Raw genomic sequence first — 61,424 nt, 5'->3', positions numbered from 1 at the left:
AACTACGGGATTTTTTTGACAGTGCAGGCAACCAGGCAGGGAACAGGCAAGGTCGTCCTTCCCTTTTTATTCTGCTGTGCTCAGAGCTGAACCTTCTGATATATGTCCATAAAGCGACAGTTGTAGAAAGCATTGGGTCATCCTGTCATTTACATATTTACATTTCTGCCATTTACCAGAGCACCTTACTATCAGTAGTGACAGGGACAGTCCCCCCGGAGACACTCAGGGTTAAGTAACTTGCTCAGTTACACGATGGTAGGGGTTGGGTTTGAACCTGGGTCTTCTGGTTCAATGGCGAGTTACCCGCATGGCTACTACCAGGTACCTGTCACCCCTCAGGCAATGCAAATATTAACTTGAGTACGGACCAGTACGGTCCATCCAAGTGTGTCTTGGCTCCGCCCATCCCAAAGGTCACTTGCTGTAAGTCTTGCAATCATTTCACTTTCATTATTACTAATAGTCCCAATACAGGGACAACACAATTCTGATGCTAAAGGCAAAACAGTAAAATACTAAAGACGATAGTGCTAGAAACCTGGACTTACACCTCCAGGTTGTGAGTTCGAGTCCCAGGTCTGACCTTGTGTAGGCGGAGCTTGCATGCTCTCCCCGGGTTTCCTCTGGGCTCTCCAGTCTCCTCCTGCCATTCAAAGGCATGCACACTTGGTGAAATGGTGGCTTTAACTTGTCTGTTGGTGTTTATATTTACTACTCACAGTAAGTTAGGGATATTGCTATTTACATGAGTGCTTTTTCTATTTGCTCTGAGTTTTAATGAAATAAGTAAAAGTTCTGTTTGATATTACTAATAACGTATGAGAAGTAACCACATTTTTATTAGTTTAATATTTATTACCCCCAAAATATAGACAATAACAGGGACAGCCCCAAATAACAAAAATGGTCGATGTCAGTAGCGGGTGTTTCCACCATTTGCAACAATGACAGCTTGACGGCGACGTCTCATGTTCCTCACCAGCCTCATGATGTTCTGAGGCAATGCGTTCCACTCTTCCACATGTGCTACACGCAGTTCTGCCAGGTTACGTGGCGGTGGGGTACGGTGTCTTGGTGTGAGTGGAGTCACCTGCAACGGTTGTCTGGAAACCCTGGTACCCCCCGCATCTCGTACACGGGCCTGCAGCTGTGTGGCAGTCGCATAACAATGTCTGAGTGCATAGGTCCTTATGTACTGGTCATCATTGCGCTCTGTCCACTCCTGGGTCGGTCAAGAGCACTGCCAGTAGTTCTGTGTCTTGATGCATTTCTGCTGATGACAGTTTGAGACACACCAAGTTCATGACTTGAGGCGCGCCATGACCAGGTGGCGCTGCTCGTCCGTTAAGTGACGTTGTGTGTTCATGGCTGCTTGAATGATGAATACCAGCTTTATATACCAACAGAATTTTGAAACTGATGCCACATTGAGACAGGTTGGTACTGGTCCTAATATAAGGCACACCTGTACACAATGAGACCATTACATGGAAAACACAAAATCACCCCAATATCCCCAAAATGTCCGAAGTGAAACAAACATTGTATGTATGACATCCACTAAGTCTCTCACAATATCCCAAACTTACTGAAGTGGTGGCCTAGTGGTGATGGCCTGTAATCAGAGGCTTGGTTTGAATCCCGATCTGCCAAGGTGCCACTGAGGTCCCCTTGATGAAGGTCCTGTCCCCACACGCTGCTCCCCGGGCACCTGTCATGGTGCCCACTGTCACCAAGGGTGATGGTTAAATACAGAGGACACATTTGGTTGTGTGTGCTGTGCTGTGTATCACAATCAATTCACTTGCACTTATTGTGAATAGTGTATATTAATTCTATTTGTAAAAAGCACCACTGTTTATTATAAACACATGTATTGTATTGTTAATTAAATTCTGAACAACATTTACATTTACAGCATTTACCAGACGTTCTTATCCAGAGCAACTAACAATCAGTAGTTACAGGGACAGTCCCCCCTGGAGACACTCAGGGTTAAGTGTCTTGCTCAGGGACACGATGGTAGTAAGTGGGGTTTGAACCGCTACTCCCACCCTACCTACCACCAACTTATTTTTAGAATGAACATTGTCACACTCACACATCCTGTTGGGATTTCTTTACCAGCTGCTCCCACCTCCTTCCTTTCCAGCTTTCCAACGCTGGGAACCATCGCTGATCTCTGCATCATCTGACTGGACTGGCCTGAAGCAGCACACATCAGCAGATGCTGTGCAGATCAGGGCCATCAGCGCCTCCATTTCAACATGGAGTAATGGAGCAGAGAGAAACACAGGAAATGTACTTAAATTGTTCCTAAACTGAAATAGATAGGACATCATATAACTACATCTGGAGACACGAAGTGTATGGAGGATATTTTTTAAAAGAAGAGTCAAATTGTTCAAAGTGCCTCCCAATTACCCCCATGATTCGCCTGCACATACAGACATCTTCATAAGCAGCTTCACGAGATGCTCATTATCATGAAAAAGCAGCAAGTTCTCAACATAGGAAGCCTTTCAGGTCTTTGAAAATCCATCCCTTAAGGTGGCTGACTGTAAAACGCTGTCATCACAGGCAAGGTTAATTGCTTTGACCATCATTTTTTTACATTTTGCTTTGTTTGGAATAAAATTGACTGAATACAATCCCGTGTGTTGTTTCATAGGTCGACATTGGAAACAAAATAATCATTAGATAAATAAATCATGTAGAAATAAACATACACTTTATGACGTGTATCTTTTATTTTCGTGCTTGTAGCGCATTCGGCGCGTAAGGAGACCCCGGAACGTTCAGCGCGGACTTCGTTTGGCGCCCGGTGCGTTTGGCCGACGGACCGATGCGTGGCCCGTTACATCCGTGCAGTCGTGTCGCCTGCTGGAGCGCTAACCCCGCAAACTGGGTGGCAGCCTGCACACGCGTCCGCACACACCAGCCGGGCGGCGCACTTCGCCCGCTCCTCAGACGCACTTCCTTCGCGCGTCGCTGATGTAGCCGGCGTTGGAATGAGAAATGGCTACCGGTGCTAGCTAGCTAGCTACCTAGCTAGCCAGCCAGGCCCTCCCGAATCCCCGCGTCAGCGCCCACCAAATCCTTCTATCTGGGGCAGGTAAACGCGGCTAATGAGTTACAGTACCCACAGCTGCTCGTCTTTTGCTGTTGAGAGGGTCATTGCTGTTGCTGAGTGGGTTTTTAATTAATTCTTCATTCTTAATACTACAAGGTCCAGTAGTGAAAGTGGGACGCTAGCGATGGGACTTGAAGAAGGCGTCACAACAACATTTGACATTTTATTATAAATCACAGTCTTTTTTTAAAAGTGTACACTTTATAATCACATGCATCTGCATCCATCATTTATCACCAATATATTGTTATAATCTTTTATTGATATCATCTCTTTTCCCCATTGCTTTCAGATACGGTGTTTTTTCTCAGATATAGTTATGTTTACTCAGAATATCAGGCTTTCATCCCTTGTTTTTAAAAGCATCGTTCTCTGGAAATTCTGCATCATGAGCAAGGTTTATCACAGATCATCGTTCTAAAGATGCCAAGATTTCTGGGCATGTCGATGCAGACCACTGAAATCTCAAACTAGAATATTACATAGATGAAGGTCACATCTTCTAGATGTCTGTTTAGTCTTTTACAAATGGCAATTAAGAAATCTTGGAAAGTTTTGCAGGTTCTTGACTGATAATGGCAAAAATTGTAATGGTAATTTCTGGAACTTCAGCTCCTCTCAGGTTAACTCCAAATGGACGTCAGCATGATGTTCTCAGTCTCCCACAAAACGGCCTTTGTTGTGGACCACTGCCCCTACATGGCCGAGTCCAGCCGACAGATGGTGGAATGCGACATGCTGACCAAGAGCCGTGGCCAGGGTGTGATTCCTTTAGCCCCAGTGTCCAAGTCCCTGTGGACATGTGCTGTGGAGTGCTCAATGGAGTACTGCCGCATCCTCTACGATGTCTACCCTACAAGGAAGTTGGTCCGTTCTTACGCATCTTGCTTATTTCCTATTTCCTGTGAGTGTTTTTTTACTTGATAATATCTGCTCTGTGGTTTGTGTTTTCTTGCAGGTTCATTATATTGTGAGCGATTCTGAATTCCACAGTTTGAATAGCTGGAGACAAGAAGATCAGAGCACTCAAGAGGTACAGTGTTTAAACGGCAAATGAATGACTAGTCTGATTGCATTATAATTTTATTATTAATTCGTTTTTTGAAGCCGTGTTTTTTTTCGTTTTGTTAGCTCATGGCAGCTCTGGCATCTGTGGGGCCACCTAACCCTCGAGAAGACCCAGAGTGCTGCAGCGTCCTCCATGGCCTGGTGGCCGCAGTGGAGTCGCTCTGCGCCATAACACAGTACCAGCATGAGGCACGCCGGACCCTCATGGACGTGGCAGATCGTGTGGCCAACAGGGGCCGCATTATTTGCCTGACTAACGCTAAGAGGTGAGGTTTCGAGAGCAGCGGCTTCTCAAGAGCAAACACATAATAATATAAATGTCAAATAAGCTCCATTAAATGTCACTTAATTTTTAGTGGTATCACTAGACCTTTGGAGCAGTCAGGACCCCATTACAAAATTAGCAGGTCTTATGTCTTTCTGGGACGTCATTTACATTGTTGCTATGACCACAATGCATGGAACTCGCACTGTTTTTAGTGACACCCACGTCCGGATGCTGGAGGATTGTGTGTCGGAAACCATACAGGAGCAGAACAAACTGGCAGCAGGATCTGACAGGTCTGCGTTTTAATTATGAATTGTATGAATTTATATATAAACACACACAGCACTGTGCAAATGTTTTAGTAGTAAGTAGTAAGACTAATTAATTTTTATCTTCACAAGACTAATTGTGAAATAGTCTATAAAGTGTCTAAGATGTGGTAGAAGAACTGAGTGTCGGTCTCTTCCAACTCTGTAAAATAAGGAATGATCTACAAGCAAAAGTCTACGGATTGAGAACAATATTGTATTGCAGCCCACACATCATGTCACTGTTTCAGGAAAAAGGAAATTTTGCAATAAAATCTCTAGGTAGATCATTTTTTGATCAACGCAGCTTAGATATTTTTTTTTCCTCCATGGTCTGTGTTGTACAGTACTTTATTTTAGTCCAGGGTTTTTCCAAATCACCCCTTTGCTTTTGAGTCCTCCTGAAAAGGAGACATATGGCTTCTGATTGTGTGTAGCTGCTAAAATTACATTAAACGGTTAAACCTAGCCATATCGTTAACATTAAAAGAATTTATACCGACTTTGATCTGGCTGCACTCTCTGAACGTCCTGTATGTTTCAGCGACTTTTCCGGTTTTGTTCTCAGTTTGTGTGTGTGTGATTTGCCTCTATATATTTTTTTTCTAGGCTGATGCCCATTCAGCGGTGTGAGCTGGTTTTGGTCCATATCTATCCACAGGGGGACGACACCCTGGTCTCCGATCGCAGCCGTAAAGAGGCAGGTCCAGCACTGTTGGCCGAGCTGATTCAGTGTCTGTGTGTGTGTGTGTGTGTTGTTTATCTGTCTGAATGTGTGTGTTTCTAGCTGTCCTCCGTGTTGAGCAGCGAAGTGCACAGCGTACGTGCCGGCCGACACTTGGCGTCCAAACTCAACATCCTGGTCCAGCAGCACTTTGACCTGGCATCAACCACCATCACCAACATCCCCATGAAGGTAACACCACAGTCAGCCCCTCCCCCAAACTGGAGTCCACCACACACCGCCTTCATTTATGCCTTGGCTCATCTTCATATCGTCGTCATCTTTTTCTGATTTATTTTTTTTATGCACAAATGTAATAATTGTACAGGTTTTTAATTATTATTGTTATTTGATTTGTACAACATGTTGTGCTCAATTTTCAAAAAAACCATTTTTTTTGTTTGTTTGTTTTTTTTGCTAGCCCACATTAAATATCTGTGACCAGGTCAGTAATCCAAACCAGAACCACCAGAAACCCCCCAGGATGTGTGCACTGATCACAGTTCATCCATCAAGCGCTAATTGCTGTGATTGGCTGTTGCGGGACGCCGAGCCAACTTGGGTCGGGTGTTGGCGTACGCGTTGGTGCAAGCCGTTCCACGCCAATTGGTGCTGGATGAAACCTGAAGTGCCCTGCAGTCCTTCGCCATGTCCCTAGTACCTTACTTCCTGCCCCCTTTTTTCCCTCCTCTTTAGTGATAGTCAGTGGTAGTTTTACTTGTAGTGCTTGCAGTGTTTGGTGTTTTTTTTTTTTTTTTTTTCCTGTTGTCCCCTTCCTGCTCTCTCTTTCACCCTATCGGACTTTAAACATCAGAACTGACCCTTTCCCCCAGCCTTGTTCTGTGGGTGGTTCTGCAGAAGCGCTGCATCATGCAGCGGTTTAAACCGGCGTTCCTCAGTCCCACTCCTGGGGACCCGCAGTCCTGCGGGGTTTTTGGTTTCCAAAACCGGATCTGCCTGGGGATCCAGATGAGGATTAGGTGTGCTGGGGTAGTGAAAGCCTGAAATGGTGTGCCACACTAGTATAAATGTTATCTTGCAGTATGATATAGTGATGGAACAATTCACTTGGGATGATCTTTAACAGAATGAGGACAAATTGGGATTGAAAAATGTTCAAAAAAATTTGATTGTGGACGGAACTTGCCTGATCCAGCCTATGAAGCAGAAGGTTCAAACCCCACTTACTAGCATTGTGTCCTTGAGAGACACTTAAAGGTCCCATATTTTGAAAAATTGACTGAGATTATTTAACATTAATAAGAGTTCCCCTAGCCTGTCTATGGTCCTGCGGTGGCTAGAAATGGCGGTCGGTGTAAAGAGTGTTTTGGTCGTTCTGCTCCACCGTCCAGAGAGCGGCAGCTCAGAATGTCTGATCTGGAATTTGTCCCCTTATGAAAAATTGCGACACTACTTCCTGTCTGCGGCAAACAGGAAGTGTTGACGTAATTTCCTTTAATGCCCGCTCACTTCCATAGGCCATTCTCCTCCTTGGCCCGCCTCTTTCCACCTCATTAGCATTTAAAGCTACAGACACCAAAACAGCATGTCCTGGGGAAATCTCATTGTGGGACTGAATCAATCAATATAAAAACAAAAAATTACTTTGAGTGTCACCAGGAGGGCTGTCCCTGTCACTACTGATTGTAAGGCACTCTGGATGACAACAACAACATTTATACAGCCCATAATAACATACAGTATGTCTGCAGTTGACACCCAACACCCTTCTGCAAAAACTCCACACCAAAATAACTGTAGGAGAGAGGAAAAAGAAAGGAAGAAACGTTGGGAAGGAGTGATAGAGAGAGGGACCCCCTTCCAGGGTAGAGTGACCCTGCAGGTGGTGTCAGTTCAGGGTTGGTGATTGTCCAATAAGAGAAAAAGGCCTATAGCCTTTTGTAGGGGTGGAGAAGTCCAAAATTATAGTCCAGTGTCATAGTGTACATTAGGTGTCCATTATGATGCTACTGGTCCATTCCTTGAAGCTGTAGTTTTTATGGTGGTGGCTGTGGTGACCTTCTGGTTTGTTTCAAGATAAATGCGGATAAGGGCGTTTGGTAAATGCTGTAAATATTATCGTTTTTTTTCTCAGATTTTTGTACGTCACTGTGAATGAGAGATTAGCTGTGTCCCATCCCACACTTAAACGTTTTTTTTTTACCGTTTGTCCTCCATACGACGTTTTAAACATTTCGTTGTTATATCCCTAGCACCCGTGTGCTCATGCCCAAACCCGAGTGAGATTTCTGCTCTGTGCCCAGTACTGCAGTCAAGCAATATTATGTTCTCATAAGTGGTCAATTTTCTTCTTTCTTAATCAGAAAGGTTGAGAATAATTGGTGATCTGGTGGTAATGGCAATGCACAACTGGTTTGCATAGCAGTGTTTTTTCTTATTATTTATTTATTTTTTCCCAGCTTCCCTTACCACCCTTTCCGACTTTCTCCGTTTTGTTTCCGCTATTTTGTTTCACTGATCTTTACATCATCTGAGTGGACCAAAGTGATGGAGTGAAGCAGATGTTGTACAGATCAGTGATGTCTGAATCCGTGGGCTCACATAAACATCTCAGTCCTTTCTGTGTGTGTCTGTCACACTAAAGGAAGAACAGCATGCCAACACTTCGGCCAACTATGATGTTGAACTCTTGCACCACCGAGACGCACATCTGGAGTTCATCAAAAGTGGTGGGTGAAGTTCCATTTACCGGGCAACTATCATCATGAAAAATTACATAATTCTATTGTCGGTCAGTAATAATTGCGATTGTGATTTAATATACATTCATTGAGAGCTCAACCATGTTTTCTGTGTACAGGGGACCTCCACATGGCAGGAAGCACTAGTCGTGACAGCGGGTTGAAGGAGACAGTCACACTCAAGTGGTGCACGCCTCGAACTAACAACGTTGGTGGGTACCAGACAAAAGACATAAAGCCTCTTGTGAAAGTGAAGTGATTGTGATTGTGAAACACTGCAGCACAGCACACGGTGTCACGGTGAAACGTGTCCTCTGTATTTAACAATCACCCTTGGTGGGCAGTGGCCACCAATGCCCCAGTGCACCTCTTTTTACCCCTTGTACACAAACACCCACATGCAGGTGCTGGGGCAGTGGCGGCCTAGCGGTTAAGGAAGCGGCGCCGTAATCAGAAGGTTGCCGGTTCGAATCCCGATCTGCCAAGGTACCACTGAGGTGCCACTGAGTAAAGCACCGTCCCCACACACTGCTCCCCGGGCGCCTGTCATGGCTGCCCACTCCTCACTCAGGGTGATGGGTTAAATGCAGAGGACAAATTTCACTGTGTGCACAGTGTGCTGTGCTGCAGTGTATCACGTGTGACGATCACTTCACACTTTCACTTTCACGCTTTAATTCCAGTCGACGTGACCACGCCCACTACCAACACCAACATGCAGGTTATCAGGCGCTTTAATTCTAGTGAACGTGACCACGCCCACTACCGACACCAACATGCAGGTTATCAGGTGCTTTAATTCCAGTGAACGTGACCCCGCCTACTACCGACACCAACGTACAGGTTGACATTGCTTTAAAGCCGATGAAGGTGTCCATGACCACTACCAACATCATTTCCCCTGTGGGAGAAATAGTGAATGTGACATTAGTGAATTTAGCCCAGATTGTATAGTGCTTAATCTTAATATTGAAATTGTTCATCTTTGCTGATTAAAAGTTGTGATTTTCCAATTGTGAAGTTCCAATTTCATATTTTTCATTGCTTCTTTGCAGAGCTGCACTACTGTACAGGTGCATATCGCATATCTCCCGTGGATGTGAACAGCCGGCCCTCGTCCTGCCTGACCAACTTCCTCCTGAACGGTCAGAATGGCAGAAAATTTCCCTTTGTTTTTATATCTATACTATCTGTGGTCTGTTAATTACATTTTGCTCTTTTGATGTAAATAGGCCTTTTCTTTAAAAACAAGGATGAAGCAGTTCCAAATAATACACATTATAGCTGTTTGAACGATGACTTTTCTGGACTATAACATCTGCCCATGTGCTCTTTGAATTTGCAGGTCGATCTGTGCTTCTAGAGCAGCCCCGTAAATCCGGGTCAAAGGTCATCAGCCACATGCTTAGCAGCCATGGTGGGGAGATCTTCCTGCATGTGCTGAACAGCACCAGATCCACGCTTGAGGACCCGCCCTCCATCAGTGAAGGGTGTGGCGGTCGAGTCACAGACTACCGCATTACGGTAAGCATCGTGACCTCTGACATACCTTAATAGGAAGCAGCCCACAGTCTTGCTGGTTGTTTTTTCCATGAATATTTGTGAAGGTTCCTGTGCTTGGCTCATGTTTGTGTTCCACTTAAGGACTTTGGGGAATTTATGAGGGAGAACCGCTTGACTCCTTTCTCAGAGGGGGTTCTGGATGCATCAGGGAGGACTTCATCAGAGAGGGCCAAAGCCCAGCTGGAACGCCACACCCGATACTGGCCCATGATCATCTCCCAGACCACCATCTTCAACATGCAGGCTGTAAGCACGTGCACCCACCCTGGACCAATCTGTGCTTTCCTGTAAAGTACGAGCAGTATGTCAGGTGATGAAGACACGTACGTTTATTTTAAAATGCAGGTTGTGCCACTAGCCAATCTGATAGTGAAGGAGTCGCTGAGTGAAGAGGATGTGCTGACATGTCAGAAGACAGTCTTCAACCTGGTGGACATGGAGAGAAAGAACGACCCGCTGCCCATTTCCACTGTCGGCTCACGTGGAAAGGGACCAAAGAGGTCTGGATGAACAGGAATAAAAACGCTGATAAAACCACCTCTATTTGATCCAGCAGTGAGTGTTAAAGAGCTGTGGTGGGTTTTTCACCTGTAGAGATGAGCAGTATCGCATCATGTGGAACGAGCTGGAGACGCTGGTGAAGGCCCACGTGGGCAGCAGCGAGCGCCACCAGCGAGTGCTGGAGTGCATCAGCGCCTGCCGCAGCAAGCCGCCCGAGGAGGAGGAGAGGAAGAAGCGGGGTAGGAAGAGAGAAGATAAGGAGGACAAAGCTGAGAAGAATGGCAAGGATGCTGATGAGAAGGCGTGGCCGGACTCTGAAAGGTATTGTGTGTTAAAGTCTCCGTTTTCTTTTTCCAGTCTCATCTCCAGTGTGTCTAGATGTTTGTGATAAGCTTTGCATGTTTTTAACAAAGTGCAACATTTCAATGAACATTCCTGCTCTTCCTCCAGGCTTAAGGGGCCACAGGAGCGAGAGAAAGAGGAACAGACAGAATCGGAAATGATCAAGGATTCTCCTGACTCCCCTGAGCCACTCAACAAGAAGCCTCGTCTCATGAGTGAGGAGATCCAGCCGCCTCAGAAATCCAAAGGTAAAAACGTACACGTGGTTAATTTTTGTTCCTTCATACACTGTTGTGCACTGAAGGGTAAATTGTCTATATTGCAGTTGTAATCGGAAATTAGGCCCCGACACAACTAAAATGGTTGAAATTGAGTACAAACCCTACCCAGGTTCGTTTTGTCTGATTTTTTTTATTTGTTATTGACATCATAGGCCCAGTCTCTCTGCTTACGATGTGGACCAATAGAATAACAGCGACCTCCAGGAAGCATGAGGTGTTTGCCGGGAGGCTTAATTCTGTGAACAATAAGGCTGAGCTGTACCAGCACCTCAAAGAGGACAATGGGTAAGGCGACCTGCCCATATGATAGTTCACAACATTTATTATTAATTGCTGTGTAGCAAATAATCCAATCTTTTCCTCTATTTTATCACAACAGCATGGATCTCCATGAGAATGGAAAGGCCACAAGATGATGTACAACAAACTAAAACTCTTAACATAGTGACACACTATTGGATGAAAACTATTGTGTTGCTGTGGAAGTGATGTCACTTCTAGGATGATGGGCTGATGTCCTGTGGGCTTTTTACAAATGTACATTTTTTTTTTTTAACTCATGGGTTTGTACAAATCTATGTTTTTGAAATAATAAATACTACGGAATATTTGTGCAAAAAAAACGTTTTTTTTTTTTTTTATTCAGAATGACTTTTTTTTTTTTTTTTTTTTTTTTGTCCCATTTTGCTGTGTTTATTACAGTAGATGTATTGACAAATAAAGATCAAGTATACCATGCACAGGTGCAGAAAAATCATTCATATTTGCTTATAAGAAAAGGTGTATATCAAAATTATTCTGTCAATCGATTATTTTAATTTCGCCTTGCCTTGGCCGCAGAACAAGTAATGAGGAAAATAGTTATATAGTCATTTGCTTTGGGATGCTTGACTGGTCTTCTCTAGAAGCCTCATTTTTATTTTGGGTATTGGTGAGATTTGGCCACATCTGTAGGGGTGGCGGAGGTACTTCACTGAGGAAAACTGGTGGTCTTCTTGGCTTTAGGGCTGATTTATCCAAATGATAACCGAGTGAAAGTCTTTCTGATGGGAATAGCGTAACTCTCCATAAAGTAATGCGGCCTCTACAGAAATACAGCAAGAATGATATGAAGATCAGTAATAGAATCAGGCAGCAGATGAGTAGAAGTGCAGATAATACACTGGAAATCCAGTAATATGTGCCCACTGTCGGTGCTAAAGTGTCAGTGGTTAAGATGGGAGGGGCTTGTGTGGCTGTTGGAAGAGATTCAGTGCATTTGCCAAAGTAGCTGACTTGACCAACTTTGCTGATGGGAAACTCTGGATTCATGACTTGGTTTAAAATGGGATTTACCTGCTCATTTTTCATCTCAATTTGAGCCCACATGCTCTGAATATGGGTCTTTGGGCAGTGTCTCACCTCCTGGCAAAGGGAAACATTGTACCAGGTCACTACAGTTGACCCTGGATGTAAAGACAGCAAAGAAAGGTGATTCCCATTGGGGTCCTTGAAAAAAACTGACAGCCTGTTCATCAAGAGCTCCACCTTTGGTCGACTGACCAAAAACGAGAAAAGGCTGAGTCCAATAACCAGGCTGAAGCTAAAGCAGGGTGTGATGGTGGGTCGGCGAAGCTCCATCACCAGTGGAAGTTTGGTGGAGATGCCTTGACTGTCAGTAGCAACCAGTTCCAGACGCTGTGGTGAGAACTTCAGGTCCTCTTCAAGAGGGATGCCGTGCAGGCGCAAGTCATCCAGCAACAACCAAGACTGCACAGGTAACGGAGGCCCGTCAACGGCAACGAGCTGCATGGAGAGTGATCCAGCCCCTCCAACTTCAAGGTCCTGAAAGATTCTTGGTGGTATTTTATAATGAAATGGGAATCCAATGGTGGCCATAAGATCTGGCATTTTTGAAGGTCCTAAACAGGAAGACATTTTTTTTATTTATAGACCAATATTATCTTTTGTGAAGAAAGACCTAATAATTTAATGAGTCTTACCAAGTGTTATAGAGGGCTTGGTGGAGGTTCTTTGCTCAGTTGATGTTTCAGCAGTCGAGGTTTGTGTTTCTTTCTGTGTTAAATTGGTTTGGACGGATGGTGTGTTTGGTAAGGTGGTTGGATGAAGGTTCCCTGAAGCTGCCGGTGTTACAGCCAGTCCATCCCTTCCTTTGAGACTTTCAGATGAAGCCAAGACGAGCGACAATGAAAGAGGCCACTGCACTGAAGACTGCATTTCCAAACTGAAAATCGAGCTGATTAGCGAGGAGCTCTGCACGTCAAAATGTGATGTCAGACCGAGTGTTATAGACTGAGTTATAATCCAGGGTCTATGTAGATCCACGATTGCTGGAATTGAAGAGGCACCTGTTAAGACGCAAGATGTGACTATGTCCTGGTTTAAGATTGCTGGTGGACTCAAGGATTCCCAAATCAAATGGTCTAGGTGCAGGAAAGAAATAGGTGATGGATCCCCACCAAAAGAATCCGTTGTAACTGATTCTGGGGCCTCTAATGATGCTGCAGCTTTACTTTCATCCCATCCAGATGTGTGTGTGCATAATACTGTCTCATCACGAAACGATGGAACCTTTATCACAAGCCCAGGCGTTTCAGACATTTCTCTTTCACATCCTGGGTGTGGCTGGTCCTGCTGGTCCTGTGACAATTCTAATGGCCGCTGATATGGATGGACGATGCTCTTCTTTTTGTAGAGTTCGCTTTCTAAAAGAGACATACATACGTAGTCATACAATGAAGATTTACCAAGCCAATTTTATCCAGTTTTTGTTCTGATAATTTTTTTAGTAGCAGTTTAAGGATGTTCTTGAAACATATAAGAACTATTTGAACACTTACCAAATAGAGCGGCCTGACAGGAAGTCACTATCTCCAGTGGTGTAGTGGCATGGCCCAAAAGAAGCATGTCTTCGTGTTGTAATGTGTCCTGGAAGACCGTGGTCTCTGAATGCATGTGGGACCCTTGGGATTTTGGCAATGTTGGTGAGGACACAAAATGAGCAAAGCTCTGGGGGCACACTGTGGGAGGCCACAGGTTAGAGGCTGGAGTGTGTGGGCTTTCTGAATGATTTGACTGTCTTGATGCGGGTTGGGTTGGGGTCAAGTCATCTGTATTCCATGGTAAACTTGTCCTTTGGATGTGCAGGCTAGACTGGAATCTGTAAGGTGTGGTTTGAGTTAACAAGGGTTTCTGTGATGGTTCCAGAATATGAATCAAGTCGCTCAAGGATGACTGTAGGTCATCTCCAGAATGAGGAATGCTGGAGCCTGCATGCGTAAAGATAAGAGGCTTACTGGAGGTAGATATGCTCGGATCTATGTTATTTATTCCAAGAGAAAAAATGCCAAAGTTTATTGTGTGTGAATCAATACCTGTGAAGCCTTTGTGGAATTGGATGGACTGTGTTTCAAGGTATGATGAAGAGGACAATTCAAGCTTCAAGGCTGTGGGCAGCTTAACCTTCGATCTCTTTGACAGTTCAGCATTGGATCTAGCAATCGGCAAGTCAAGTGAGGTGAGATGAGGTGGACATGAATGTGTGGGTGTGTGTTCACACTTGGGGAAAGCACTGATGTTCAGTTTTCCAGTGTACCTTGAACTGGATTCCCACTTTGGAAAAACTGGCAAGGCATGCAGAGTGGTGGTTCCAAGTGAGGTTCCAGCAGGATATTCCAGACGTAGACTTGAAGGAGTCAGAGTTCTTTCTGGTAAGAACAAAGGATTTAGGAAGCGTGATGAAGTGGTTGAATACCTCATAAATGTTATCTTAGTTGGAAATGGATGCTTCATTGCTGGTGTAGGTGTTTGGCGGAATGGATTAGAACTTCTTTTTCCTCGTTGTGATGGTTTCTGCTGCAGGATCCTCCATCCCACTATAGGTGTACCCAGCAGCCTGGTCAGAGTTCCTGATCTCGTGCTGTGCTTTAGCACTTGGGCCAGGTCAGACAGCTGCATTCCATCCACATGACCCACAGGCCAGAGAAGCTCTGCAGTCTGAGTCACCTTCCAGTGAGTCAAGCCACCCCTGGCCCAGATGGAAATGTTTTCTGTGTGGAGTGCAGATGGCTTCCTGAAGGACAGAAGCCTGACAGATCCTGGGGGAAGGCGCAGATATTCTGCAAGATTGTGGACGAGCCCAATGCGTTCCTCAGCACCGCAACGCAGAAGCTTTGTTTGCAGAAGCAGGTTTCCCCAGGTGACAGGGCCAGCTGACATGTATGAGAAAGAGCTCCTGTATTCAGAATGACATTAGTTTTTAATGTTAATGTGCCATCATATCACACATAGTCCTAATTTAACATAGCCCTTAATCAATATACACCTACCATATGCTTTGGCCAGGTCTGCCCTTCTGGGCCAGATGTTTGATTTCAGTGACAACGTGGAGACGGAATCCAACAGTTTTTGTGAACCTCTTGGCTGTGGCTGTTACTCGAAATGAAAAGCATCCACTTTCTTCCCGTAACGGCAGGCCGGAGAGCGTGCTGGTTTGTCCGTTGTAAAGAATCCATTTAGGAAGCATTGCCAGCGAGACCTGAAAAGTCAGTCAAATGAAAGCCGTTAAGACGTCAGTGAAAACTTCTGCTCCTACGTGCCTCCTGGTTATTTAAAGAAAAGGATTGTTGAGGCTTACATGATATTTTAGTGGTGCGCTCTGGTTGAATACTGTAGGCAGGTGAAGCTGAAAGGCTCTTCCTGTGACCACTGTGTGGTCAGACAGACCCTGAGGGAGCTTGTACCCCAGTGGCAAGAGGAAGATGATGATGGGACAGACAAGGAGGAAGGCAAAGTAGAAGAGGCTGGACGACATGAGACTCACTCCTGTCCTATCAGCTGATCAAATCCAGACATCCTCTTCTCCAGGCCAGGATGATGTTTGCTCCGAGGCTGAACCCACAAGTTGCTCCTGCTGCTGGTGTCCTGCTGCTTCTCATTGCTGTGATAATATGACAGCCCAACAAGGATTTCCCACAATGCAGTCAATTGAGATGAGAACACGGCAGCAGATAATTACCTGAAGAGCTGGGCTGCCCTCTGGGTCTGCTATTCCACCGCAGACCCTCATTATGTTGCTGTGTGTCCAATTACCCGCATCTCAAGGTTGCTAAGAGACGTGTAATATTATCTTAGGCCCTGCATGGTTGGAGGGACACCACTGCACTCAGATAATGCTTTTGGTCTTTGTATTATATACACTAACTCATTTCAAATGCACCAACAGTATACAACTGTGCGGTAATTTAGCCAACTGAAAGCAGGTTTTCTAGAGTTAATAAACAGTAATAAACAGTAATGACACACTCTAATTATATATATGCTCAAGCTTTTCATCTGTGACATCAAGCTGAATTTTTTTAAATAAATGAGTGCCAGTGCACCAACACTGTCCTAAGAGCCCAGTGAGTCCTAATATAGTCCCCTGTACATTTTTGCATTGTTTTTAGGGTAATAAGGGTATATAGCACATGATATTTGTACATCACTTAATGTTCTGAATGTTCTGTGTGGTTCAAACTACACACCGCATTAAAAGAACCACAAAAGGACTGGCATTCGTTTTGCATTCCACTAGATGGCGCTCTAATCGTGGTACTAACTTATCAGAACTCCTGGAGGTTCTGCAGGCGCTGCTGTGTTCTTTTGCTTTAGGACACACAGTATGTCCTTCTTCATCTGGTAATAAAAGTGCTAACACGTCCTTGAAAATGGTAGGTGGATGAAAAGGAAATTTTTAAACAACAATATACATTTGTACAATTTACAAAAAAATTGCAGAATCTGGTTATGTTCTTGATTGCTTAATTTTGTGAATTTTTTGTATTTTTTACCAATCCTGTGTAATAAAAAGGTGCAGAAGGCAGACACCATATGCAGCAGTTGTTCATGGATACGAAATGGCTTCGATCATATTTTTCCTTGCGGTTGTTGGTGCTGTAATCTGTAATCTAAATAAATTACCCTGTTAATTGACCTAAGTGACCAGGCCGCCTTTCCTGGCGGCTGTGGCCATTTCCATCAAGTCCAACCCTGGCCAAAGTGACCGAGCAGCAGGAACCTATTAAACCCTCAGAGAAGCTGCCATTTACTGCCCGAGTTTCCATAGTGACTGCAGGAGGCTTATGTTTCCGTCAAGCGCTCCCCCTTTCCCCAGAAGCACAGAGAATGGAGGTGTATTAATGAGAATTAATCGGAATGCCACAGAGCAGCTAAAATGATAAAACATCAAAAGCGTACGGCTGTAAACTGTTTGCAGAATGTGCATTAAAGGTCCCCGATCATGAGAACTGTGAGGTGTTTCAACATTAATACAAGTTACCACAGCCTGTCTATGGTCCTGCAGTGGCTAGAAATGGTGATGGTGTAAAGAGTGCTAAGGCAGCTCAGACCGTCGGATCTGGAATTTTGTCCCCTTATGACGTCATAAGGGGAAAGGTTACCTCCCGTTGCAGTTGCTTGGTGATTGGATGTAAAAATGAGCACAAATGCGTGAGACTTTTACATTTTTTTCTGAAAAAACCCTGACACGACTTCCTGTCTGCACCAAACAGTGTGGTTTGTGACTGGTGTTGATGATGTAATTTCTGCGAATGCTTCTATAGGTCGCTCTCCTCCTCATTAGCATTTAAAGTTACAGACACCAAAACGGCACGTCCTCATTGTGGGACTGGATCAAAGTGGCTGTAATTCTTCACCAAAAAGAAAGAAAGCCTCTTTCTTTTTGGAAAGAGGCTTCAGATACAGTATTAGGAGACCCTTTTCATGTCAGGGTATCTAATGCAAATGACCTGAAGACCTAAATGACCTTATAAACACTATTTGAAATGAAACAAATGAGTATGTGAAGATTTGAAATCGAGCATGTCTCCTGTGAGATGGGGGAAGCCCTTGTTAACCTATTACCCCCCACAGAACTGTTGGGAAACAGATGATTCATGCATAATTCAAATGGAAAATATTCATTCCGCTGTTGGAGGTCCTGAATCATTTATCCAGATTGCCTGTTTGGGGATTCTGCTTGTAGAGAGATCTGTTCCCACATGTTGAAATATGTCTCTTCAATATTGTAAGTAGGTTTTAAATGTAAATAAGCAAAAGAACGATATATCGGTACATTTCAAAGTAGATCAAAGTTCATGCAGTGGACTATAATTTGTATGATTGTGTATGTGAGGGAGTGCTGTGCTGTGCTAAAATGCACTCAGAATTGTCTAAAACATTTGATTGACATTAAGTTCAACTTCCTTACAAAAAACCCAGCATGCTTTTATCTACAATGCACAGAAAATATCTTCTCCAGTCTGATGTGTCGGTGCACTTTTTTTTTTACACCCAATCTGGCAACAAAGCTGGTGAAGGACTGGGTTTCTGTGATGAGCAGGTGCTTTGCAAACTCTGTGTGAGCATGGATGTGTGTGTGTGTGTGTTTATGCATGTACAGAATTATCAGTAGTGAGGTGGGCGTCGACCTAAGGGCACCGAAGCGCTGCTGATGAGTGGCAGCTGTCATTCAAGTCTTGCTGCCCTTGCCGTAGGCTCAGACTTTCTCAGTCGCCCTCACTCACTTCAGCTGGAGAATAAATAATAATTCTTACGTAACGTTCCTGACAGCGTTAATTAAGACTGGGGTCTCCAGGGGTGGAAAAGCCACAACAACATCACTACTTTTCATTTACACATTTAATACATCAGATCACATTTAAATAGTTTAAACAATTTGCTGTGTGTTAGGTTTATAATAAAAAATCCAGTTCATTTCTGGATTGTTCTCCTGATTTCATCCTTTGCACCCTGGTGCTGAAGAAAACAAATTACAAGAGCGCCAAAAAAATTCTCCCTTGAATAATGAGAGATGTTAATTGCTGTGGTGCAAATTTGTGGGACGGACACAAGGTCCCAGGCTCAAACCCCACTTATTACCATCGTGTCCCTGAGCAAGACATTTAACCCCCCTTAGAAGGGGACTACTGACTGTATGTAAAAATGGGATATTTGACTTTCAAATGTCTCACATCATGACTGCCTGATAGTTTAATCAGATTAAACCGATTATCTCAGCATGTTGCGTAGAGGTTGCTGGATGTTTCATGAGCCGGAGGTTTGGGGCCGAGTTCTCTGCAGGTCCTGCAGCAGCTTCCTTTTTGGAAAAGAGGGTCAGCAGAACTTCATCCTGTTTATTTGTGGCTCCTGTCTTAGGGAATAAATTGTGTTATTGACAATGGGTTGGGTCGGTCGTCTCCCCGTGGGTGAGTAGTAAAGTAAACTTTCATTAGATGTCTTTTTTATTAGCAAATGAAATAAAAACCCACATCTCTCCTCCTCCGCCTCGCACGTCCCTCAGCTTGGAGATGAATTGGCTCCTGGTGAACCCGCCCCCCCGGCGGCTTTTCTCTCCACTCTTTGCTAAATTGAGCTGGGACCTGCCAGCAGCGCCGGATACGAGGGAGTTTAAGTCCATGCGGCCGGCCATCAATCTCAGCGATCCGCTCGGCCACCGGGGAGCGCCGCCGAGCTCGGTGCACACGTGAGTGGCGCCAGGGACCCTGCCCTCCCTGCACAGAGGAGGTGGATTTCCTCACAGTGAACTGTAGCAGCAGGTTATTTACAGGCTGTGTGTGTGTATCCTGGTTAAATATAACCCGTTCCCACTATCTAACAGTAAAGTACATGAAGCTCCGGCCGTGAGTCATGGCTCGGCGTGGGAGTCCGGCTGTTCATTCATAGAAAGCCCGGAACGCTCTGTCCTGTACTTACATATACCGGAGAGGAGAATAACACATTTAATCCTGACCTTACAACATGGAAGATATAAGGAAACTATTCAAAGATTAAGGGCAAAATAAATAATCATACACGTACAAAAACTAAAATAAAAATTTGCACTAATAATATTTTTCATGATTAAAAAATGACATTTGGCTCATTGAACATTAATGAGAATCACCTGGATTAATGAACCTGGGGCTCATTAATCTGACTACAGAAGGTGATTGTGTGTAACAGAGGTGAGGAGATGGTCACCATGAGGAACGGCCACATTTAAATTCAGCCTCACGTCTGCGTATGAACTCCTCAGATGCACATCATTCCTTCTCTTTCTTCCGCCTCATCTTAACCACGAAATAAAAAGCTGTCCGTCTGTCTCTTGTCTTTGCAGGTACTACGTCTCTGAAGGACAAAAATAATTTTTCGGACAAAAGAATTTCACTCGGGATAAATGAAGGTTTTACTTATCTTATTAGAAGTTCCTAAAAGCAAAGTTGTTGCAGAAATGCACCTTCATCCAGACTAGTAGCAAAAAACTTCTGGGTCTCTTCCACCATCAACTGCTGATCTACATTTTCACATGTGTGTGTGTGTGTGTGTGTGTTTGTGTCCATACTGCGTGTGTCAAACTGCATAAGAAGTGAAGAGCTCTAATGGTATGTGATTGTGGTGCAGCCCTCCACAGGGTACAAATGTCTATTCTGGGCCGCTCATCTCAGACGTTTCCACCAGTGACTCCTCGCTGAGATGCTCAGAAGGAAATAAGCTCGGTGACCCAGGCTCCTGTCGGGTAATCCAACCTGAGTGGAACTCGGAATCCGGCCAGGCTTTTTTGGAGCTGTGTTCAGAAATGATGTGAACAGCAAATGCCGCGTGTTTATGAGGTGGAAACTACTGTGGACTTTGATCAAACCATCATATCTAAATAGAGCTCATATTTATTATCCTACACATGCTGCAACAACATTTTATTTCATGATCTGGTTGCATATGTGTGCACATTTTTATTTTAATTGCAACATTTGCTCTTTTACATTAAAAACAGTGGCTATAAAAGCTGGCCCGGGTCCGGTCGTGTCAAGCTTGCATGGTAAATGATCGCCAAGCAAACATGAACTTCTGGTCTTTAACAGCTGTCCTTTCTGTATAATTCACTCCTCGTAATTTTTTTGGATGAAAAATTAATCTGATTTGCAATTCTCGGCCGCCGTTTTAGAGAAATGGAGGTGAAAATGAATGCTAACGAGGTGAAATGGAAGCTGGACTGGCGATTATGTTTTAAACCTGCATATTTCCTTTCCCTCTCAGTGTGGTGATAGTACACTAGTACAGCTTAGTACACTACACGTAGTACGGCTTTTAAAAAGCTCGGGGCAGAACATCCTGGTGGGATGTGCCAACTTCATCTTATTACTTCACCTTCTAGAATTCCCATATATTAAAACAGAAGACATTATTTTCCATATTGTTGTATGATACACTCACTAGGGAGAGATCTATAAATCCCATAAATACCATCCACGTCTCCGGTTCGCAGTGTTAATAATGTTAACAGGTAACAACAAAACACATTTGCACATTATGTTCAAACACGTGCATCCATGGAATATGGAACATGTACTGCACACCTGCTACTGTCTCCAAGTTACAGCGATGCTGTTGGGGGTCTTTGGTGGTCTCCATGGAGATGTGGCTCATCTCTGTTGTTGTTTTCTGTGGACCTGTGGTGGTGGCGATCAAGTGAAAGGTCACTTGTTTCATGCAGTCACCTTGTGTCTTGGGGCACAGACACCAGTCTTTTTATTGGCCTTACTTCTAAAAACACAATGCATCAGAAGGCTTCAGATGTTTAGCCCCATCCTTGTAAATGAGGGATCATGACTGTACGACGGTGAATGTTTCCTGGAAATGAGGACTACTTTGTTGTCCTACCTCTCCAGGCTTTGAAGGACAGCAAAAATGGAGCTCTTCGTCTGCCATTTTCCATTTAAAGTGGAGGCCCTCAAGGAAATTTGAGTGCAAACAAGAACATTGCATAAATGAGAACCCATTTGGCTGGCCTGGCAGAGGAGGATTGATGTATGGTTGAGAGTGGAATGGAAAACATGCTAACAAAAGCTAACAAGCACTTTCTGCAATCCAAAATAATACCTAACAATATTGCTGTAGTTCATAGAGTAGCATAGTCATGTTTACATTGCTGATAATGCACTTTCATTAAAGGTCCCCTGTCTATGGTCCTGCAGTGGCTGATGACCGTAAAGAGTGTTTTGGTCATTCTGCTTCACCGTTCAGAGAGCGGCAGCTCAGACGGTTGGATCCGGAATTTGTCCCCTCATGACGTCATAATGGAAAAGGTTACCTCCCATTTCTCATGCTTCTTCCGCCCAGAGAACCCCCCCCCCCCCCCCCCCCAAAAAAAAAAACAAAAACAAAAACAAAAAAAACAAAACATTATCTCCACCAACCGTCATGGCTTCCGAACGTGTGAAGCATTGCAGTTGCTGGGTGATTAGATGTAAAAACGCCAACACGACTTCATGTCTGTGCCAAACATTAAAACGGCGCGTCCTGGGAAATCTCATTGTTGGACCGGATCAAAGTGGCTGTAATTCAAAAGACACTTCAGATACAGTATAAAGGGACCAATAAAAGCAAAAAAAAAAAGCATATTTGGAGACAAAAGTTTTCCAAAGAAAGAATATGGGCTAAAAGATAACAAAGCCAGTATTTCTGTACTCTTGTACATGCATTGCTGCATTGACTTCATTGAAAGCTGAAAAATAGTGTCGATACACAGACCTACCAATGTCATTTAAAAATAATGCATAATTTGGTGCTCATAGTTTCATATTACTTCACAAGCAGGTGGGGAAATACAGGTGACCCACTCAGGGATGAAAGTAGTGGCCTTTTATTAACGCAGTCAAGGGTCTCCTGGTTCACAGAGGAAGGACCCTGGTGCCACGGACCCCAGCGCAGCACTAATGAGAAACGGAATCCAACGGTTTCCTTCCACCTCGTGGCATTACAAGAATGCAGCGACATTTAATAATAATGATACCGAATATTTTAAATGTGACAACACAATCATTTCTACTTTCTTTTTGGTGGAATCAATTTGGATTTGTTTCGGGGCAACCTGCACATCACTGCACAAGTACAGTATTTGACATGTCAGTCCAACGGTGCAACGAAAAGGACATTTTGTGTTTTTTCTTTAAACCTCATAATATGGTAGCACACAAAATACACTATAAAATTCAACTGGTCCTACTTTTCTTACGCAAAACGAGCATTCAGTTTATCTCAGACTCCACCCCACAGACCTGTAGAAAGATGTGAGAGGGTCACTTCAGTCATGATCATGTGTTTGGTGGATATCTGTCTACTCTCGTTCTGCCTACTAGGAAAAGACAAAGTCTGTGGATGGCAGACCCATTTACATTTATGGCACTTGTCAGACACTCTTATCCAGAGCGACTTTCACTTTGCACAAAATCACTGCGCTTTTTACTTTACTGCTCTTTTTTTATGGCTCTTTTCTCTTTTCTTTAAACATTGTCTTTAACTCATTTGCACACCTTCACCCTACCAGTTACACATATTTTATGTTAAAGACGTAAAAGTTTAATATTTGGTTATGTTTGCAATATTTGAATATTGGTTCATTGTATACTTGCAACATTTGCAACACTGTGGTCTGTAGTAGTCGCAAAAAAGCATTTCACTGCATATCATACCGTGTATGACTGTGTATGTGACAAATAAAATTTTAATTTGACTTTCATGACTTTCGTGCTTCAAAACGTCCATCATAGACACACTACATTTGGTCACTAGGGAGAGATCTGCAAATCCCATAAATACCATCCACGTCTCCGGTGAACATTTCTGTGCGTGTGTACATCTACGTATGTGACAAATTCATTTTGCATGTGCTGTGTCTGCAATCTGACCTGTTCTGTAGGCCCAAAGCCAAACTGATGATGGTGAATGGAATGAATTAGAGATATGAAGATAATAACCACTGTGTTGGACTGTATAATGTCTGAGAATCAAGTGCCATTCATTTTGTGACTGACTAAATGTAAACAAAATCCTAAAAGTTGTTCATGTTTTGACATGGAATAAATGTCATGAGTTGGAGGAACTGGCACAACAAGCATAAACAGCTCTGCTAGAAATGCATTCAGTTCCCAAAAGTATTCTACTATCACAGAAATCTCGAGATGAGAATAATCATTTCTTCTACTGCTCACATGACCAAAGTAGAAGGAATTGAATTTCGGTGAGGCGTGTGATTGCCACGGAACATCTGCCTGGCCAGCTGCATCCGCCATGTCTACTGATGTCTACTGACACACGGTACTCTGAGGTGACGCATTCTAGCGCTGCGTAATGAGATCACGATCGGACACTGAGCAATTTCCCCGTTCACCCATGGCGTTGATTCAGTCTAGACTGAGGTGGTTGTTCAATTTTGGCACCATAGAGAGCAATATTGTTGACTCATAATGAGTCTCCGCGGGACGACAGCGGTGGACTGTCAGCCGTCTGAACAGATGGAACATCTCATTTTCATCAAAGCCACTTATTACCCTGTCGTGACTAATTTCCCCCAGAATCTTCCAGTCCACGCAGATCAAACCGGGTGTCAGCGTCACATTTACATACAGTCAGTAGTGACAGTCCCCCTCTAAGGGGGGGTTAAATGTCTTGCTCAGGGACACGATGGTAATAAGTGGGGTTTGAGCCCGGGACCTTGTGTTCTTCTGGTTCAGAGTCGAGTGTATTACCCACTATTCTACTACCAGAGCCATTGTCAGCAGCCAACAGTGCACCTCCGTCCGTCCCACAAATTTGCACCACAGCAATTAACATCTCTCATTATTCAAGGGAGAATATATTACAACATTTATTGGACAAAAATGAAACAACTTGTTCAGTACATCACCGCGCAATCGCTGTTCACACTAAATATAAGAAAAGGATGCATAATATGTATATTCCCAGAAATTGTAGCCTGTTTGACGTGTGCCTAAATCTAACTGCAGAACGCTCCAAACTGACAATGCTGTAATTAGGCGGCCAACAGGCTGTGGTTACAGCGTAAGTAGGGCTGTTTCTGCCACGCTTAACACTTAACCTCTAGATAACTTCAGCCAAAATGCTGCTTTCAGCTGTCTGGATCTTTCTTGTTCATGGTTTTATCTGGGTGAATGACCTCGTCCATTTGGAAATTGGAATATATGCATTACTTTGCACATGATATGCATGAAAGCTTTGAATAGATGCATTTTCCATGCATAAATAATCAGAAAGAAATGTATAAAAAGCAGAAGGAGTCTGATTCTAAACATTCAAAACTATAGGTTTTAGTGGATTGTCCCTTGTGGTCTCCAAGAGACATTAAACTGCAGGCCATGTGAATGTCATTGGGTAAAATATAGAGGCGGTCATAGATTAATTTTCTTAATCTAGATGAATCTCACTGTAATCTACATTAATCTATATTAAAATGTCTCATTTGAATTCTGCCGAAGGCATTCAGAATATGTGCGCTACCCAAATAATGACTAAAAGTAAGTCTTTGAGAACGGGTTTCTCAAGCCAGGTGGCGCATTAGACCAGGGGCTCATCTCCTGTTTCCAAAATGCATCACAAACTGCTTGAGAAAGCTGCTCTACTATGATAATTGGTGATGAAAATAAATTATGTTCAATAAGATGTACTTGTGTTTACCAACTGTTTATTCAGTTAAATAGCTGCATCCATGTTACCACGTCACGTTTGATGTGGTAATTTCACAGTTCGAAGACTCGTTCTCGCCCCCTACAGTGCAATTCGGCTAGTTATACATCCGCGCTAAAATATCAAGGTGAAAGTCATCATAGTGTAGCGGTTCTTCTTCTGCGTTGTGGAACTTTTTGATTTCGTTTCTTGAACCACAAATGATGAGACACCCAAGAGATTTTCTGTGCAAAGTGTATTCTGTACAAAAAGCAAGATCACGTCAGAACATCACGTCTTTCTGCACCTCTCTCTACAATATACAGTATTAAAAGAACATAAAAAAAATTCACAAAATAACACACATGCAAAATATTCCTAATATGTACATAAATTAAAATGAAAGAAACTTTTTGCACACAAACCCCACGCACCTCTCACAGCTCACGCCATGTGTCCAAGAGACCTGAACCGGGTCTCAAAAACAAAATAAAAGTCTTTAGGAAATAAGAAACTAAAAGAAACAAGAAAGAAGAAATATACTTATAAATCTAGTGTAACCATTTAACTCCGGCACAATAGCTTGCGTAGTATACACCCAGCTCCCAACACAACTTTGTGAATAGATTAATGGCGATATTTTTTTATCGCCCGATAAGAGTCTAACGTTAACGCAGCACGTTATGCCGATAACGGCTCACCACTAATAAAATATAATGGTAAATAATGCATTTACTTTTCCTGCATGAACCGCAACCTTTTCCCTGTTCATATCTGTTAAGGTTTGGCAGGAATGTTGTTTGGACATCATTTAGCTTTCAACTAGACACACAAAACTCAGAGCAGATAACTGGACAACTTTTACAATGTATGCATAACTAATAGGGGACTTCATTTTAAACTTTCTCTGCTCCGCCCCCTTCCTTTCTCGGCAGTGTGACGTAAAAGCCAGTGGGAGTGAAACTGGAGACACGCTGCCACTGGTGAGTCCTGGCGCTACAATTCAACTGACTGGTTTGCTGTTCCATGAAGTCTCAACGAGGCTCTTTAGGCATCAAGCACTGAAAGTGAAATTCCAAAAAACTTCCAAATCTACTGAATCTAAGACCTTCTTTTATAAATAGTCACCTGCCTGTCACTGAACTTCCAGGATCAGTTCTTAGAGTCCTTAGACTCTTTGCACAGTACATTGTGTATTAAACTGTGGATGAATAATTGAAACGTAGACATGAGCTACGTTAGGCCTTGTTATACCTTTATCATGGATTAATCTCTAACACATAAGCGAAGATCCTTGCTTTCATTTCGAGAGTCTGAAACAGGGTTTTGGAGCAAGAAAATCATTGAGTGAAGCCCCATTGCTTGAAGCTTCCACTGTTCTTCACACTGGATCTTCAGTACTGTGGCAGATGGTTTTCTGTCATGAAACGCATACATCTTCTCTACAGACAGCCTCAGCCGAGGAAGACGCCGCTCTGATATTCACAAAGCGATTAAGGACACGTGTCCCGCATGGCGAGCAGGATCAAAGTTTACTTGCGAAGCCCGGTTGCTGCTTTACTTTGATATGGTGCTTCTGAAGGCCAGCGAAGATGAGCTGCATTACTCAGCTTTGTACTTGTCCCTATTTTTCATTTACTGCTCTTCCATGCATAATCCTCACTGGGGGAAGAAGGAAATGCCAATTTTCCTGGTTGTTCAGACATAAGCCAGTAAGAGGAGCACCTGCTGCTGGCCAGAGACTGGTCCTACATTTCCAGTTTAATAATTTAATAGCCAGGAGAGCTGAATTATACGTGTGAGCAGAGACAGGTCCATTAACTAAATGGCTCTATATGTGAAGACAAATAGCCACTTTTTACCAGAAGGGAGAAAGACAAGCCGTGTCTTAATGTCTCTTTCCAGAAGCTCCCGATACCAGCCTGAAAATTACAACACTAAACTACTGATAGACAACGATCAAAAAGGATTTTTTCACCCTTCAAATTCTGATAATGGATTAGATAACAGATGGCACACAGAGCACCAGGAATCCCGCAGAAACATAATGCATATTTTATTAATAATAAAAAAAAAAACATCACACCATTCATTTAATTAAAGTACATAGAAATCAGATACAGCTTTTTTTGAACTGCAAAGATACAAAAGTTATGACAAACTGTACACTTCATGGTTTCTTCTTTAGTTGAATATATGCACATATACTCAAAACGAACGAATAATACACCATAGTTCTGCAAAGGTATTACAGTTCTACTTCATCTCAAGATGGTTTTAAAATGTAGAGAATGTGAGCTATAACAATTTTGAGATCATCAAGATATTGTTAGAAATTTATAACAATTTCTTGAGGGGTGCTGCTATGTACATGTACAGATTGACAAATTATTTCACAAATTGCATAATAATGTTACCAAAGATCACAAGCTCATTGTACGACCATCACATTATTCATACACATTTCCCTTTTTTTCAAATATTTAGTGGCATTTAGACTTTGTACCATTTATACAAACACGAATACTTACAATGCAAAATAGGATATGTCCAAACTATTTTTTTTTTTTTTTGGAAATATTAATTGTTCTACAGTCTACATGCTACATACTATTAATAGTCAGCTTTACTCTAACATGGGTTCTGAGGGGGGACCAACACATTGATTTCATGTGCAAATTAAAGCTAACAGTACACAGCCTTTACGTAATTGCCTCTGTCGTGTTATTATTACTCATCCTCTTTTACTGTTGGATTTTATTCTGCTATTCGATGTCATATGGCTTCACCAAAAAGAAAAACAAGAGCGCCCTCCACTCAGAAGGCAGGTTATAAAGTGCTAGATTGTGTGAGAAAAGAAGGCCAGACACATGGACAGTAAAGGAAAATGGACATTGCATCAACAGGCAGGTCTAGTGCCCCTGCAGGTTGCTTGCAAAATATTTTTAATCTTTCCCCATCTGCTAGTTTTTCTGTGAATAAAAATATAGATTTTTAATGTCATGTCACCAAACCTTTTGTCAGTAATGTTAATTTTAACCATCTTCAGATATACATCCTTGTGCTTCTTTTTTTTAAAAGAAGAAATTAAATAATCCAGATTATTATCCAGTTTCTTCAGAACTGGAGGCGATGGACAGCCAGCATGTATTTATTGTGTCGACGGGGCAGAAGTACATTGGCAATTGGAGGTTAACAGGTTAACAGCAATCATCAGGTCTGGCATGTGGGAGGACAAGTTAGTGTGATGAGACCAGATCTGGTAGTAGGGGTCTCATCTGAGATAAACCTATGTAACCAGTTAGAATGCTAAATTCGTCCATAACAGAACTTTTGAGCAGATTCTCAGCAAGCGTTTTGGTAAGATGTGGTGAATAAAATGAACAGCAAAGAGCACAATACACTTCCCGCCTTATGCACCTCGTAATATTCTGCTCATTTTGCACATTTCTGCTCATTTTGCACATGTTCGTCTTGTCTCGTGTGTCCTGTTTGAAATATCCAACATATCCACTTACAAGCATCTACTTGTTGTTGTTCAGTGTACAGAAAGTTTTAAAATTTTCTTTTGTACTCTGTACAGTATTTAAGTTTTAGTTTCTATTATGAAACCACATTCTTGTGTGTGTGTGTGTGTGTGTGTATATATATATATATATTTCTTTCTTTCTTTTATGATTGCACTATGGGGAAACAGTATTTCAATACACGGTATACTGTGTATACTGTCGTACTGACAATAAATCTCTGAATTCTTGTTGCTGATACCTGGCTACATCATCAGGCTACCAAGCCTCCCTCAACCCACATGGAGACACAGGAGTCCCGCCCCCCCAGTCTGGTGTCCTGCTACATGGAAAAACTAAACTGTGGTGAAAAATCGTTAACATCTGCTTGTCGTTGTCAAATTATACAATCGGTAGCCTTTCCCATCAACAGAGAAAGACGCATCGTTGGACCAGTTCTGTTCAGGATTATTTGGATCTTCACGGCTGAACCACTGTTTCTAGTAGACACATTTCAATCAGCGTCATCAGCAGTGGCTGCTGCACAATACATGTCTATCTTGAAATAACACCTTATGTTCCAAATATACTTATTATTGTGGAAAATAAGCATTCTGACCCTTTAGAACTACATCCTTCATAATGCAATGTACTAATGACAAAGTGCTGTGTGCTTCTACGGTCGAACCTGTGCCAGAAGCTCTGTGGACGGAGAAATCTGGACCTGTGTGGGTCCATCTGTGAGTCTCCACCTGCTTCCACCGCCAATCGCTAATCATCTAGTCTCCAGCACCCCTGTCCTCAAGGGGAAAATTGTCACTTAACCATATCTTATTTGCATAACAAGAGAGACAAAGAGACATGCCCTGATGGTCTAGACTCAAACTCAAATGCATGCTAACAAATTATGTAATAATAGCTAAATTTGTATTTTGTAAAAGACAACAGGATTTTCCAGCTTTTAATTAATAACAGAGAAAGAAATATTCAGCATATTCAAACCAAAAAAGGAAAACAATGATCATTTGGTCCAGGACAGTGGATGGAGGGACTTGACAACCAGAGATTAACATGGATCATTTAATACTGAGCAATAAACCAGCCTGATCATGTGGGCTGCTTCCGAGATGCTACGGAGTCTGAGCATTTTTGGGGGACGGGCATGAGCCCTGGCTCTCAAAGCTGGTTGCTCTTCCTGGCCACTGAGGACAAAAAAAGACAAAAAGATTTGAAAGACATTTATAGATTTCTATTATCAAAATTCATTAAAAAAAGTAAATAATTTGAGTCTTTCTAGACTGATTCTACATGAAATTCCTCATGCTGAATTGACTTTTTACTGGCAGAAATGGGTCATTTTGCTGTCACTTATATGTCCTGTCTGGCATATTCAGTGGAGTTCTTAGATTGGCCTTAATCATAGAATACGAGGGCCAGTTTTCCACACAACCCTTTCATTTACTAATATTTCTTGAACTAAGTGCACTTAAATCCATTGATAGGCCTGGCGAATAACATAGATTATCTGGTTGGACATTTCCATATTTCAAGGGGTGGATTCATTTGTCAGTTCATGGCCGAGTGTAAGGGGCTGGGTGACTTTTAAGGTCTATCAAGCTCAAAATGACAATGTCCTCTACCTCATTCAGGACGTGCCAGTGGGTGATAGGTTTCCTTGGATACGCCAGCATCTCATTCCAGTGGTCCCGTCCCAGACCCTCTGCATCCGGTCCCGTCCGACAGACACCAATCACCTCGTTGTGTCCCACCCTTTCAGAAGACAAGGAGACAAAGCGCCCACCTGAGAAAGTTTTAGTTTTGTAACCTCCTTAATTCACTCAGACTTTACAGCACAGAATGGCCGATGACGTGTGGAGCGATGCGGCACCTGATTAAAATAATTGTACAGGGCAGGATGTTAATCAGAGACAATCATGGGGTCTTTCAAGGGGTTGAAATGGTTAATTTGTGTTCCAGAGCTACGCAAACACTTGTGATTCACACAGTTTGGCTCCTTGGGGCAGTGGGGGCCTAGCGGTTAAGGTAGCGGCCCCGTAATCAGAAGGTTGCCGGTTCGAATCCCGACCCGCCATGGTGCCACTGAGGTCCCCACACACTGCTCCCCGGGTGCCTGTCATGGTGCCCACTGCTCACCAAGGGTGATGGTTAAATACAGAGGACACGTTTCACCGTGTCACCGTGTGCTGCGCTGCACTGTCTCACAATCACTTCACTAATCAGACCTGCTTTTCTACACATTGACACTTTACTTTAAACGTACAGTTAACCAATCATCAGTCAATTGTCTTCAAGCCAGTCAACCAATCATCATCAAGGGTTGTTCTCACAAAAGTGGAATTAAATTTAAAGAGAGCTTTATTAAATCTAATAAGCAATATGAAATCTAAATTATTATGTAAATTATATTATTTTTAGGTGGTATCTGGAGATTTCATCACTATAACGAAAAAGGTCCAAAATGATTCACAAATATAATGCATATGTTTAGATTTTAAATTTTATGTAACCCTTAGTTACTGTCTGAATTCTGAAATCGATTAGATCTGTAGTTGTTCAAACTTAAAGATTCTGATTGCTGCAGATGACATAACACTGGGCAAATCCCATTGTCCTCGAAGTAAAGATGGCAGATACGATGATTAAGAATGGAGGAGAGAGCGGTGTGAGGAGATGTGGATGGTTCCAGAAGGGAAGGAGAACATTAATGGCTGCAGCTGTTCCTATGCGGCTGACAGCGATCACCAAATGTCTGTGTGTTGGCTGAACAGCCCGATCAAATGGGCCACAGCATTAGGAGATAAACGTGGACATTAGTCAGGATAAGGGTTTGAAGGGCTTGTGGCCGGCTTCAATCCCTAAATCCAACTTTGTGCTGCACTCAAGGCTGGAGCAGAGCCCTGCGATAAAACAGCTACTTCCCATTATTCTCAATTCGCGGTGGGAAGCCCGGTGATTTGTTGTAACCCGTGCAGATGTAGCCTCGCCTTAAAAGCCGGGCATTTTCAGAATAAAGACAATCCACTTTTTTTTTTTGAGCTTTTTTATGAGCTCTTGAGTGACTGATTTGATGTATTTTTTACATAAAAGTGCTCATATAAAGTGCAATTTGTGTTACTAGATGAAAGATACAAAGAAGCTTTATTGTTATTTCAGCTACATACATGTTAGATGGTCCATAGTGAAACGAAATAACGTTTCTCCGGAACCTCTCCGGTGCTACACGTAACATTTGAACCATTAAACAAATTTACATACTGACACAAAGGGCACGTGTGCGAGACAGACAAACCGGCCAAATATTGCTGTGCAAAATGGAGCTGTGCATTAATAGATAATATTACAGATAGATAATTATGCAATATAACAGAGGGTGAGGGTCAGATGAAGGGTGGCGGTGAAGGCATTGTCCATGGAACGTTTCGGACAATGGGCGAATTGCAGTGGAGGGCAGGGTGGATGGCAGCAGGGTCTTCATATGTTTCATGACCGGACTCTCGAAGCACCTCACCATGATGGGTGTAAGTGAAAGGGACTATAGACTTCTTCGGCACGGGCACGACGGTGGCCTTGAGACACGTGCTCAGTAAAATGTTGAAGATGTCTGTGAGAAGCTGCCAGCTGGTCTCCACATTCTCTGAGCATCCTCCAGGGAGCCTTTGGTCCAGCCTTAGAGCCACCTTGTCACCCTTCCTGAAGGCAGAGTCTCAAGCAGCTCACATATCTCTGCAGTCATCCACAGCTTCTGGATGGATCTTGTTGTGATGGACTTGGAGATTGTGACATTCTCAGTGCATTTGCTGATGTAGCTGTTCACTGATGTCATTACTCCTGCAAGTTGATGGTGTTGCTGTTGGCTGCAGCATCTGCCAGTCAAAACAGTCTTGAAGAGCAGAAATGGCTCCTGACGGCCAGGTTCTCACCCTCTTCAGAACCGGTTTTGTGAAGGAATTTAGGGAGAACTGACTTGAGGTTTGCATGGTTGAAATCGCCGGCGATAATGAACAGTCCGTCAGGGTGTTAGTAGAAGCCTAGCGGGTAACACACTCGCCTGTGAACCAGAAGACCCAGGTTCAAACCCCACTTACTACCATCGTGTCCCCGAGCAAGACACTTAACCCTGAGTGTCTCCAGGGGGGGACTGTCCCTGGTTGTAAGTCACTCTGGATAAGGACGTCTGATAAATGCTGTAAATGTAAATGGTGTACGTTCTGCAGATTGCTAACAGCTCCGTACAGCACACAGAGCGCTTCCTTCGCATTAGAACTGGGTGGAATCTACACTCCAATAATAAAAACTGAGGTGAATTCCCGCGGTAAATAAAAAGGTCTGTGTCTCACGGTCACAAACTTCACCAGCGATGAACGGTAGCTGAAAAACGAAAGAATACAGAAAACACCATTGTGGAACCGGAGAGGCCGCTGTGAGCTAATGTCACGCCGCCATGTTACCAGATTAGGAGGCCATTCAGCCCAGCTGAGCTCAAATGCAGGGAGCTGAACTTGGCAACATCCTTCCAAGTTTATTATTTGAAGGAATCTCTGGTTCTGGCTTGTTCTTTCCTCCGGTCCAAGACCAGGAATCCTTCTTCCAGCCCTGTGTTGAACTCCTTCTGGAGCAGCAATGTCAGGTAAAGTCCTCACACCTGGACTCAGTATTCCGGATTAGTTCTTCAAAGGGAAGAAGAGGGAGAGCCAAGTCCAAGCCAAGTGAACAAGTGGGAGAATGTTGTCCAGACTTTATTAACCTATTGCTTGTCCTCCACTAATATGATGAGGATAATGCAAATATTGGAATTTCTAATAGTGCTATAATGCTTGTTATGGGCTGTGGTAGAACCTGTAGAACCAAGTTGCAGTGAAACTTGACCAGTAGGACATAAGACTTACCTGTCATAGTCCATCACCATGATAGACAAGCTGACCTGCTCCACATTTTCTGGGGGGATGTCAAAGATGATGGCCTCATTGTAGACGGGGTTGAGCGTGCTCTTCTTGATTGTGGTCTTGCGTTTTTTTAGCCTTCGGCCATCACATATGAGGGACACCTTCACGTACGGGTCTGCATTGAAAGCAAGGAGCCCTCTCAGTTCTTCTTCAGGTCAGGGTTGACATTAGATCAGTGATTTAATAACATTTAATTACAGCACCATTCATTAAAAATAAAAGAAAAACCAGTGGGGCATTTAAGATAGTTATTCCGCATGTTGCTGTTTCCTGGCAACATTATGGATTATGGATTATTATAGAATTTGACTGATATAAAATTACATCTATTGAAACTATTGGATCATAAAGGATTTCATAGTTTGATTCAGGAGCAAGTTGCTCTGATTTGATTTAATATCACAATTATACATTCGCTTAATCCATGAGCAATTAAAGCAAACAGGGAGTAAATAAATAAGAAGAAATGCCCTGGCAAGACCCCGGGAGGAAACACTGCCACTTCCTGCTAATTTATTAGAGGCTTTTTTAATAAATGCTGAGAGAGACACTTCAAACCCCATCATTGCTCACACACAGCTCGACTGTGAAGATTTACCACTTTGCCGGCTAAGCCTCTCTAAGCAGCTAATTAAGTGACCAATTAAAACGGCACCAGTTGTAATAATTATTATTATTTCGTTTTTTTTTACCTGAGGAGCCGGTAATGTCCATGGCTTTGAGGTTCCGGCACTTGATGACAGTGAGGGTCATCCGGCCAGCCGTGGGCAGGTAGCAGAGTGAGTACATAATCTCCCCCAGATCCACACTCTCCTGCAAAAAGACAAATGATCATTTCGTCTCTTATATGCCAAACACCCCTAATACATAGAACGATTTCCATTTCATCGACAAACTAGTCACCTTCTGTCAAGGCTCGTGAATGCATTTTAATCTTGTGCCACTGACATGAGGAGAAATAATTCAGCATGGAGGTAGAAGATCGAAGGTGTCGTGTATCAGCCTACCAATGACATGATTGACCGACTAAACGCGGTAGCTCCATCTGCAAGCTGATATTGTTTCCGAGCAAACACACACAATGAAATCATAGATTGAAACTAACTGTGGTGAAATGTGAATTATAAGAGCGCCAGTCTGCATCAAAGTCTGACCACAAAAAGTCTACACCAATCAGAAAAAAACGTTCTCATGAACGTAGAGGGAAAACATTGCATTGTAAAAGAAATTGTTGTTTCCCCGTCTGCCAAATGCCTTAAACGTAAATGCAACGTTTCCTTTATTGGATAATCCAGGACGTGAAGTCTGCATATTGCGTTACTGTTACACCTCCGCCGTTGAGTCATAAACCCTTGACTCAGAGGACAGCAATAGCGCTGATTTCATCCACTTCCTTTCTGCCCAGCCGAGTTACGTCCCCTCTGTTTTCTACCCTGACATCCCATAATCCTCCACTCCCAGTGAATGATGCGCACAAACAGGCCTTTAAGTATCACCCACGCCACTGCGGCGCGGTGCCAGGAGCTTCAGCTGGGGGTATGTAGGAGCTATTTCAGGGAAGGAGCGTGATTAAGTCCCTTCCGCCCCGTGAAACCATTAACAGCTGGGTGCAGGCGTCATTTAAGTCCCCCGCCATGAGGACGGAGCCACGCTCTGATATCCGTACCGCTCCTGTGCTTTGTTCTAACGGGGCTTGGAGAACCACGCTGGTCTGCTTGGACATTCTCAAAATGCCACTTGGAAGAATCACTTGCCCTTTTCAACACAAATTTATTAGGACCGCAGGTTTTGAGACATCTTTATGGACTCTTCTTCTGTTGTAATTTACAATAAAGAGACGGTTGATCAGCTGAATTTAAATAATTTTTCTTCTATGGAAAGTAATTTCTATGTAACCTGTATTGAATATGTTGTGCAGACACGTCTGCGGTCATTATTGATTGGTCATTATTGAAATGCTGATGGCTACAGAGAGTGAAGGGTGAAAGGTGCTCTACCAAGACACGTTTATTCGTGGGGCGGGTGGCATGATGATGGGGTGAGAAAAGTGAAGGCAAGAAAACAGCAAAAACAATCAAATCTGCAGGTAATACCAGCGACTATCAGTGTGAATGTAGGATACTTCTGCAATCAGTCAGTCAGAAATTATTATATATTGCGCATTTCATGTGAGCAGTAATACTATTGTGATGTTTTAAAATGCAATCAGATCAGTCACTTTCAACAAGCACGTTACTGGCTGCAAAGTCGGAAAAAGTTGGTTTTTGAACCAGAGTAACAAATGTTTTCCGAAAGGGCCCACAGGACCTACTGACCCGTACATCAAACCATACAGAAAGGCCTGTTCTTGGACTTGGAATCAAAGTTGGGTGCATGCGCTTCACCGGCTCCGCCTAAATCCAAACTCATGTGCAGCTTGTAGGCCCCACCGAAGCCACCAATATGTCAACCGTGCAGCCAGTCGGTTCTTTGCAAGCGCACAATGTTAATTAACATGAATTTCAATGGCTATCCGCATTGGTGGAAACTGGTGTTGTGTTGGCACAAGACTACATGGACCTGACAGGCCGAAATGCTTCAATTAGGGCATAGCTGGATTGGATTAAGTTTAAAATATATTAACACCGTTGATGCAGGGTGGGCGTGTCTGTCATGAAGGACGAAGCCACTGATTGGCCAGTGGGGTTAAATGCATTAATGGATGTGATTGGTTGGCACTTGCTCCGCAATTTTGGCTTAAGAAATAATCGCTAAAAATCATGCTTAATTCTTTGTAAATTGTGCAATAATGAACTATTACTATTCCACTCAACGAAGAGACGCACATGGTCATGAATATGTTTCTAATTAGCAGGGAGCTAAGGGGCTCTCCTCCTCAGATCATCACCACTTGGCACGTGGCAAGAGACGCCACTGTCAGGGTGCAAGTGGCATTGTCCTATACACACTATCTGTCACCGTGACAACACTTTTTCCAGCTCATTCAAATGTCAACTTCACAGAAAGAGCGAGCGGCAGATCGCATTGTCAAATGTTCAACATTTAAAATGCACTTGAAGTGTGATGGACACATCTTCTCTCCTTTCTGTTGTCATGGTTGTGGTTCACGTTGTCAAAGCGCGAAACCCCGTCCGGAGTTGCAATATAAACTGTAACGGTGTGTCGTGAGGTACGTGTGCCTGATCACCGCCGGCGTGTGTTGCCTTGGCGCTGCTGGCTCTTTATTTAGTCTCTCTTTGTAATCCCGGTCGTCTTGGCAAGATGTGTGGGTGCGGGCGCAGGCAGCGGCATTCAGACTGGAACCGGGTCCTTACGCCACACAGTTCAAGGCCATGAAAGGGCCCCACAAACAGGTCCTTTATTCATGTAGCCTTGCAGTTTACGGCTTTTCACTGGCAGGCGTGTATTTATGCACTCGAGCAAGAAATGTGTAACGACTTTAGAAAATTGGGAAATAAGGACCAAAACCCAAAGCACCCATACAGAAAAATGAGTGATGAAGAAACATCTGAGAAGGAACGGTTCATGTGAGCTGGATGGTGTCAGCACATAGCTTGATGAGACCCTTTTTCTTCTAGGAAACCTCATATTGCTGTAGCACTCTTACCGTGGTGGCCGCATGGATGTCCTTCCAGACCACAGCCTCCCGCGACAGATCGGAGAGCTCGAACAGGTTGTCCACCACGACCTCGCCGATCATGTCGTGCCTGGTGAAGCGGTCGAAGTCGTAGACGCTGAAATGCAGCTGGCGGTTGCAGAGCTCGTCGTACTGCGCCGGGAAGCGGAAGGTCTCCTCGAACGTTGGATTCAGGGTCTTCCGATGAACCCGCGTCTGGAACTTCTTTTTACGATCGGGCAGAAGGTAGATCTTCACGTACGGATCAGACGTCCCCGTGAAGTCCTTGGCAGGCAGGTCCAGGGCCTTCAGGATGCGCACCTCCAGGGCCTGTTCCTCGTGGTCGTAGCGCAGGGCGAAGCTCAGCTTCCCGCACGTCTCCGCCGGCACCTTGTTGCCTTCCTCCGAGTCGACAGACTTCTGCTTGTACAGTTCTGGCTTGATCCGACCGATGCTGACAGCTGAAGACTGTCGCACTGGGAGCGTGTCCATGCTGAAGTCCACGCTCGACACATTCATTTGTCTGGGAAGATGACGACGAAAGGAATTGTGCCTGTCAATCAAAGAACAATAGAGTCAAAACGTAGAGAAAGTGTCTCGCTTCTTAGTTTACACGTCAAACAGATCAGGCGCTGGACCCGACACTGAACACTGGGTCAAAGATGATGATTTTCATCCTTTCAGAAATAGCGCTGAATATTCCGCTCACTCACAGCACTTTTATAGTAAAACTTTAGACTTCAGAATTAATTGCAATTCATCATTAATTGCAACATTGCAACAATTAAAACATTTTTATTGAATCGACAGCTTTTGTAGTGTCTTTCATATGACATGGATCATATTTGGTCCATTCATGTGTCTTCAGAGTGAATAATGCGACTCTCTTCCAATCACACTGCCTAATATGATCGGGTTGTATGCAGTGGTATCGTTCTTGTCATACAAGTGGCTTCAGATCCAGTTTCCAGTTTTCATTTCTAATCCTGAAGAGTGCTGACTGCCTGGTTGTTGGTGCTCTTCACTGTGAGCACGGCTACTGCTGTGTTAAAGCCATTTACCAGAATTCATAATGACTTCGTTCGCTGTGGCTCTTTACTACTTCCTGGGGTCTCCTAGCAACTGACACCTATTGCTGATAAGAGGACACCAGCAACCCTGCAGAATTTTACATTGAGAAAATAATTTTAAAAGGCACATAAAAGTAGAAACAACACAAACCAAAACTGAATAAGTGGCAGTGTTAAGAAAGCCAGGCCCAGAAGGTAGGATGGTTTCTGTCTTTGCTTTTTCATCTCATGCATTATGCACGATGAGTGAACTGCATGCTGTAAATTATTTTAAGCAACAGGCGGTCCCTGTAGGGGGGATGAGAACCAATGCATCTTATTCTCTGCAAGGATCCTGCCTTGGTGGTATATTTATAATGCAGTGCAGTTCAAAGTATGAACCATTTTTTATGATTTCTGTACAGTTCTGTATTGCCGAATCATCGTTCCCCAGCCATGAGAGCTCCACACTTTAAAATGCTTCTAGGACTATACTGAGGATTTTGCTTGCTGTCCAGAGGATTTCTCAATGACAGTCCAACCACTAATTTTGTGCCCATTTCAATAACTGCTGAGCTGTTCCTCTGCTGTCTGCCAATCAAAGTATGTCACAATTCAATATCTTTTATTATCAGTGACCTCATGAGTTCTCACAAAACCCTCAGTCTAATAATGAATGATGCACAATGCATTAAGCACGGGACTCATTTTGCTTATAGAATGTTAAGAACTACTGAATTCTCTGAGGATGTAATACTGACCTTACTCTGAGAAATGTTTAAATGACTCACGTAAATCCGCTTTTGGCTAATTTGTGGAATACCATTCACCGAATATTTGAAATTCTGTTCAGAGCAAATCTTATCTGCGTTCTAACAACACTTCATTGCAAAGAAACAGAAAATATATTCTGATTACTTTCAATATATTATGAATATGCATAATTAAATGTACAGATTTATAATTGCCATGGTATATCCCTATGGGCAGCATACCATACTGTAAGAATAGATAGAAAACTACCTGTGTTAACCTGTGTTACCCTGTGTTCGTACAGAACCAGACAGGTCATGTTGGATAAGGGAAAGCCCTGAGTCGGGTTGAACAACCTGGGTCAGTAACGGGCCGCGGAAGGGGACGGAACAAAGAGGACAGGGAATGTGAACGATCTGAGTGGTAGGTGGAACGTTCCGGTGAGACGAGCCTCTTCACAGAAGCGACCTTTACACAACCTCATGTGCCCTTTCTGCATCCCTCAAGACCATGCCATTTGTGAGGACCCCCTCATTCATTAAACAGCTCAAACGGTCCCTAATGACGGTTCTCGGCGTGACTCTAATGGCTGCCGTCAGGACGCGGAACGCATCTGTGCGGTGGACGCCAGCGTTAATTACGGCTGCGGCGGTGCTTCAAGTGCGCTGCCACCGGGAACAAAGAGAAGGGGAGCTGATTGTTTAATTACCGGGGTCACTTACGGCTGTTGCCATGGCAGCATTACTCGTGAATTCCAGGTGGGGTGGGTGGAGCCAAGCATTGCTGCTGGGCCTGTGTTGGGACGATGAACCGGCCAATCAACATGACTTGCTAACTGGGTTGCAATTATTGGCCAAGTGTTGCCTAAATAGGCCCACAGTAATATTCTTTCATGGAAAACGTCCCGCCCCTTTTCTTCAATAGCCAATCAGCAGTGTCATAGTGGCCAAACTGGGAACTGCCGTCTATGAGTGCAGTTACTCCCAGAGGTACGTTTTAACGTCACTGGCAAATTTACATAAATTCTACCATGAATGGCGGAAGAAAAAAAAAAAAAAAAAAAAAAAAAAAAAAAAGGGGGGGGGGGTGCATTAGTTATTTATAAAGACAAAAAATATTTTTTTCAGTTTTCAACACCACACGACACCCCAGCCTTAAGGGAACCTCATTCTGTAAATGTTGTTCTTAAGGAGCTATTAATCCAGAAGATGAATTTCCACTAAATGTTACAATCACAAAGGCCTCAACAGTATAGAGTATTAATCAGATTCATATTAAGAGTAAATATGGCCGCAATAGCTGTAATCAGGGCTATTTTTTAAATTATTTCGGCTTATTAAGGTGCATTTCCTTGGCCCCGGACGTTTTGGGGTCCTCTGTTGCAAATGTTTTTCATCAAAATACAGAAGAACTTTTTTGTCCATTCAACTTTAATGGCTGGTGGTCTTCTTATTGATCACACACAGCACACAAACACACACACACACACACACACACTCACACACAAACATCCCATCCACCAGTTCCCCCCCATCAGAATGCCTGGTTGTTGGCATGGTCACGTTTAAAGGGAGGAGATGTGTCACGTATTGACAGGAAGGGGATGAAATCCTTCAGAAAGAGGAAGTAGGGGTGTGACTGCTGTCAATTATGCTGACAGGCTCCTCCCCTTTTTAATAGCTGTTTAATAAAACAGCACTAGAGTTCATCTTCAGGGTCCAGCAGCCACGTCCTGATTATTTCTGAGAGGAGCAACAGGTACCTGGATGAGGAGGTGGGCTCGGTGGTTTGCCGCTGGATCTTGGCTTGCTTGCTCAGACGCTCACGCAGGGCCATCTGCACCTCGGCTGGGATGTCAGGAGACGTCTGGCTGATCTTCATGGCCGCCTCGAGCAGTTTAACCGAGCTCCGCCCGTTGACCCTCACCTGCGGAACCTTCTTCTTCTCCTCATCCTCTGTCTGCACCTGCTGCTGCTGAGGCCAGACGGGCGCGGCCACCTTGGGCTCAGCGAACGCCGGCGTCTGCCGCGGCGCCATGGTGGGAGGAGCCTCCGGCAGCACCCCGGGGGGGCGGTTTTCCCCATGGGTCGCCAGCAGGGCCTTGCTCCTCCAGATCGGCCAACACAGCTTCCAAAAGACAAAGAGAGAGACTACCAACAGGGCGAGGCCACAGAAACCCACAACAACAGCAAGGAGACTGACAGAGATGTCTGCGAAGGAAGCAGCGGTGACGGGAACCACAGAGCCAAGACCAGGACAAGAAGGAACGAGAACGTGAGAACAGGCGGAGGAGAAGTTAATGAGACATACACGGACGAGAGAGAGAGAGAGAGAGAGAGAGGGGAAAAGAGAAGAAAGAAGGCAGGGCATAAGAAAAGGAGAAGCTGAAAAGAAGAGACTTAATCAATCAGCAAATTTATTCCTGCAGTTGTTCATCACTTGTTGAAGCTGGTTTTCTTTTTGGAACGTTATCTACATGGATAGAGCCAGTACGACGCTGCCGTTTCATGTTTTCAGTCTGGTTTGGTGATGCGAGTGAAAGGTTACGGCGCTTACAGACATGTTTGTATGGTTGGTATGTCACGTACGAGCCAACGAATGAGCTTCTCCGGGCTGTAACTGTGCGATCCAATGCGCTTCGAACCCCAGTTACTACCATGGTGTCCCTGAGCAAAACACTGAACCCTGAGTGTCTCCAGGGGGACTGTCCCTGTCACTGAATACTGTAAATGCAAATGTCACGTGCTGGAACTCATACCATGATGTAACAGAGCTTTTCAAATAACAGATGAAAAGCATTATACACAGGACCAGTCAAAAGTCTGGACGCCCCTACTGCCAATAAACTTATGTAATAAACTTCAAGTTGAACGTTTCACTCTCTTTTTCACACTCTTGTCTTGTCTTATACTGAACATATATATATATAAACCACAACATTTCTGTCAGTAAATGAAGAACTATATAACACGTAAAAAATCGTTTGACATCTTCGCTCTGCGCTCCTGCCTCCAGGCTGAATAATGACGAGTTTGGAGGAAAGTTCCTTCTCGGCGACGCGCAACCTGTTGCCTGACGATCTCGGGACTTATCGGGGTGAAAGCGAGTTTCCATTTACCTGCAGCTCCTTTACCTGGTATGGGTCCCTCCAGCGGGAAGATGTCCGAGCATCTCTCCCGGTCGACGTGTCCGGTGAGGCAGAGCTCGGTGATGATCTGGAGAGCCCTCTGGCACAGGCTGACGCCGTCCCCGCTGCGGACGCTCATGTCTCTCCGGTTAATCCATTGGACGCTGGACGAGCCGTGCGGTCGCGGGTTCATTGGGGCGGAGAGTCCACGCGTCCCTGCGTCCCTGCGTCCACGCGTCCATGCGTCCACGCGTCCTGCTGGCACTGTTACGCGCGGCGCGGCGCACCAGCCTCTGTGCCCGAGCGGAGCCGGTGACACCCAGGAAGCGTCCAATCAGAGCGCTCGCCGGGTTTACATTTACAGCATTTACCAGACGCCCTTATCCAGAGCGACTTACAGTCAGTAGTGACAGGGACAGTCCCCCCCTGGAGACACTCAGGGTTAAGTGTCTTGCTCGGGGACACGATGGTAGTAAGTGGGATTTGAACCTGGGTCTTCTGGTTCATAGGCAAGTGTGTTACACACTAGGCTACTACCACCCTTTCTAGTTCAATGCAACAGATACACATGCAGAAAATATTCATTTTCCTGAACTTTCCTTATTTACATGCAGCAAAGACATGCTGTCATGAGTACAAGAGTCACAAAATCCTTAATTTAATATACTGACACACAAGCAGTGGTGGCCCCGTAATCAGAAGGTTGCCGGTTCGAGTCCCGCTGAGGTGCCACTGAGCAAGGCACCGTCCCCACACACTGCTCCCCGGGCGCCTGTCATGGTGCCCATTGTCACCAAGGGTGATGGGTTAAATGCAGAGGACATGTTTCACCGTGTCACTGTGTGCTGTGCTGCAGTGTTTCACAATGACAGTCACATCACTTCACTTTCAAAAACAGATATTAGCACAATTATAGTAATAACTATCTAATATAAGTGACCACCTTGAAATAAGAACACAGTTCTGGAACCTAAAACTATGTTGTATCCTGACCTCAGTCCCCAAAAGGAAGAATAATGCATCCATTTAAATCCTGTGTATTCCTCTCTGTGTGAGGACATCTGCCAGACCTCTAACCTTCAGCTTCAGCTACTCTCTAACTCGGCGAATCTTAAACTCAACTTTGAAAATAAGATTTGAACAATGTAGAGCATTTTTGTCCAGCAGATCGTTTTCAACCCTCTCTAAGGACTGCGCGTCCATATTTAAAAGTGGAGAGGTGTAAAGATCCCGGTATGAAACATCACATCCTTCCCCTCTCCTCACGAGCAAAACGCAGCCATAATTAAATTGTCTAACTTTGCCTGGCTGATTGGCGCGTGCGTTCCAATCTGGTGACCTTTTACATGTGCAAGAACAAAAACAGCTGTTCTCAGAGACAGACAATCTCCTTGACAACCAGACATTAACGGCAGAAAGCTCCCCGCATGGCCGTCTCGTAGGGGTAAGTCCCGATTGTGCCACAGTTTACACGGCAAACTGTGCACCGGAATGGGAATTTGTCTCTGTTAAACTGTGTGCTTCCTGCTGAACGTCTGAGAAGCAGAATTTGATGTGGCGGCCATGCCAGTAACAGCGAGGGTGCACAAATCAACAGACCGTCAAACTCGTCTTTGTTACTAAACAGCTTCAAATGATCAGATAGGACAGATCAGTTTGGACAGACGCTGAAGATGCAGGGAAAAGACGGACCTCCCGTCCTCAAGAGTCTGGACCTCCTAGCTGAGGGACCAAGAATGAAGCTCTGTGCTTTGAGAAGTGACCCCTTCCCTTATTTTGGGTGGTGTGGCCGCTAGTAATGAAAAAAAAAACTGTGTCTGTTTCTGTCTTTTTTCATTTAACATAGGAAATTACATTGAATTATCACAGGTTAGGTTCATGCCTCTGCCCCCTTTATTCTTCTAAACTGGGCCATTAAAGCTGTGTCAACACAAGAGCAGGAATAACATGAATACCATTTTTTTAAAGTGCCTGAAAGCCTGCCTGTTGGTGTTGGTGATGGGCCAGGTCATGTTTTGTGAGAAGTGATATTAGGTGTGTAGAGATTGAAGGGAAACAGAGGAGAAGGGCGCTGCGCTACACCTGGACGTGTCACATTTTGACAGGAGGTTTAATCCACACAACATGACACCAATACAGTGACCCATTTACATTTACAGCATTTATCAGACGGCCTTATCCAGAGCGACTTACAATCAGTAGTTACAGGGACAGTCCCCCCCTGGAGACACTCAGGGTTAAGTGTCTTGCTCAGGGACACAATGGTAGTAAGTGGGATTTGAACCCGGGTCTTCTGGATCCAAGGCGAGTGTCTTACCCACTAGGCTACTACCACCTTAGGAATAAACACAAACAGGGAAGATTTATTATATCTATACAGGAGAAAACAATCAGAAACCATGGGAAACAGGACGAACAACTCCAGTCTGGATCCCCTGTTGGGCTTCATTACCAACTGAAGGGCTGGGTAGGTAATTAGTTCCTCCTACAGATCACTTCTGAAGACATTATTTACGAAAGCCCCATACTATGTCTTTTAAAGAGCCATTGACATTACTTCCTACATGCTGAATGAGGCTATAGTGGAACATGATATGGAACGTTACTTCTCTACAATATCAGACGAATACGCCCATATCTGTCAACACAGGCCACCCAGATCCTGGTTCAGTCCTTAGTAACCTCACGACTGGATTACTGCAACTCCCTTCTAGCTGGTCTACCTCTATGTACCATCCGACCTCTACAACTCATACAAAATGCAGCAGCACGACTGATCTTCAACCTTCCCAAGTTCTCCCACACCACCCCTCTGCTACGTTCCCTCCACTGGCTCCCAGTAGCTGCACGCATCAGGTTCAAAATACTGATGCTGGTCTACAAAGCCAAACATGGAGTAGCACCATCCTACCTCACAGCCCTTATTACACCTCGCACTGCACCTGGTATACTCCGAGCCTCCAGTACTGCTCGCCTGGTCCCTCCATCTCTGAAGGTAAAAGGAAGACGCTCATCTAGACTCTTCTCTGTCTTGGCCCCTCGGTGGTGGAATGAACTTCCAGCTCAGTCACTGAGCACCTTCACACGGCAGCTCAACACCTTCCTCTTTAGAGAAGATTTAGATGAACTTGTAACCTTCTTCTTGTCTGACTTCTGTATAGAAACTAGAACAGAGTGAATAAAAAGATTGTATTCATAGTTGGGGGTCCTGGTGAACCGGAACTGATCACTGATACCTCTGGATCAGGGCGTCTGCCAAACGCCTTAAATGTAAATGTAAATGGAACATATTTCTCTGTAAAAGTTTCTCAGAGTTCCCTTCCACGTCAGTGCTGCTTCTCATCCTCAGCCCAAAAATCTACATGCAGGATGGCTTGACCCTGATGTTAAGGAATATAATGTGTGTTCATCCTACCAGCGGTCATTCGTGGCATCAAAAACGGACGCCTTTGAGCTTATATAACTCATCGATTTACTAGAAACACATCAAATGACCTGCACTAAGGTAGATTGCTGATCAACATAATACTGATCGTTGGGAATCAATACGTCATCAAGAAACCGAGTGGAAGTATTGATTGATTCAGTGGCAGTCGGTCGGTTCTCTATTAAAAATTGTACAGAGAATAAAAGATTTGCATTGGCCAACCTTTCATTGGACGATAATATGCAAAGCAGCACCCTTATAATCGGAATGGATTTTTAAGCCCCCATTATCACTTTAGCTTTAGCAGACAGCGGCATGATGACCAGCAGGATAATAGGCTGTAATTGCCACTCACTGATCAAAAGGTCAAACCGCATCCTTTTGTCTGCGATACAGCTGTTCCGTACTTATTGGGGAACACCGTGGCTTTCGCTCTTTTTTTCTGTATTTTCATTACAGATCATATGATATAAATGTACTGTATAATGTACTGTATGAACACCCTGCACCCTTTGGTGACCCTATTGTTATAAATGGCCTGTTGTGTGCAGCAGTGCTTTACAACTTGTCTTTACAATAATCCACAACCTGATGCTTCCTATTAAGGGCCCCAAATGGTGTCCTATAGAATTCCTGAAACTGGGCCTTCTTCATGTTCTTACTTGGAGAGAGAATGTGATGAATGTGAGGGAGTCCCTAAATGAGGTGGGTGTCCTGCTGGGTCTCCCTCCAGGGGTGAAAATGGGTTTTATACCACATAAGGTGTGAAAATAATATAAAATAGAGGTGGAGCAGCAGGTGCCCTTTCTACGTTTCTCCATCCTACCTTTCAGAGGCCGTAACAGACCCAATAATATCCTTGGCAGGTGAAATGGCCCATCGTGTGATTAGGCTGCAAAAAGGCCGTGCTTGAGTGCAGGCGAGCTGTAATCTCAAAAAGATGAAAATTGATATTTTGGGCTGTAGGGGGAAGTTGGCGAGTACCTGATTAGGTCAAAGTGTTTTGCTGCAGACGGACAACACAAAACACCACCAAAAACCAGCACAGTTAAACCTGGGCATCTGATAAACGTAGTAAATGTAAAACAGACCAGCAGTGACTCTGACCTCTAATGGAAGAAAGGTACTTGACCTGAAGTCAGCTCAGGGTTCTCCATCGATCTCCAGCTTCAGGCCAACATGGCATCTGCAGTGGGGCAGCAGTAAGTGTCAGGCCCTTTTCACACAGCCCTCCACAGTAAAGCTTCTCAAGAGCAGAAGATTTAAAAAATTTAGAACAGACACATTTTTATTAGAAATAAAGTGTGTCAGCATCTTACATTTACATTTACAGCATTTACCAGACGTCCTTATCCAGAGCGACTTACAATCAGTAATTACAGGGACAGTAAATGTAAGGGTTAAGTGTCCTGCTCAAGGAGACGATGGTTGTAAGTCTTGGGTCTTCTGGTTCATAGGGGAGTGTGTTACCCACTGGGCCACTACCACCCTTTTAGACATATTTCAGAAGAACACTTTATTTGCATTCAGATGTTCACAGCAAGACCTCCAAACCTGAAACAGCCAGAGGTTGACCTCTGGATGACCTCTGGATGACCTCTGATCAGTGCCCTCATCCACGTCCAGTGCTGTTCTTTCAGACTGGATACATATTGTAGATAAATGATGAGTGGAAATGATCGATTTTTATAATCATCCAAATCAAATGTTTATCGATTTTACAGGTCACGGTACAGACGTAAAATTCAGTTTCGTGCCATAAAAAAAACGCAGACTGTTATTGATGTCACAGTTGGTTTACTTCTGAACAGCTAGTGCCGATAACAATTTGCTTGCGGACTGCACCTTTATTCATTCATTCATTTGTCCAGCTTCGGCGCTGCTGCTGGCACATTTGACGGTGAGACTTGTGCCTTTAGTGAGGTGCTTCTCAGCCGAGTTAAATGAAGAGGAGCTCTGGTAAAGCCGCCGTGAGAAGAAGCTCGCGCTTGTTTCAGTCAGCGGCAGCGATCATCAGTTTGGCGTGTGAATGAAAGCCAACAGCTCTGCTCTCCTAATAAAATAGCAGAAATGGCCACTCCGGTCCACACATTGTTGATGTGGTAAATGGCTGAAAACTGAAAATGTTTGTTAATGATGGAAATTCATTATTTGAAAAGGCTTTTCAATGAATTTAACTGATCGCCTAAATCAGTTGCACTGAATAAAGACGCGGTATGGTGGAAAAGAAGGACGCAGTCACTTGAAAGTGAAGTGATTGTGAGGCTCTGCAGCACAGCACACGGTGACACGGTGAAATGTGTTCTCTGTATTTAACCATCACCCATGACAGGCGCCCGGGGAGCAGTGTGTGGGGACGGGACCTTCATCAAGGGGACCTCAGTGGCACTTTGAACCGGCAGTGGGATTCGAACTGGCAACCTTCTGATGACGGGGCCACTTCCTTAACCACTAGGCCACTGCTGTCCCGTGAATCAGAGAAAAACATTTTAAAAAGCAATATAATTTGTACAGCTTTTAAAAAATCAAGGGAATCAGGGGAGCACAGGACAGAGCAAACATAAAATTCTGGTATGAAGCAATAAAACTGGCCTTCTTCATGCTAGTAGAGTATCTAGTGCATCATCAGATGTGGGTTCCACTAAATGGTTATTTATGGTGTTTTTTCTAGTCAAACCCATAAAAAACTAATGTTTTCACGTAAAACTAGCAAGTTTTGAAATGAACTTTCCCAGCTGAATGCAGTACGGCATCGGGGCTGAAACCCAGTGGGACTGAACCTCTAAATTCCTGCCATTCAGTTTGATGGAACCTGGACCAATAAGCGCATCGACCCTCAGGCAGCAGTTCACGATGAAAAAGAGCAAAGTGTAGAACTTTGAATGTTGTAAAATGTGGTTATGGTGTAGCAAACATTGATCTACTCGTCTCCACGGTGATCTGCGACTCATTTCTTCTGTATAAACACACACGCGGGCGTCAAGGTCCCATCCTGCACGGCCATATCATGAAATGTTCTCTTTGCAGTGAATGCAAATTTGTGGATGGTGCACCATTAATGTGTGTGTTTGTGTACTTCTTCTCATCCTGAGGTGATATGGGGGACGGCGGGTGGAACAGACGCTCACAATTCATCAGCTTTGCCCTTTGATTGAACTGTTGTCATGGCAACACCCTGGTGGTCAATACTGGGATGGACCTGTGGAAGACTTCTCTGCTGGAGCGCGGGACTATAATTAAACTCGAATTAGAGCGCCGTCAGTTCCTTCACCTGCACCATGTAGATGATCCAGAACGTTCAGTTCTGTTGGTGCCAGTATCACTAACTAAACAATACATGTCAATTTAACTGTTTATAGCCCAAGCAATTACCATAAATAACTTATTAGCCTGTTAAGCATGAACAGGTGTATAAAAATGGAAACAGGATGCCAAGGACCAAGCCTGCACAGCGTGGAACGCTTTAAAGAAACGTCTTCTGTCCTCGCGCAGTGGAGCGCTGGTGATGGACGGATCTCCTGCTGTTTGTGATGAACACTTTTATATGTCCATCTAACCAGCACTGGCTGTTTATGAGTTCTGGCATTGAGAAAACAGGCAACCAATTTTCCTGACAAATGAACCGTGTGTGTGTGTGTGTGTGTGTTTACATGGTGTTACTACCAGATTCCGTGGGCGGATGCCATTTTGGAATGTAAAAGGCAGCACCTCCACGGCTGGTTATGTAAGCAGGTAGACTGAGTTACGTAACACGGCTGCTGTTATGTAACACCACCAGACACAAGGATCGGAGACAAGGCGTCTCCAAAGGAGGCTGGAACTTTCTTCCGATCGCCACATGTCAAAAAGCAATCTGATGAATTACAATCAAATTATGCGCCGTCTCTAGGGACGTGTTACATAAGGACGTAATAATTTAACAATTACATTTTTAGAGACGTGACAGGTTGATGAGGCACCTGGCCTAGCGAGTAACACACCAGAAGAGCACAAAGTCCCAGGTTCCAACCCCACTTACTACCATCGTGTCCCTGAGCAAGACACTTAACCCTGAGTCTCTCCAGGGGGGGACTGTCCCTGTCACCACTGATTGTAAGTCGCTCTGGATAAGGGCGTCTGGTAAATGCCGTAAATGTAAAATGTGATGAGTGCGTTAGTGGGAAGAAGAGCTTGCAGGGCTTTAGCAGTTTTACTGGTTCTTTAAATTACACACTGCATTCTGTTTTTTACTCTTAGACGCTCTGTCTTTTGAACTTATTATGTCATATTTATTTAAGTTATTGCCTGTACAGAACACGGTCATGAAGCGGTGCATGAATCAGTGCGTGAACCTTTGTTAAACATAAAATTCCATGAGGTTTAAACTGCATTTTGGGTTCCATTGTGTCCTTGTCTACAGTAAAAAGCCCTGAATCATGTCCGAGGCTGAGCTGGATCGCAGTGACCCGTCCATTTAAGCGAGCATCTTGCCACCGAACAATCATCCTCGGCCCTCAGGTCAACCCCATCGATTCTATCAGTTTCTTCCTGCCAGTCCCTGACATGTCTCTCTCTCTCAAACACACACGCACACACACACACACACACACACACACACACACACACACACACACACACGTGTCTCTGAAAGAATAACGGACAGCAGCAGGTAACTTATCACCAACAGTGAAAGTGGCTCCATTTTATCTGGACACTCAGTCTTACAGAAAGCAATTTCTCATTGTCGGGACCAGCGGACAGGCGGCCGGAGTGAAACTGTGTTTGTCCTTGTGTGGATTTGAACCATTTAAAAATCCCAGCTCCTTGTGTTTGTTCACTGCAGCTCCTGAATGATGGGGAGTAGCTGTCTCCGGTGACGGAAGGAAGGGAACGTATTTTTATTATAGTAATTATGGATATATGTATTCATATATAGCTAGATTTGAATGAATGAAATACTCTTATTAAAAACTTTGTTCTTTACATAGTTGAATGTGCTGACAATAAATCACACAAAAATTATCGATGGAAATCAAATTTATCAACCCATGGAGGTCTGGATTTGGAGTCTCACTCAAATGTATGAAAAGACACCACAGACTGATCCAGCTTTGATGTAACGTCCTTAAAACAAGTCAAAATGTGGACCAGTATTGTGTGTGGAGTCCATGTACCTGTATGACCTTCCTACAACGCCTGGGAATGTTGATGAGGGATCTCCTCACAGACCTGGACTAAAGCATCCGCCAACTCCTGCACAGTCTGTGGTGTAACGTGGCATTGGTGATGTCCCAGATGTGCTCAATTGGATTCAGGTCTGGGGAAAGGACAGTCCAGTCCATAGCATCAATGGCTTCGTCTTGCAGGAACTAGTCCCCTTGTCTTGGGGTCTGAGGATCTCATGTTGCTACCTAATGGCAGTCAGGCTACTTGGAGCACATGGAGGGCTGTGCAGCCACCTAAAGAAATGCCACCCCCATGGGGCAATGGTGGCCTAGCGGTGAGGCAGTGGTGGCCTAGCGGTAAAGGAAGTGGCCCTGTAATCAGAAGGTTGCAGGTTCAAATCCCAAACCACCAAGGCACTACTGAGGTCCCCTTGATGAAGGTACCATCCCCACACACTGCTCCCCGGGCGCCTGTCATGGCTGCCTATTTCTCACTAAAGGCGATGGTTAAATACATAGGACACGTTTCACCGTGTGCTGTACTGCATTGTTTCACAGTGACAATCACTACACTTTCACACCATTACTGACCCATTGCCAAACCTGTCATGCTGGAGGATGTTGCAGGAAATAGAACATTCCCCGCAGCATCTCCAGAATCTGTCACGTCTGTCACATGTGATCATTGTGAACCTGCTTTCATCTCTGAAGAGCACAGGGTGCTCTCTCTCTCCAAACATGCTGCACTGTGCTGGGCTGTAAGCACAACCCCCACCCGTGGACGTTGGGCCCTCATACCACCCTCATGGAGTTGGTTTCTGACCGTTTGAGCAGACACATGCACATTTGTTGCCCGCTGGAGGTCATTTTGTGCTCCTCCTATTCTTCTTTGCACAAAGGTGGAAGTAGCTGTCCTGCTGCTGGGTTGTTTCCCTCCTATGGCCTCCTCAACGTCTCCTGATGTACTGGCCTGTCTCCTGGTAGAACCTCCATGCTCTGGACACTACATCGATGGACAGCAAACCTTCCTGCTACAGCTCGCATTGATGTGCCATACTGGATGAGCTGCACCACCTGAGCCACTTGTGTAGGTTGTAGACTCCATCTCATGCTACCACTAGAGTGAAAGCACCGCCAGCATTCAAAAGTGACCAAAACGTTAGCCAGAAAGCATAAGAAGTGAGATGTGGTCTGTGGTCACCACCTGCAGGACCACGCCTTTATTGGGGACGTCGTGCTAATTGCCTATAATTTCCATCGGTTTATTCCATTTGCACAACAGCAGTGTTGTCAGTGTTGCTTCCTAAGGAGACAGGTTGATTACATTGTTGTTTAAGTGCTCCATTTATTTATTTGAGCAGAGTATCATTTAAAATTTGCTGACATTTACACCATTCAGCCATAGTAACCATTTGACCCCAAAAAAAGGATCTGTTCAAAATAAATAAAACAAATAGTCACTGACATGACAATTAAGGAGGGGTTTAATACATGGTGAACAGGACAGGGGAGAGATCCAGCAACAATGACCCGACGGAGAACAGACACAAACCGGGCAGCTTTATACAATCAGGCGCAGATGAACACGATCAGGAAATATTACACAGGACCAACATGAAACTCCCAGAGTTACCCCTACCGGACCAGATCATGACAATATTCAGGCATGGCATTGCCCATCCACACGGGAACAATTTACAAACTTGTTTAAAATAAGTCATTGATGTATACTGAGTTGTACCACCCAGAATGCCAGTACTGTCCTTTAATGCATGCTTCATTGTGTCCAGATGAGGTGCTGAGAGGATCAAAACAGCCACTGTTCTGTGAATGACATCAAGTGTTTAGAAATGACATTTTAATCAGGTAATTGTTGCTTTAAGAGCCCCCGTGAGTTAAAATTATACATTCGGTGAAAAGAGGCGTTTTATTGAGCTTGACAGCTGCCATGGACGGGAGCAGAGCTGTGGGTTCCGACTTACATCACAACTAAATAGACCAAACAACCAACAACATGCAAACCTGGTTATTATTATTGTTGAAATAAAATGTCTTCCTGTTGGACAGACAGAAGCAAATTTATTTTTTAATTCATACTTCCAGACTATTTTTGAAAGCTTTCAAATGACCTTTCATATAATGCTAAAAAAAAAAGAAAAAAGGAGAAGACCCTTGTAAATAACAGATTAGCAATGTTTCCAGTTCATGGTTCTTGTTCTTCACACACTGTTCTCCCACTAATGGAATTTTTATTAAAATAATCAGCTCTTCTTTTCAATGCTCTTTGCCGTGGCGGCAACCTCTGCCAGCTGCTGCAAATGAAGACCCACAAATTATCGTGATGGAAATGTTACCCCAACAATTTGCTCTTTTTATTCTCCACAACAAAAAAACGACAGAAAAATTGTGACAATCTGTTGCACTAAAAGCCGAGATGGCGGCAGTCAGACATGGTTTGGTGATTTTGGGAAGGCCATCGCTGGACCCCTGGTGCACAGCTGGCTGTCCTTGCTTCTTTCCTGCTGCTGCTCGCCCTTCCTCGCCAGATGTTGGCTGCCTGCAGGCTGGCAGCAGGAACTGAACATGAGCTGGTTTTGGCAGAATTACAGTGACGGTTGCATGGTTCATTACAGATAGGGATACAAAGCATGCATAGTAAGACTGGACAGGACATATAGAACACATGAAACGACCCGATGAAGACAGATTTAGGGAATTAGGGGCGCACAGTCCACAGTATAGTCCGGTCCGTATAGTCCGGTGTCTTGCTGAGTGTGTCTTGTCTCATTTTTTAGTTATTTTTAACAAAAAAAAGCATAAAAGCAGTTGAATGTGTAAAAAAAAACAGGAATTGCATTACACAATGGAAGTTCAAATGTCCACATGCTTGAAAAGGTAATTCAGTGGTTTTGTGCTCGTACCTGTTTGTAATGTTTAAACCATTTAAAGCTGCTGGGACCCTAAAGGTTAATTAATTTCCTGCCCCGTCTGTTACTAATCTGCACAACGCATTTGATGGGGGGGAAACTAATTTGGTTAATAGTTTCTTCTGATTGCATTAAGGGGACATCACCTAACATTTACATCAAATGGACAGAGGACAAAATTTAGTTTAACTACTCCAGCCCGCTTTTTATCACAACACAGGAAGGAAGCTTCGGGGGGGTCAAGGAGACTGTGTCTGTGAATAGAGAGACGCAGCCCTCTAGGCTCAAACTCGCTAAACTGAAAAATGCAGCAATGAGCAAACGCAACGTGTTGGAGAAGAGCAGGAAAGGCAATAAGAAGAGGGTGGAAGATGGAGAGTGGCAGAGAATACACGCAACATTAAAAACCACGGAGGTGAGGACCATCTGGACCTGGATACACTGGAATCTCAGTCAGTTCTTCAAGTTGACATGATGGAAGCAGGAAGCATCTGAATTGCAATGTTAGAGCTGATTTACGCTCCATACCATTATTAGAGGAAGTTCACTGCGCAGGAAAGCTATCACATGCGTGTTATGAGAAGGTTACATTAAATTTAAAATCTGCTCATTTTTATCTGGTTGTGGTTTATCTGTTTTTTTATCAGGGGGTTAGTAGCCTAGCGGGTAACAGACTCGCCTATGAACCAGAAGACCCAGGTTCAAACCCCACTTACTACCATCGTGTCCCTGAGCAGGACACTTAACCCTGAGTGTCTCCAGGGGGGACTGTCCCTGTAACTACTGATTGTAAGTCGCTCTGGATAAGGGCGTCTGATAAATGCTGTAAATGTAAATGTAATGGTTGTCCTCTGTTGCTTGGTGTCTCCGTTTCCACCTCTCTAATGAATCTAGTAACTGGTCCAGGAACAGGTGAGATCGGCTATAACTCTATTTTACTTCGGCAATTCAGGCAAACCACCGTCAGACAGAAAATTTTGGTGAGCCACCCAGGAGGTGGACGTGTGAGTACCTGCAACAAAGGGGACATCGCATCCAAAACGGACAGCATTCTTTTAAGCAACAAAATTAAAATGCAAATAGTTCAGAAAGAGAGTGTTCTAGTGCCAAATTCCCTCATTTTCATTTACGGCATTTACCAGACGTCCTTATCCAGAGAGACTTACAGTCAGTAGTTACAGGGACAGTCCCCCCCTGGAGACACTCAGGGTTAAGTGTCTTGCTCAGGGACACGATGGTAGTAAGCCCAGCCTGTCTGCTCAGCGGGAACATCTGCATGAAGTTATTGGAGTCCTGCAAGCATCGTTGTACTGGAGTTCGGAAAGAAATAAGGCGTGCTGACTAGGAGCTTGGTCGGGTTCTTTGTTGTGTTGGAACTTTTCGCTCCTGGTAGCACTTCAGTGAAGCCCCAGGAACACTCTGGATAAGGGCGTCTGATAAATGCTGTAAATGCAAACGATGGTGAGCTACAGGATGAACACATCGTTTCCTCTCATTTTTTGATCTTATTCTGTAATTTTTGAGAGGATGTTTGCTTTCGTTCTTGTAAATGCTCCTTTTGTCCATCAATATCTGATTTTCTGAGCCCTGTCCTACTTTATTGGGTTGGGTTTACTGAATCTGGTTACTTTGTTTTACTTCAGACATACAGGCAAACCATCTACCCATGGCTGTCCAGCGCAGGTCACAGTAAAATAGTGGTCAGTTCTGATGTCACTAGGACACACAAGAGGACACAAGGTCAAGGACAAGGTCACACTGGTCTTGCTAAAACTACAAAACACCTTCAGAGTCGTGAAGTGAACCTACACAAAACAGGTGGTGATGCTCCCACGATAAAAGGGACAAAGAGACGCACGTGGACACAGAAGACAGATAATGTAGTGGGAGCGTAGTGGATTGATTCATCTGTCAGGGGGTGAATTGATTCCTCACCACTCTACACATGCATCATTCCTGGCACGGTGATGAACCGAACCAGAACAGGGAGGTCTTCCCCATGGGGACAACATTTATCGATGATGGAATATCAGGATGACATGAAGGATACGGATGTTGTTCATATGTGGAATATTTTGCATGGAGGTGAATAAGAAATGTGGGCGAATTGAGGGTCTGAAACTTCCATTCGGATGATTACATGGTTCTGTGCAGCCAACAGCTACAGGAACGCCGTGTTCGGAATTTCCTCATTTGTCCTGACAGACACCCACCGAGAAAGACGGCCGGCGCCCTCAACATGCCCATCCGTCCAGCTAATGTGCAATACCAGGCGGAGCTGGGGTGTGGACTCCGTCTGAAATCTATTTGTGCCTGTCGATGTAAAACAAATCAAAAAGCATGTCATTATTTTCTGTATGTAAATCCGAAAGACAATAGCAAACACTGCACAAACACTTTTACCGTGCGTGTGCTGCGGGTGAAGACCATGTCAAGGGTGGTAGTGGCCTAGCAGGTAACACACTCGCCTATGAACCAGAAGACCCGGGTTCGAATCCCACTTACTACCATCGTGTCCCTGAGCAAGACACTTAACCCTGAGTGTCTCCAGGGGGGACTGTCCCTGTAACTACTGATTGTAAGTCGCTCTGGATAAGGGCTCATCCTGGCGGTGGGTCGTGGTTTTATTCTTGTGGCCGATCGGTGATTTGGGGAAAACGTCGGTTGCTTGTTGCATAATGTATAACGCGCTTCTGACTTCTGACTCTGGGCATGACAATCACGGATCACTTCATTTGTGTGTGAATGCCGGTTTTCAATGCAACGTGCAATTATGACGTAACGCTGATTAAATGTCATTTCAGGGCTTTTGTCCCCGCCCAGAAGAGTTGTAAATTACCCACTTCACGTCCCGCATACAATACGTTGCCCCATTAAAGGTTACACATCACTCACGAATTCAGCCATTTGCTGCGGAAGCTCCAGGAGGGAACGCTCTGCACACGCCGACGCCCGTCTCCGGCCTTTAATTAACCCTCAGTTAACCTTCGCCAGGGAACGGCACTGCCCCCTCTGTTCTGGAGACACTGGTCCCACTGTGCCTTCTCTTGACCGACAGAAGGGTCCAAATATCAGGTTAATGATGACGACGGCTCCGTTGCTGTCATAAGATGGTATAATGAGATATATCCCGTGTCCGACCCCGGGGGTGATGTTGTGTCGCCTCTTCCCGCCATCTGGGCCTGAGAACGCTGATTAAACGGGACGCCTGTCAGCACGGCTATCTTCTTGTAACAAGGGAACTGGTACCACTGCCACCACCTTTTTAATGTAATAACAGTGGTCCAGCAAAATGAAATGAACAGAGGAAACAATGTTGAAGAAGACAAATGGTCACTTTTATTTTTAAACTGCGACCACAGGTTATATATTTACGGGGCAGTGGTGGCCTAGTGGTTAAGGAAGCGGCCCCATTATCAGAAGGTTGCCGGTTCGAATCCCGATCCGCCGAGGTGCCACTGAGCAAAGCACCGTCCCCACACACTGCTCCCCGGGCGCCTGTCATGGTGCCCACTGCTCACTCAGGGTGACGGGTTAAATGCAGAGGATAAATTTCATTGTGTGCACCGTGTGCTGTGATGCTGTGTATCACTTCACTTTTAGTCCTTCCCAAGGGCTAACACACAGAAAAATTGAAATTACAGCGAATGTGCAAATCACCCCACACATTTGCAGCCTACCTTCTAACCCCGCCCTCTACTTTCTATCCCCGTCCTCTTCTAACACATATTCCCAGCCAACCATTTAAACCTGCCCACTACCTTCAAACCCCGCCCACTACCTTCTATCACCGCCCCCTTCTAATACATATTCCCAGCCAACCATTTAAACCTGCCCACTACCTTCAAACCCTGCCCTCTACCTTCTATCACCGCCCCCTTCTAATACATATTCCCAGCCAACCATTTAAACCTGCCCACTACCTTCAAACCCCGCCCACTACCTTCTATCACCGCCCCCTTCTAATACATATTCCCAGCCAACCATTTAAACCTGCCCACTACCTTCAAACCCCGCCCTCTACCTTCTATCACCGCCCCCTTCTAATACATATTCCCAGCCAACCATTTAAACCTGCCCACTACCTTCAAACCCCGCCCACTACCTTCTATCACCGCCCCCTTCTAATACATATTCCCAGCCAACCATTTAAACCTGCCCACTACCTTCAAACCCCGCCCTCTACCTTCTATCACCGCCCCCTTCTAATACATATTCCCAGCCAACCATTTAAACCTGCCCACTACCTTCAAACCCCGCCCACTACCTTCTATCACCGCCCCCTTCTAATACATATTCCCAGCCAACCATTTAAACCTGCCCACTACCTTCAAACCCCGCCCTCTACCTTCTATCACCGCCCCCTTCTAATACATATTCCCAGCCAACCATTTAAACCTGCCCACTACCTTCAAACCCCGCCCTCTACCTTCTATCACCGCCCCCTTCTAATACATATTCCCAGCCAACCATTTAAACCTGCCCACTACCTTCAAACCCCGCCCACTACCTTCTATCACCGCCCCCTTCTAATACATATTCCCAGCCAACCATTTAAACCTGCCCACTACCTTCAAACCCCGCCCTCTACCTTCTATCACCGCCCCCTTCTAATCCTTAACCCCTAGGCCGCCACGACCCCCTAGGACACCATTGGAATAAATGACAATGTGGCCATCTTGACTTTTCATTTATTAGAATATCAGTACATTCAATGATTTGTACCACAGCATGAAAATCACAAATGATAAAGCTCTGCCAGATTCTGAAACTCAGGAAGCGAGTTTCAAACGTCTGAAACATCTCATGAAAAGGCTTTGAATTTGCATTCTTTTCTAATGTGATACAGTTCTGATCCATGAATTTCCTGGGGAAACATAATGACTGTGTTATTTATATTTAATAGTGACCTGCAGGCTCTCAGACCTTCATCATCATCATAAAATCAGTGTTCATGTGCAGACAGTTTTTAACTGCCTGCACGCTTGTGTCCAGGGCTGCTTTGTAAAGACGCGTGGACATTTGCATAATGTCGGTTCCGGGCTCACGCCCAGCACCGGCGGGTGGTGAGTGTGTGAGCTGCTTGTCCTCGGCTCCCTGTAGCATCAAAGTGCAGAGGAAAGTCAGGTGGAAAAGCCGAGGGATCGAAGGGGTAGCCTGGGTGTAGAACCTTGTCCAAGTTCAGACCGGCCATAATCGGCAGAGATAATCTGTGAGTGTGGCCTTGATCTCGGGACCGTCCCCACACGCTGCTCCCCGGGCGCCTGTCATGGTGCCCACTGCTCACCAAGGGTTAAATACAGAGGACACGTGTCACCATGGTCACTGTGTGCTGTGCTGCAGTGTCTCACAATCACTTCACTTTCATATTGTTCTGCATCTGTAGACTTTTGCTTGTAGGAGATCATTCATTAGTTTACAGAATTTGTTTTTTAAATTAAACTGATTCTGTGTGTGTGTGTGTGTGTGTGTGTGTGTGTGTGTGTGTCTCATTGTCATGTATACATACAAGTAAAGAACAGACAAGGATTATGTACATACAGATGGGTGTGGCCTTGGGGAATAAAGCATTACAGAAGTGTTTAAGAGAATAATGTAGATTTGTGATCAGTAATGGTAAGCGATAGGATCACTGTGCTTGATGTGTGATGGATCTCACCGTATGCTGCATGAGAAGCTGCCGTCCCCACCTGGGCGCAGCAGAAGGGCCACGTCTGCGCACTGAGTCACCGCGCCCTCCCTGCCATTAAACCTGTCACTTCGAATGAGACTGTGCTGCTGAAAGAGAGAAACCAGCACACTCTGTTAGTAGATTTTTATTAGCATTAAGAGGTGGTACGTGTGCATTATGCTATTTGTATATTAGGTGTTCCTGTTTTAAAAAATCACCTCAAATGAAATAGGGTGGTGGTAGCCTAGAGGGTAACACACTTGCTTATGAACCAGAAGACCCAGGTTCAAATCCCACTTACTACCATTGTGTCCCTGAGCAGGACACTTAACCCTGAGTGTCTCCAGGGGGGGACTGTCCCTGTAACTACTGACTGTAAGTCGCTCTGGATAAGGGCGTCTGGTAAATGCCGTAAATGGAAATGTAAAATATGGCCATGCATGGAAATTGGCTGAAAATTCAGCTCTTACTGTAGTTCAGAGACTACTGACATGTTGCTACATTCGTCGTGATTGGTAATCGTTCAAACCGCAGGAACGCCATTACTTCCCATTCGGTGTAACCAGCAGAGACGCTTATAAAAAACCGAACTGACTTATGACTCTTCTCTCGGATTTGCCCGCGCCTGCTCTTGTCTGACCCCCAATGTTTTCTGACCCTCGCCTGAACCCCGATGCCTCTTCTGCCTGTTCCAGGATCCTGCCGTTGCCAATCCTCGAATGAAGACAATTCTATCACCGCTGCCCTGTCTCCTGAGGCCGGGGCCTCACTTCTCCACGCAAGGACGAGGACCCCACTCATCAAGTCCTCGAGTTCTCCAGCCTCTCCAGCCGCTAGAGACATGTCGGTGAATGGGACGTCCCATGATAAAGACATTTCTAAACAGGTGATCAGACCAGTATTATATTTGATATGAATGATTGTGAGGATGCTGTTCTCACAATACCAATGCTGCTTGATGAACAGCTAAACGCTGTTCATCAACGCGGTTCTGAGTAAAACAATGATAGATTTACTAGATTTACTTTACTCACTTCATGTTAATGTTGCAGTGAAGATTTTATGCCGGGGTTGGGATATCATGTCACATCTTGTCCTCGGCTAATGGCTTTCATGGTGTCACGACTACGGACTTACGGGGGAAGGAACCGCAGAGGTCTGACATGATGGGAAGGGGTTTTATTTATAAACAAACAATAAACTCAAAGAAACAATGGCGCGGTGGCCGAAAACAGTTTAACGTAAATCAAGAACTGAAACTAACCCGTAGGCGTGTGGCGATTGCCAGAACTCAAAACACATAAAACTAAACCAGGTCAAGTTCGTGCAGAGAGTTCACGAAAATGCCAGAGACCCAGAAGGGGCGGAAACTTCCGGCATTTATGGGGCGTCAGGATTGGAGTCAGGTGTGGAGCCCAGCTGCAGGCAATCCTGACACATGGGTCTGGCTCAGTAAATATTACAAGTGCTCTTGGGAACAGAGTCACTGTTTTTGAGTCACTGTCCAGGTTTCTGTGTTGTCCTTCTACTGATCTTCATCAGAACTGGGTTGTAAACCTGACTTTTTTCCGAGTACAACGGCGAGCTACGTCCTCCAGAACAGCATATGTAGGAAAATGTCAGCAGTTACATTTAAGGACGTGACGGAACGGTGATCATTTCTGACAGTTCAGAGGAACATGCAGGAGAGCCGAAGACACATGAAAAGGTCACCTAACTACACTGACACCTTTTGCATCACATTGCAGGTAGCGGCGTTGACCTTAAATGCCATGTACCCCCCACACACTGGTGTCAGTGCATTATGGGAATTGAGCTTTGGCTAAGACATCAGTAATCAGAATCAAA

At 44.4% G+C, this 61,424-nt stretch overlaps 2 protein-coding genes across 6 annotated transcripts; one reads left to right on the top strand and one right to left on the bottom strand.

The window, feature by feature from the left end:
- The first annotated feature begins 2,837 nt into the window (after window positions 1–2,837).
- ints13 (integrator complex subunit 13) lies at window positions 2,838–11,532 on the top strand. 2 transcript variants are annotated; one of them, XM_028954599.1, is made up of 18 exons: window positions 2,838–3,118; window positions 3,749–4,003; window positions 4,095–4,169; window positions 4,268–4,470; window positions 4,685–4,765; window positions 5,390–5,480; window positions 5,568–5,696; window positions 5,926–5,949; window positions 8,110–8,194; window positions 8,326–8,418; window positions 9,262–9,351; window positions 9,552–9,730; window positions 9,851–10,015; window positions 10,115–10,269; window positions 10,364–10,591; window positions 10,721–10,860; window positions 11,046–11,178; window positions 11,273–11,532. In XM_028954599.1, the coding sequence occupies exons 2-18, from the start codon at window positions 3,770–3,772 to the stop codon at window positions 11,307–11,309; spliced, it is 2,142 nt and encodes a 713-aa protein (XP_028810432.1). In that variant the 5' UTR covers window positions 2,838–3,118; window positions 3,749–3,769; the 3' UTR covers window positions 11,310–11,532. The 2 variants fall into 2 exon arrangements, with proteins under 2 accessions (XP_028810432.1, XP_028810433.1); XM_028954600.1 differs by lacking the exon at window positions 5,926–5,949 and having other exon boundaries at window positions 11,273–11,530.
- A 17,487-nt stretch (window positions 11,533–29,019) lies between these two features.
- syt10 (synaptotagmin X) lies at window positions 29,020–42,778 on the bottom strand. 4 transcript variants are annotated; one of them, XM_028954399.1, is made up of 7 exons: window positions 42,399–42,778; window positions 41,043–41,664; window positions 37,470–38,031; window positions 34,555–34,675; window positions 33,806–33,977; window positions 30,539–30,668; window positions 29,020–30,100 (listed from the first exon to the last, which is right to left on the bottom strand). In XM_028954399.1, exons 1-7 carry the CDS (start codon window positions 42,598–42,600, stop codon window positions 30,029–30,031), a joined length of 1,881 nt encoding a protein of 626 aa, XP_028810232.1. In that variant the 5' UTR covers window positions 42,601–42,778; the 3' UTR covers window positions 29,020–30,028. The 4 variants fall into 4 exon arrangements, with proteins under 4 accessions (XP_028810232.1, XP_028810234.1, XP_028810233.1 ...); XM_028954401.1 differs by having other exon boundaries at window positions 30,029–30,100; window positions 41,043–41,490; window positions 42,414–42,778; XM_028954400.1 differs by having other exon boundaries at window positions 30,029–30,100; window positions 41,043–41,490; window positions 42,399–42,600.
- Between the last annotated feature and the right edge of the window lie 18,646 nt (window positions 42,779–61,424).

The sequence above is a fragment of the Denticeps clupeoides genome, chromosome 15, assembly GCF_900700375.1.
Source record: "Denticeps clupeoides chromosome 15, fDenClu1.1, whole genome shotgun sequence".
In the NCBI taxonomy this organism is placed as follows: domain Eukaryota; kingdom Metazoa; phylum Chordata; class Actinopteri; order Clupeiformes; family Denticipitidae; genus Denticeps; species Denticeps clupeoides.
Note: the sequence above shows the minus strand (reverse complement) of the source record. Positions and strands in the feature narration are given on the sequence as shown.

Bases quoted from the DNA above. Each gene is read 5' to 3' on its own strand.
- syt10 (XM_028954399.1), bottom strand. From the start codon at position 42,600: ATGAACCCGCGACCGCACGGCTCGTCCAGCGTCCAATGGATTAACCGG. The intron at 34,676-37,469 runs GTAAGAGTGCTA...GTCTTTTTGCAG, and splicing joins ACATCCATGCGGCCACCACG to GAGAGTGTGGATCTGGGGGA. The intron at 30,101-30,538 runs GTAGAGGACATT...TTTTGTCCTCAG, and splicing joins ACTGGCACGTCCTGAATGAG to TGGCCAGGAAGAGCAACCAG.
- ints13 (XM_028954599.1), top strand. From the start codon at position 3,770: ATGGACGTCAGCATGATGTTCTCAGTCTCCCACAAAACGGCCTTTGTT. The intron at 9,352-9,551 runs GTCAGAATGGCA...TTGAATTTGCAG, and splicing joins GACCAACTTCCTCCTGAACG to GTCGATCTGTGCTTCTAGAG. The intron at 11,179-11,272 runs GTAAGGCGACCT...TTATCACAACAG, and splicing joins CACCTCAAAGAGGACAATGG to CATGGATCTCCATGAGAATG.